The 72,089-nt window shown below is 43.9% G+C and overlaps 1 pseudogene; it reads right to left on the bottom strand.

The window, feature by feature from the left end:
• Positions 1-37,530: 37,530 nt before the first annotated feature.
• Positions 37,531-38,439, bottom strand: LOC110544585 (mortality factor 4-like protein 2; annotated as a pseudogene).
• Between the last annotated feature and the right edge of the window lie 33,650 nt (positions 38,440-72,089).

Here is a 72,089-nt window from a genome sequence, read left to right as displayed (position 1 = left end):
TCCAAGGATGGTCTCTTTATCGCTGACTTCCTGTGCCCACAATGATGAAAAAATCCTCTTTAAATGTTTTTCCCTCCAGGATGCTCAACTTTAGTCCAGAAAGAAATGTAGCCAGCTGTTTTCACAAACAGAAAGGTTTATGATTTTTATAATGGTCCTTTTGTAATACTCCCTCTATGAATGACTTCATTATGACAAGTGAATCCTCCACTCCAAATAACCTTAAATTATATGTATTCAAAGTGCAGGTTCTTCATTTAGGTTTACCTCGATTCACTTATAATTTTTCTTTTTCATCATTTTGCCATCCACCTTTTTTTTAAACCTCTTGGCATTTTGTTCTTTCTGAGCACCTATGACACAACAAGAGAAAGCTCCATGTGTAAGAATACACAAGAGGTATTAGTCAAAACTCAGAGAAACTTAAATGTTAGATTTTTTGAGTGTCTTGTTTACATAAATGGATACTATAAAAGTAGATCTTTCAACTTATAACCATGACCTGCCTCCTTTCAAAAACATTCCCTTTGTAAACTATTCAAGCCAAGAGAAGAACACTCCAGCTTACCCCATGCGCTTTTCAGAAACTGGGCAACAGCCTTTTTCACTGGTAAACTCGAATTATTCAGACACAGGAACTTGTTTACTAAAGGGAACAATCACTTGTCATTTCTTTGTCATTGTGAGAAACTGAGACAGACAGTCACACTCTATAAGAAAATCCTAGTAGTCCTCTTGGATACTGAACCATATAGAGTTGTGGATGAAGTGTTGCCTGCTTCTTACCTTGAATCTCTCAGATCTTGATCTTTCAGCCTTACAGTCAAGTCATCTTTAGCCTGACTAGTGATCAATATAAAAGGTCAAAATAAATTAGAGGACACATGCTCATTCTCCTACAAAACTGTGTGTATGTGGTGCTGAGGAGGGTCACCCCAAGTTGGCTCACATACACCAATCAAGCACTGTATGGCTCTTTCACATCCTTAAACCAACATTTTTTTGGTTTTGGAGAGTGGGGCTAGGGTGATGTTAAATACATGGCCTCACAAATGCAAGTCAGTGGCTCTATAACTCATGGCTTCATTGTAAAGGCATTGTTTTTGATCATCATTGTATTTAAGTGATTGTATGCACTCATAATACAGCTAAATCTCATGCTATTTTATAAGAAAAATAAATATATTAACATGCTTTAAGGCAGCAAGTAAATGTTACTATCAAAACTGATATATATATTTTAAATAACCCAATCTGATATACTGCGACCTTCCCCTCATAATCCAAAACTTTAAATAGGAAACTTACATTCCATTGGGAAAACAGAATAAAACTCATTACCTGACAGACTGCACTTTCTGTATTTTAACTTTTTGGAGTTTCTTCATTTTGCATGGTAATCAACTTCCTTTTTCAAATTATCTGTAAAAATGAAATCCACTTTGTGGAATAGTATTTCTATAAATTAACACTTCAGTGACTACATGTGAGTGCAGGTTTTATTTTGAAGAAATAATGGAGTACAGGTTTAGCCAACTTTGACCAGGACTAGGGACCACAAATATCCAAGAATATATGCAAATGCACCTCACCCTTACATGAAGTTTCTTAAATGAGAACAAATCATACCTTGTTTGTTTCCTGATGATTCCTTTATGCTATGGGGGGAAAGTTAGAACAGACGACACTAAAGAGTACTCAAAACAAGTAGACTAAATTCCCCTGCTGGCTTTCATAACCACTACCTTTAATTTGTAATCATGCCTCACAGCACTGCCACCAAATCCCAGTCACTGAACTAGCATGGAGTATCCTCAGAATTTAAACCTGAACACTGTTGATAAGCATCGAGAGAGTATGCTTAACAATGTGGAGAACTCAGGAACTGTTTGTATAACTTAGGACTTCAGATATCAAGTAAAGGGTGGTGCTTGTCTCATAGTAATAAATCAGATTTATTCAACAGTTTGGGCACTAGAGACAAAGGGCAAATCCCAGAGAATGACTAAACTATCTGGAAAATGGAATAATGGCAGTAACTCTACAGATGAAAAGTTATGGGGGATATTGAACTTGGCTTGAAAGACAAGGAATTCAATAGCACAAACATCTGCTCATATGCCTCAGGGATTAAATATCAGAATAATTATGGGAATATAACCATCATATTGGACCTACTATCCTGATATTTTAAAACTTCAGAACAGAATTTAGAATGCATTAAGTCCAGATGTAGTGAGCACAACCTTAATCTCAGTACCTAGAGGCAGAAGCAGGCCAGTATGAGTTTGAGGCTAGCCTGCTCAACAGAGTGAGTCATTAACCCTGTCTTTGAAAATCAAAAGGAATGTGACAAGGAGTGCCAAGAGGAAAGGAGTAAGGTCAGTAGGACTTATTTTATGCAGTAAAAACAAACATAACTCAAACCTTGAGTTTTAAGCACAGAGCATGGAGCAAAGCTACTAAATAAAATGGGCAGCAGAGAAGAGATGATGGCAGGTCAGACAAGCACATGAAAAGCTTGGATTTAGGAGCTTTGGCTAAATGCCTGCTGCAACACTGAATGGTATGTTTTAAGACAATTATTTACCATCTATCCAGAACCAGGGCAGAAGCTTGTTGGGTAGAGTTTCCTTGATAGAGTGGAAACAGGAACTCTAAAACCTGTGTATCTTTTAAGTTAGGGAGAATTTCTTCAGTTGTACAGAATTAAATCAAAGATGGCTTTATGTAAGTAGAAACCTATTACTTACTGAGCCTCTGAAGCTGTACTTAGCTGCTCTAAAACAGCAGCTTTCTTTCTTTTGGAATAAGGACATTTGAAGACAAATTAAACCTGATGTACATGTATGCTAAGAGTTGCTTTTAAATTGCTTTCATACATCCCTGCATGTGGGCCATTGCCCCCCTACCTCCAAGCTGGCAGTCTGAGTTTACAAAGTGCAAAACATTCTCTGTAATTGTACCCAAAGTAACTCAAAATTCAAGTTTCCCGTTATAATAAAAAACAAACAAACAAACAAACAAAAAAACATGGGCACTGGCACTTGAAGTCAGATGCATGGGGTGTAAATATGTAATCATTAGCCCTAGATTAGAATTTTGAAAATTCAAGAGTGTTCTCCTACTCCTGTAACCTGAGACCAGGGGAGTGTCAGCACTGCCACATCCATGTAGAATTAGTGTAGACACTAAGAAACTTCAGTGTCCATTGTTCCTCTTAAATACCTTATCCTAAAGACTTTAGCAAGGAAACAATTTACCCTGGCCACGTTTTCAAAGTGATAGTTCCCATCTCTTACCTTCTGTTCAATGAACAACTCCTACTCCTCTTGAAGCAGCTTCCTCTTCTCCTTAAGCAGTATTTTGTCTCAGTGAGAAAAGTGGGCAGGTTAGTACTGGCCAAGGTCCAGGAATCTCTAGGTGCCCCTGTCCCAGCCTCAGGCACCATGCCAAGGAACACTCTCATGGACACATGCAGCTCCTCCTCCCTCACTTCTGCCTGGGAATGAGCAAAAGTCAGTTCCTCAGGGGCATCATTGTCCCTGTCCTCCTCCTTATCCAGCTGCTTTGCAGCAATGCAGGTGCTGGGGTGCATGACCAGCAAGCCATGCTCTGCCTCCTCCTCCTCCTCTGAGGCCAGCTGGTTCTCATCCACTCTCACCTCTGCCAGCACAGTGATAGGTGAAAAGAGTAGCCAGAGCTGCACCACAGCCAAGGGAAAGATGGATATCTGACCCTTGACCCAGAAACAGCTGCTAGAGTGAAGCAGAGGCCACAAAATGCACATAGGCAGGTGCAGAGAAGATTGTGTTGCTTCATGTTGTTGTCACCCAGAGAAACTGAATTGAACTCACAAAGATAAACCAGTCTCTACTTCTCAAATGCCAGAATTAAAGGTGTGTACCACCAAACCTGGCTTTTGTGGACTTCTTTAATCCAAGTTCTGGCAATACAAAATATATCACAACACATCACAGATGACTGTCTAAATCCTGTGTATCACAAGACTTTTATACTGACAGGTGCAGGAGGCATGATTGCAGTGTGTTTTCTCAAAGTAATTCTGAATTCATAAATGAAATAATATACATATATGTGTGTGTGTGTTGTGTTGTGTGTATTTATGTATGAAAACAGAAATGGATTGAAAGATATCCCATGCTCATGAATCGTTAGAATTAATATTGTTAAAATATCCACACTATACAATATTCATATTATAATTGCAATGTCATTTTTTTCATAGAAAGATAAAACAATCCTAAAACTCACAGATACACACAAACCTCAATTACTGAAAAACTCATGAGTATAATGAACAAAGCAAGAGTCTCCATGGAAAATGACATCTTCTCAATATAGTATAAGGTGATAGAAATTAAAATAGCATGTTACCAGCATAATGGTAGACTCATAATGGATTACAGAATGAAGTCAGAAAATAAATCTATATGTATATGGTCAACTGACTTCACAAATCTAACAGTGACACATGGAAAAAGTTTAGTCTTTTCAAAAAATTTTGTTGGGAAATTAGATATCCACATCCTGAGAAATGAAACTGGACCCTCATCACACTCAATGTACAAAACGGAATTAAAAAATACTTGAAAAAAAAAAACATAGAGGGTGTGAAACTCCACAACACTTGTTAAGGCCATGACTTCTAGATTTGGTTCTCAAAACACAGGTCACAAAAGCAAACAAAGACAAATATGATTATATAAAATTAATATAAACTTCATGAGTAACCAAATGGTTGTCCTCTGTGCTGTGCTACCCTGGGCTAGATCCATGTCATTGAAAGAATAAGCAACCCCCAGAGCATGATATGGGTCCTATTTGGTGAATATGCCTATAATTCCAGGACTAGGAGTTTAAGACTAGAGAATCATGAGTTTAGGCCAGCCTGGGGTACATATTAAACTATAATAAGATGTATATTTGGGGGTGAAGATTTATCTTAGATTTAGGAAATTTGTCTAATGTGCACAGGCTCTGATTTCAATCCCAAGCATTACAAAGTAAAATGGAAAATAAAATAGAGTGGATACAGAGATGGCTCCATGGCTAAGAGCACATACTGCTCTTGCAGAAGATCAGAGTTCATTTTCCAGGACCCACATCTGGATCTCACAGCAGTCTGTAATAAGAGATCACAAAACCTCTGACTTCACAGGCATTTGCACTTATGTACACACACATATAATTAAAATTGTCCATTTGTTACAGTATAAAGAGCTACCTTCAGCTGTAAATGCTGATTCAGGAAGTATGGGTGGCTGTTTTGTTTTATTTGTAAGAGCTTGTGTGATCTTTATTTTTGGGAAGATTAAGGGAACCACAGGAAAATTAGAGAAATGAGGAGAGTTGAGTTCCTGTTAACAGAGTGCATGTCAGATGGAAGGCATGTGTAATAGCCCAAACCATCAAACACAAAGCTAATGAGGAATCATTTGTGCTTGAAATAAACAGATAGATAGAGAGAGAGAGAGAGAGATAATGAAATATTCATGTATGTATGTATGTATACAAATATATGTATATAAGCATGTACTGGAGCCCCCTGGCAGAGCAGAAAATTTCTTGAGTGGCGAGTGTGTATTGAAAGAAATTTTTTAAAAAAGAGAATATACATGGGATCTGGTCGAGAGTGCTTCTAGTCGAAACTAGGCACCAGTTTATTCCACAGTCCTTTTTTTATAGGCAGAGCAAAGAACTTCAATACAATGATGTTCATCAAGAAGTCAATTTTTTTTACTTCAACTGTCTGTGTGATCCTCAAAGAAATGAAAGGAAGTATACTTGGCAACACATCCTGCCTACTGTCAAAAACAAAAGGAAAGGAACTTGGCAAAATGTTCTATCTCTGTCTCCAGGTGAAAGTCAGGGTGAAAACATATTTTTCACTGAGGGCTCAAAAATAAAGCATCCTGATAAACAAGCAACTCTCCACAGATCTCCCTTTTTCATATTTTAAAAATTGACCAATACATAAGTTCTATGGAGCAGAAGATTGTGCCTCTCTCAGTTTGTCTCTCTTGAAAGATCTTAACAGACATGCCCTGACTTAGGTTGAATATTCTTCAGAGAGATCTTAGTTGTCTTTGACTACCAACCTCTGCTTGGGTAGACACTGGAATTTAATCTTATACAGATCAGATTTAACATTAATCAGTCAAGTCCTATAACACTCTATGAAATGATTTAGATGATGGCCCCTTTTCAAAATACCAAGCCTGAGAAATATTCACTAAAAACATAATAAAATGCTGTCAAACAACCAGGACCTATAGTTTACACTGATGGCAAAAAACATTAAAGTTTGAATCTTGTAAAAAATGTTAACATTTCTAAACAACAAAGCATAAGGAGAATATACATAGGCAGTTACAGGGCCTCCTAAGTGTTCCTATAGCAAGCTTCCAAATATGTGGCTGCTGCAAACCAGATTCAAAGTCTCTTAGTCAGTCCTCTGTTTCTCATTCTTCCTGATTTTGTTGAGAACCATCATGATTACCAGAATAATCAAGTCCAGTCACATTGTATCTACAAAGCATCTCTGTCCAATATCTCCCAAGAGCAGAATGAAACAAAGTTGGGTCAGGAGAATAAGCCCAATACAGCTCTCTGGACAAAGCAGAGCTGTGATGAGCACACACCTTATCTCTGTTTGAACCATGTACAAATCCTGACATTCAAAGGACCTGTGCGGTTCAGTCAGTCAAAACACAAAGGAAATCAGAAAGTGACTGGCATTGCCTGTAAAAGAATGCACCCAAGAAACAGTGACTATCACCACCATGTACAGGCTGTGACCCCCAAAATGCAAATAGATCCATAATTATCATCCTGTACAAAACTAAAGTCCAAATGGATCAAAGACCTCAATATAAAACCAGACACAATGAACCTGTTAGAAGAAAAATTGGGGAAGAGCCTTGAGCTCATTGGCACAGGAGACAACTTCCTTAACAGAACACCAACAGCACACGCTCTAAGAACAATAATCAATAAATGGGACCTCATTAAACTGAGAAGCTTCTGTAAAGCAAAAGTCACTGTTGTCAGAACAAAAAGATTACCTACAGATTGGGAAAAGATCTTCATCAGCCCTATATCTGACAGAGGGCTAATATCCAGTATATATAAAGAATTCAAAAAGTTAAAAAGCAACAAATGAAGTAATCCAATTTAAAAATGGGGTACAGAGCTAAAAAGAGAATTCTCATTAGAGGAATATCAAATGGCAGAGAAACACTTAAAGAAATGTTCAACGTCATTAGTCATCAGGGAAATGCAAATCAAAACAACCCTGAGATTTCACCTTACAACCATCAGAATGGCTAAGATCAAATACTCAAGTGACAACACATGTTGGAGAGGTTGTGGAGAAAGGGGAACCCTTCTCCACTGCTGGTGGGAATGTAAACTTGTACAACCACGCTGGAAAGCAATCTGGTGCTTTCTCAGACAATTAGGAATAGCACTTCCTCGAGATCCAGCTATACCACTTCTAGGTATATATCCAAAAGAGACATAAGTACACAAAAAGGATATTTGCTCAACCACATTTGTAGCAGCTTTATTTTTAATAGCCAGAACCTGGAAACAACCCAGATGCCCCTCAACTGAGGAATGGATACAGAAAGTATGGTACATCTACACAATAGAATACTACTCAGCAATAAAAAAACAAGGAAATCATGAAATTTTCAGGTAAATGTTGGAACTGGAAAAGATTATTCTGAGTGAGCTATCTCAGAAGCAGAAAGACACACAGGGTATATGCTCACACATATAGACATATAATATAGTATAAGCCTACAAAAAAAAAATCTGTACACCTAAAGAAACTAATCAAGAGGGAGGATTTTGGATAAAACGCTCAATCCCCATCCAGAAAGGCAAAGAGGATGGACATCATTAGAAGGAGAAAACAGGGAACAAATTAGGAGTCTGCCACAGAGGGCCTCTAAAAAGCTTTGCCCTGTAGAATATCAGAGTAGATGCTGAGACCTATTGTCATCCTTTGGGCAGAATGCAGGGAATCTTATGAAAGAAGTGGGAAATAGTAAGATCTGGAGAGAACAGAAGCTCCGCAAGGAGAGCAACAGAACCAAAAAATGTGAACACAGGGGTCTTCCCTGAGACTGATACTCCAACCAAGTAGCATGCATGGAGATAACCTAGAACACCTCCACAGATGTAGCCCATGACACTTAAGTCTCCAAGTGGGTTCCACAGTAATGGGAACAGGGATTGTCTCTGACATGAACTGATTGGCCTGCTCTTTGATCATCCCTTCCTGAGGGGGGAGCAGCCTTGCCAGGCCACAGAGGAAGACAATGCAGCCACTCCTGATGAGACTTAATAGACTAGGATGAGAAGGAAGGAACAGAAGACCTACCTTATCAGTGGACTTGGGGAGGGTCATGCATGGAGAACGGGGAGGAAGGGAGGGATTGGGAGGGAAAGAGGGAGGGAGATACTGGGGGGATACAAAGTGAATAAACTGTAATTAATTTAAAAAATTAAAAAATAAAACTACAAATGCAAGAATAAAGTATAGAGAGAAACACAGCATGTCAATGTGGAAAACCAATGTGGAAACTCCCTATCTGCAGTTAATGGTATTTTGCTCTTTCATAGATGTCAACTACAAATCAATCAAACAACCCAACCCCCCCCACACACACACAAATTCCCTTCTTTACCCTCATTTTCCTTTCTATTGTATTCTGAGGAATTCACAACTGTATAATCTCCTGGGATGGCATCTCAAATTCAATGCTCCACCACCAATCACCCTTGACCTTCCCTGTACCTGAATATGTTCATGGCTGTGGTGGTTACTATGTTAAGACTCAGCCACAAGGACTCATCTGGAAGCCACCTAAGAGGCAAACATGGCTTCTGGGTAGACCACAGAGGATGTTCCCACGTGCAAAACAAGTGGACAATGATTGAAGAAGGTGGAGATGAAACAATAGCGACACTTGCTCAGTCAGGGCTGTGGATGGACATGTGAGGAAAGCTAAGTCATGAAGGAAAATGCAGTATGGAGGCAAGTGAAAGAAGTTACTTGCCTGGTGTTTGGCTAATCGTCGGAATTGGGGAGAACACGTGACACAAAACGACATTTACACAGGTGGACAGAGAAGCCCAATATGACCCGAAGGACATGACTCAAAGGTCCCATTTCTTCTAGCCATTAAAGTTGTGCAAATGATCCATGTTCTTTTTAAAAGATGGAAAATAATCACTGTTAACTTTTTGCTATTCTCACACACCCTTCACAGCAATAGAAAGGCCAGAACACATTTTGTAAAGCAGCTTTCCTCAACAAGGACCACCATGACCACAGAGGCTGCCCTCCACCTAAGATGTGTGCAGTAAAAACAGAATGGAAATAGACCCACCACACAGTGCCTCTGCTTATAATAACTTATTAAAGAAACTGTGAAGTTGGTGAGCTCTCTCCAGTTAATTCCATTTTAGGGAATGTGTCCTAAGGAAATGCTTGAGGATCATGTTAAGATTTTCATGCATGTGTATTCCTACAACATTGCTTACAATACCGAGATATGAGACAACCTAAGTTGGTCATGGGGTACATGCCTCTAATCCTAGCATGTGGGAGGTAGAGGCAGGAGGATGAAGAATTTAAGTCTGGATTTGGCTATACAATAATTTGATATCCTCCTGGGCTATATTAGATGCTATACAAAAAAGAACCTTAAACAATCCAAACATTCTACAATAGGACATTCCCATTATAGCATCTATATGCCAGAAAAAAAAATCATGCAGTAAAGTAAAAGACATAGCAGTTTAGGATAGGTTGATAGAAATATTAAATTATTATATGAATAATGCAGCCTCGAAATAATGTGCATCATGTGCATTTGATAAATATATATATATATATATATATATATATATACACATAAAGAACTGTTTAGGTAAGAAGGGGCAAAGTTTTTTAAGAAAAGAGCAAGATACTAAAACTTTTAAGTTCTGGAGACCATCGAGTCTCTGCCACCAAGACTTACCTCTGATACTGTGGTATAAAGGCAGGCACAGACAGTGTGTGGAACAGAAACAACAGTGGTTCCAATAGCGCTAGTCAGAAAACAGCGTGCAGAGAACATGTATCCATAGGATAGAGTTCGTTTGCTCCGGGTCTGAAAGAAAAAAATCAAAATGTTACTGGTGACTATTTCCAGATGGTATAATGCAGTGATTTTTAATTTACTTCTAATGCTTTGCTTTGTTCACATTTTCTCAACAGCATTTAATAATGAGCAGGCATTATATTTAAAATCTAGGCCAGGGCTGGTGAGATGGCTCAGCAGGTAATGGAGCTTGCCTTAAAAGGCTGGAACATAAGTTCTGTCCTTAGAAACTATGTAAAAGGAAAGAACTGACTCCACAAAGCTGTTCTCTGACTTCCACATGTGTGTGTCACATTCACACACAAACATCATGCATACACCTATGATATGTAAACAAATAAAAACTGACACTCCCCCTAGTGGTGTTATGTCTATATATTTATACTACTCTAAAAAGAGTGCATGCACCTTTTGTTATTTTATCAGAAAAGAGAAGTTTTTAAAGATGTTTTGAACATGCCTATGCAAACTTTCATATCATTTTTATAAAGATTTTAATTTATTTTACGTGTGGGTGTTCTCTCTGCATGTGCACCTCCATGCCAGAAGAGGGCATCAGATACCAGCTATGAGCTACCATGTGGTTGCTGGGAATTGAATTCAGGACATCTGGGGGAGAAGAAGATGCTCTTATCTGCAGCTCCATCTCTCCAGGCCCCAAAGTTTCATATTTTAAGATCATCTTGAGGCTGGAGAGACAGCTCAGTGGTTAAGAACTGCTGCTGCTCTTCCTGATGAACCAGGTTTAGTCCCCAGCATCCATGCCAGGTGGCTCACAACAGCTTGTAACTCCAGGGGACCCAAATCCCCTGTCTTCTGAAGATATTAAACTCATGTGCATACACTCACATGCAGATACACACACCTAACATCATTAAAAATAACAAGTTCTTTATAAAAGATGAGTTCTTATTCATTGCTTCTCTGTTTAGTGGCAGAACACTATAAGACTTCCACACATGCCTTTCAGCGGGGAAAGAAGGGAGGAAATGAGGGAGAGAAGGAGAAAGAAGGTCTGGAAAGACATGGAAGCAGGGAAGAAGATGGCAACCAGTCACTCCACCCTACTCTCCGGAGCCTGAAAAAGAGGGACAAGCATGACCTACCACTAGACACAGGTCGCAGAGGCAGAGCTCTCTATCCCCTCCTCCAGGATGGCAGGATCTAGGTTTTCTTTTTTTTTTTTTTTTTTTTTTTTTTCAATGCAGTTTATTCAGGAACATTGAACAATCCTCGGACCCCGGGGAAGCCAGCCCACAGCTTAAATAGCCTCTGGGTAGCCAACCCAGGCGTGCCACGGGGGCAATGCAGATAGGTCCACATACATGGAAGCGAGCCAGATCCTCGGCCTTAGCCAAATGTGGAATTGTTCCTGACAGAGAGCACTCACCATCGGGAAGGTGGAAGGCAGAAACCAGCTCCATCTTTAAGGCATAGCATTCCGCAGCTCTCTACAGTTCCCCCTTTTTGTTTTAGACGCATCAGGCAAGAGTAGAGGTCTGATCTCTGATATTAGAAATAAATTGGGACTTTGTACAGATGTTCATTTAGGTGTCATCCTCTGAACCACACCACATGAGTTTTCAGGAAGGCCCCTCATCCTGCCTCCTTGCACCTGGAAGAGAGTCATCCTTAAAGTATCTCTAAATGATTGAGTCAGGACTGCCCAGGATCCCAGCCTGGGGCATGAGCACTCAGGTGACTTTGCCCTCTTAAGTTCTTATCCTGTCTTCATCCACTGAGACAGTCTTTGAGCTAAGTTTGAACTCCCTGTAAAGCCTATTTCTCTCCCTGGTTGATGCACTCATTGGCACAGACACACTCCCATTGCCCGGGAAGCAACAGCAGCTCCAAGCTGGCCCCAATGCCTGAACCCATGATTTCCACCACTGACTTCCTTTTACATTTTCAGATCACTTCTCTCTTGAGACAGGCCCACAGCCAAGTTCTCAGTGCCTGCATCCTCTCTCCTCCACTTTGCTCTTCCCCTGCCCAGGGCTGTGCATGAGGCAGAGCAGGAGTTCTACAAACAGGCTGCTTTTCAACTTTGACTTTGAGACAGAGTTTTGCTAATTTGCCCAGCTGACCTTTAACATACTTGTGGGCTGGCTAGCTATGAATTTGTGATCCTTCTGCCTCAACCTTCTGAATAGCTGGGATTACAAGCTTGTGCCACAAGGTTCAGGTGAGTTCTGTGGTTAAAATAAGCCAATTAGGTATCAATGAGTATAAGCACTTTCCCAAAAGCAGTTCAGGGTTGGAGTGATGGCTCAGTGGTGAAGAGCACATACTGCTCTTGCAGAGGACCTTAGCTAGTCTGGTGGCTCACAACCATCTGGGACTCAAGATTAAGGAAATCCAAATGCCTCTGACTTTCAAGGGCATTGCATTACAGGTGTACTTACCCAACATGCAGGCATATACAGGTAGACATAGCTTTAAAAGTGAAACCCTTTTTTTGTTCCATGTTCTATTTTGTTTTTAGTTGATGGCCTGGCTGTCTAGTTTTATGCATGTGCTCCATGTGTACCTGTGCACCCGTATTCTGATGTGCTTGCCTGTGCACGTATGTATGTGGAGCTCAGAGGTCAACTTGAATATCTGCCCTATATTTATTGCTCTCCAGATTATTTGTTGAGATAGGGTCTCTCATTGAACCTGGAGGTTGCTGTTTTGGCTAGATTGGCTGTCCAATAAGAGCCAAGGATGTGGTCTTTCAGCATGGGGATTACAAGTAGTTGGTGTGATGTCTAGTTCTTCTGGGGATCTTGAGAATCCACACTTTGGTTCTCTTGCTTGCCAGGAAGTACTTTACCCACAGACAGTCTTCCAGGTCCCTACTAAATATCCTTTGGAAGCACTGTTTCAAGATTTGTTTTTTAAAACTAACAATTTAAAAATCTAATGTCATTTATAGCATATATTTTCACTAGCTTAGATTTATTTATTTTATGTGTATGGGAGTTTTGACTACATTTAAGCATGCAGTACCCTCAAGGCCAGTAAAGAACATCAGATCCCCTAGAACTAGGCTTAAAGGTGGTGGTGAGCTGTCAAGTGGATGCTAGGAATTGAACCTGCGTCCTTTGAAAGGGCAACTATTGCTCTGTAGCACTGAGATATCTCTCCAGATGCAACTTTTTCAGTTCTGTAATTTTACCTTTGAAGGAACTTTGACATCTCCTCAGTGTTGGACTGGTAGTTATAGTGAGCATGAGGAGTATAAAAGGAACTTTAATTTGCTTGTTTTAATTGCTGTCTTGGAGGCATACTGCCTCCATCTGCTAACCTAGGCCTGGTCCTGGAAGCTTTTAGCCTCCATACAATCTAACCAAGGCCTCGAATGTTTTAAGCTTCTGAGACTTACTACTTAATAATCTTACCCTTTCTAGATTTTACTGAACTCTGGTCAGGCAGGTTCAATCCAGCTGTTCTGGCTCAAACTCCTACCCCGGCTGACATATTCAATCTGGGTTTTCTCTCGGCCTCTGAATTGCTCTGCTTGGCCTCAAAGTAACTCCGGCAATTTGTTCTACTCTCCTGGCTCATTTGGTCCTCATCTGAGTCTAGCTTGTTCTCTCTCTATGTAACCTATCTCTCTATTACTGTCCCAGTAAAACTATTACCTCTCTCCTCCTTCTCTTTGTTGCTCCCTTCAGTAGCTTCCCTTTCTCTCTTCTCATTCGAGTTGGGCATATCCTATTCTGTCAAATCTTTCTCTGATTTTTCACTTTTTTGCCACTCAACTAGACATCACTTTCAAACATGGGTGCTTCCTTCTACAAACTAACTCTGCCTTCATTGTTTGGATTAAAAGTATGTCTCGCCACCAGTGGACCTAAGCTATTCTTTACCTGATACATGGTCTATATCAGGTTGGCCTTGAACTCAGATCTGCTTGACTCCATCTCCTGGATTAAAGCTGTGTTTGTATTCCAGCCTGATCAAACAGACCTAGAAGTCTTTGGATGTGATCTCTTGCCAGAACAGCCATGTTCCAAAGTAATGATTCTTCTACAAAATAGGAAGGCTACTACCTAGACTATAAATATTCTATAATAATAATTATAGAGTGTTTCCTGTGCATAGATAGCCAATGGTCATAGAACTGCTTCAGAAACTTCCCAGACCCCAAGGGATTTGTCAGATCGAGAGAGGGAGGAGGATCAGTTATGCAGTATATTTGTAGCTATTGGGGACCTGAGCCCAGGATTTTGAGGCTAGCCTGGGCAAAATAATGAAACTGGCTCTCTAAAAAGGACCTGGAAGATGTTTCATCTTTTCTCCTTTTTCCGCTAAGGGATGATGTCTGCATCTGAGGACTTAAAAAGACATCTCACTTAAAAAAAAAAAAAAAAAAAAAAAAAGAAGAAGAAAAATAAAAAAAAAGAGAAAGCTTAGATTTTAATTTCTATTTGTTATTCATTTTTTACTATTTTATACATTTTTAAATTTATGTTATACATTTTATGTATATATAACATATGCATACTTTAGGTATACATAGAGTATAACTCTATGTATAACATATAGTTATACACATAGAACATAACTTTATGCAAGGAGATGTTCTGCTCACATGCATGTCTTTATGAGGGTATCAGATCCTCTAAAATGGAATTACAGAAAGTTGTACCTGTGGTTTGGTTACTGGAAATAGAACTTTTAGAAGAGCAGCCAGTGGCTGTAAACTACGGAGCATTTCTACTGTCATTCTTTACTTTAGTCTTTAAAATAAGTTGTACATGAGATTTTTTACCTACCTGGGAAGTTTGTCGACTGGGATTCTAGCATCTTGAGTTTCTGGTTATGAGGCCCTGAAGAAAACAGTGTTAGAGGAATGAATGCCAGGGGTAAAGTCACACAGCAGAGGAAGAACATGACATAGTTTGTGTATTTGCCTTGTGGTATACAGTATAAAGCTTTTTCACACATGCTAACTTGAAGGATTAACGCTAAATACTGAATATTAATTTTGCTTCAAGAGGGAATTTGTGTAGGGAAGTCTGAGTGGAGTAAATCTGATGCGTCTCCAGTGAAATCATGTTAGTATTTTGCTTCTGTGAGTTTATACTGCTCTGAAGTCATCCAGAAGTTACATTTTTCTCAGTAGTATGAGTTGACACTTAATTTTTTCCTAATTTTAACAATAATACACATTCCTCATAACAATGTTGAAAAATTCCCAGTGAAGTGAAGGAGAGTAAAAAATTACCCATAATCCCCACATTCCTTGCTGTCACAGTTAATCCTTTCCCATGTCCTCTTGTGGTCTTTTAGCTAATGTACAGATAAGTGGAAACAAACGGAGTGTGAAGTTGTATAAATAAAATTTGGGATCACATAGCAAACACTCTGGAACCTTATAGTTTTACTTAGCATGGTAAATTATGAGTCAAATATTTCTTTCATCAGATATCTGTACAGTGTCCACTCTTATGATTTAGAAATATCCATAAGAATCTTCAATGAACATGTAATTTAATTTTCTCAAGTGCATGCTCAATTCAAGGAGAAATGACATTTATTCTGTAGTAGATATAATTACCTTTTCCTGTGAAAGCTGGACAAATTGGATTCTTGTAATTCTCAGCAACAGTGCCACGTGAGGTGCACTGAGTTTTAAATAAGGTTCCTGAAAGAAAAGACATGTGCCAAGTAAATACAGAGCTTAGTGTCATTGGATCAATTTCTTCATGTCTGAGAGATCAGAAAATAAGTTGTCTTTTGTTTTGTTTTGTTTTGTTTTTCTCTTTTCAAAGCAGGATTTCTCTACATAGCCTTGTCTGTCCTGGACTCATTTTGTAGGACAGGGTAGCCTCGAACTTACATTAACCTGACTGCGTCTGCCTCCTTGGGTGCTGGGTTTAAAAGCATACACCACCACTTCAGGCCCCTATGTTCATTTTGTAACAGTTAGGTCTACCCTAGGAATCATGGGATAGATAAAAACATGCTGTCTTAGTCACTGTTGTATTGCTGTTAAGAGACCAAGGCAAACTGATAAAAGAAAGAATTTAGTTGTGAACTTGCTTACAGTATCAGAGGGTCAGTCTATTACTGTTGTGGCAGGGGCATGATGGGTGGATGGTGGGAGCATAGTAGAAGGTGAGTGAGAGCATGATGGTAGGATAGTGGGAGCTTGGGGGGGAGTATGACATCATTCATGGCATTGGAAAAGTAGTTGATCTGAAGGCAGACAGAGCAACACTGGCCCTAATATAGGCTTATGAAACCTCAAAACTCACCCCCTAGTGATGCACTTCCTCCAAGAAAGTCACACAGCCTAATTCTTCTCAAATAGTGCCACTTCCTAATGATTAAGCATTCAGATATAAGGGCCTATGGGAACTATTCTTATTCAAGCCCCACATATGTAGTACTGTTTAACCAACCCAAACCAAATGCTTTCAAGGATATCATGACCTGGATCTGCATCTCCAAAGCCACCCAGATGACCCTGGAGTAATGTTCAGATGGAACTGGAGGGATGAGAGGAAAGGAACTGCTCAACCCAAAGCTAAGTGTCTGAGTTACTAACTATGTGCTTAATTAAGAAAGGACAGTGTGCTGGAGAGACTGCAGCTGTTAAAGTTGTAGGTTCACACCTTCAAGGTCAATCATTTAGAGAGCCACAAAATCTCAACTTTGATTTAATAGAACGTGAATCTCTTCTAGCAAAGAAACTCACTGAATAAGCAATTAATTAAAAAATAAAATTATTTCTAATAATAGCAGCCATTAACAATGCAATATGGTGCCTACAGTTCAACCAGCTACTACAAGCTCAGGGTGCTCTAAGAGATATACCCACAGGGCAACAAACAGTTGTAGACTGCCTACAACAAACAGTTGTAGACCACCTCTCCTCTGCCCCATGCTGAGCTGATGGAGCTATTAATCAAATCTACCCTTGGCCACAGGCTCCACACTAGTGTATTCACAGTATGTCATTGTGTGTGAGGCAACTGAAGCCCTCCAGAGGTCTATTTTCTGAGTGTCTAGATGGGACAGTTAAGCTAGACTGTCATACTGATAGACTTTATAATCACTGAACATGTACACCTCTGACTGCAATCTTAATAGACTTTATAATCACCAAACTTATACACCTCTCAGAATGTCTCTGAAGAGGTGCTCCCCCCCCCCACACACACACAAAAAGCTATCTGAGTGTAGGAAGACCAGGATGGAGAGATGGCTCAATGTTCTTTCGGAGGATGCAAGTCCAATTCCAGGCATCCACATGGTGGCTCATGAATATCTGTAACTGTACTTCTAAAAGATCTGACACCCTCTTCTGGATTCCGGGGGCAACACACACACACACACACACACACACGGTGCACAGACATACATGCAGACAAAACATCGGTACACATAAAATAAAATAAACAGCTCCTTTAGGTCTTGCCTCCAAAATGACCCAAACAAGCCTAAATACCAGTAGAGCTAGAAGGGTGCTGCAGCCATGTGCAGCAAGTTCACTGCACACACTTTACCTGGTGCATGTCCAAGGACAAGATGGACAAGATTGTCATTCAGAATACGGTGGAGGTTGCTACTCTCAGGGAAATTTCCAAATAAAGTGTCTTCAATGCTTATGTACTTCCCAAGCTCTGGATCATTCTGCATTAATGTGTGAGCCATGCCATTCACAGCACTGTGGTCAGGAATTGATGTCAGGAAGCCTGGAAGGACCAAACACTCCCAAAACAACTGTTAGTGCTGACCCACGACCTCCACCACTTGTAATGACCTCACAAAATAGCTGTTAGTACCTAAGTTATACAGTGAAACAGAATCTTAGGGAAATTAAATAATGGTCAAGGTGAGGCAGCTGAACATTAAGAATGCTAGCTCTTAGGTCCTGAGACCAAAGGCATTTTCCCTGCATTCCAGTGGGCAGCAGAGAGTGATTAAGCTTTTTGCCCTGGGTACTCATGACTGCTAACTGCCACCGCTATGGAGAGATTACTGACCAAAGAGCCTTGGCCCCCAGTGGCCAGCTGAGGGCAGTACCCTGGAGCTAAAATAGCAGCAGAGCAGTTCAAGACATTGGCAGTAAGGTTGGTCAGGGCAGGGTGGAGAGATGGCTCAGAGATTAAGAAAACTGGTTGTTCTTCCAAAGGTCCTAAGCTCAATACCCAGCAACCACATCATTATTCACAACTATCTGAATGCTGTATAAAAAATAAATGAATGTTAAAAAAAGAGGAAAAAAACATTGGTCAGGTGGAAAGTCAGGGTATAACAGGTTTGATACAGTGATGGATGAACGGAGGGAAATACAGATGGCTGAGTAACACAATGGGCCAGCCAGCAGGCTGCACCCTTTATGCAGTCAGCTTTCTTTGTTATGATTCTCTGGAGACAACTGCAGTTTGCTGCAGCAGGAAAGGGAAAGTATTTTTCTGGGTCATACAGTGTGGTTATTGCTTGACAACTACAGCTTAAAGAAGCCCAAAGACAAGTCAAAATTGGGTGTCCTTATTGAAGGTAACCACTATTCAGTTTAAATACTATTCAGTGTTTAACACTATTCAGTGTTTCAGCTGTAAAATGGCTAATTTTTAGAGTATTTTAGAGAGAGCCTTTTCTGTGTACTTGTTTATATAAGCATCTAGACTTATCTTGTTTTACCACATTTTATTTATTTAATATTATTTCTTGGGTACTTTTTATTATGTGTGTGTGTATACACAGATGTGAGTCTGTTCTCTTCTTCAACCATGTGTGTCTGGGGATTGAACTGGTTCTTCAGGCTTGGAGGCAGACATCTTGCATTCTTATTTTATTTTTTTATCAGTTACATTTTATTAACTCTGTATCCCAGCCCTGTCCCGATCCCTCATTCCCTCCCAGTCCCTCCCTCACTCCCTCATCTCCACTGTGCCCCTTTCCAAGTCCACTGATAAGGGGGACCTCCTCCCCATTCATCTGATCCTGTTTTATCAGGTATCTTCAGTACTGGCTGCAAAGCCCTCCTCTGTGGCCTAACAGGACTGCTCCTCCCTTCGGGGGTGGGGAGACCAAAGAGCCAGTCATTGAGTTCCTGTTAGAAATAGTCCTTGTTCCCCTCACTTTGGGAAACCAATTGGTTACTGAGCTACCACAGGCTACATCTGAGTGGAGGTTCTAGGTTATATCCATACATGGTCCTTGGTTGAATGTCAGTCTCAGAAAAGACCCTGTGCCCAGATATATTTGGTCCTTGTGGAGCTCCTATCCTTTCCCCATCAGACTAACTCCCCTTCTTTCTTATGATTCCCTGTACTCTGCCAAAGGTTTGGTCATGAGTCTTTGCTTTGAAAACACTGCTAGTTAGAGTCTTTCAGATGCGCTCAACTGTTCCCTGTTTTCTCCCTCTTCCAATTTCCATCCTGTTTGCCTTTCTGAATGAAGATTGAGCATCTTACCCAGGGTCCTCCTTCTTGATATATACAGTTTTCTTAGGTATACAGAATTTAGTATGATCTAATGAAAGAAGGAGGAGATAGAGAACCTGGAGGGGACAGGAACTCAGTAAGAGAGCAACAGATCCAAAATATCTGGGCACTTTTGTGATACTGATACTCCAAACAATGCATGGAGAGAACCTGGAACTCCTGCACAGATGTAGCCCATGGCAGCTCAGTGTCTAAGAGAATTCCCCAGTAGTAGTTACAGGACTGTCTCTCACATGAACTCATGTAAGTTCTTTGATCACCTCCACTTGAGGGAGGAGCAACCTTACCAGGCCAAAAATGAAGACAATGCAGCCAGTCTTGATGTTACCTGACATACTAAGGTCAGATGGAATGGGAGGAGGACCTCCCCTAATTAGAGTGGGGGACAGGCATAGGAAAAGAAGATATTGGGAGGGTTTAATTGGTAGAGGATGGGGGAAGGGACTATACCTGGGATACAAAGTGAATAAAATGTAATTAATCAAAAATAAAGTAAAAAAATATTTTTGGATACAATGTTAAAAAAATAAAATCTGTATTATATCTCTATATAGTTATTGAAAATAAAAGTCCACTGTACTTATTTCATTCAAAATCCATTATATGGTATTTCATTTCATCTTATTCTTTTTTCTCTTTTAAAATTTTATTTATCTTATTAATTCAGTATTTATTATAATTTATTCACTTTGTATCCTGGCTTTATCCCCCTCCCTCTTCTTCTCCCAGTCCCACCCAACCTCCCTTTTCTCCCCCTATGACTCTCCCCTTGTCCACTGATAGGGAAGTTACTCCTCCCTTCCTCTCCGACTTTAGCCTATCAGGACTCATCAGGGCTCGCTTTTCTGACTCTATATGAAATGTAGAAGGTTTCTTTCTATTGCCTGTACAATGTTATGGGATGTTTTTAAAAAAAAAAAAAACTGGTATTACCTGTTACCTGTGAATTATATTTGGTAGATGATCATTTTCCAAATATCGTGGTGTTTTCTGTTGTTGGTTAGTTGGTTGGTAGGTTTTCATGATGGGGTTTCTGTGTGCAATAACCCTGGGTGTCCTGGACTTGCTTTGTAAACCAGGAAGTCATTGAATTCACAGAAATATGCCTGCTTCTGCCTTCCTAATTGCTAGAATTAGAGTTGTGTGCCACCAAGCGTGGCTCATTTCCCAAATAATATTTTCTAACTCTGAGATTATTAAACGTTTTCCCCTTTTCTGTATTAGTTACCTCAAACTAATTTTTCTGAGATTAAAAGTTTATTTTCATCTTCTTGGTTATGTCATTTCTAAAATATTTTATTTTCTTTAATGCTTTTATAAATAAAAGACTGTCCATCATATATATCTCAGAATGTGTGTTGTGGGAATATAAAAAGTCTGTGGATACATATACATTGAATTTTTTCCTTGCCATTTTACTGAAATTGTTGATGTTCAACATATATTCTGGTACCAGTTGAGGATCTCATGTCATCTGTTAGTAGGGATAAATTGAATTTATCATGACATATTGTGAGCTATTAATTTCTTTCTATTACTGTATTGTTCAGCGTTGTACCTCCAGTACAACACTAAAAAGAATATTAGCCGTATAATACAGGATGAACATACTAAAATCTACACTCCTAAAGAAGGTAAACAACAAGGAGGACCCTAAGGATGATGCTCAATACTCATTCAGAAGGTCAAACTGGATAGATGTCAGAAGCAAGAGAAGACAGGGAATAGGAAAGGAGCCTTTCACAAAGGGCCTCTGAATGACTCTACCCATGAAGGAATCAAAGGAAATTATGAGACTCAGAGCCAAACTTTGGGCATAGTGCAGGGAATCTTTTGGAAGAAGGGAGAGATAGAAAGTTCTGGAGGGGACAGGAGCTCCAAAAGCAGACCAACATAACTAAAAGTTCTGGGTTCAGATGGGGATTGCAGAGAATGATGTTCCAACCCAGGACCATGCATGGAGAGGACCTAGTCTCTATGCTCAGATGTAGCCCATAGGCAGCTCAGTCTCCATGTGGTCTCCCTAGTAAGGGGAGCAGGTTCTGTCTTTGACGTGGACTCATTGGCTGGCTCTTTGATCACCTCCCATCTGGTGAGATGATCTAAGCAGGCCACAGAGAAAAAGCACCCAGACAGTCCTGTTGAGCCCCGAGAGGCTAGGGTCAGATAAAAGGGCATTATGACATCCCCTATCAGTGTATTAGGGAAGGGGCATAGGCAGAGAAGACAGAGGCAAGATGGGATGTGGAGGAGATGAAGGAGGGAGCTACAGCTGGAATACAAATTGAATAAATTGCAGTAACTAATAATAAGAATACAGAAATATAAGGCCTGAGAATTGTAAACAGCCTCTTTTCTTCAAGGTTTTGTTGGAGTACCTCACAGTTTTCTACAAATATAATGATGTTGGCTATAGGTTTGTCACAAGTAGCTTTTATTATTTTATAGAATGTTTCATCCAACCTTACTCTCTCTGGGAGATTTAACTTGAAATGATGAAGGTTTTTTTTTTGTCTTTTTATCATATATTTTGTTAAAAAAACAATTTATGGCACTTTTATAGTTTTATGATTTATTATATGAATAAAATTGTTTATGTTGAACCAAGCAAGTAGCTCTGAAATACATTTTTATCACCCTGAATGATCTTCTTGATATCGACATATATTCAATGTTCTAGTGTTTTTGTGAGGATTTTTTTTTTGCATGTATGATCATCAGGTATGTTTTTACTTATGTCTATGTGTGCTTATGTGGTAATTACTTAATAAAATATACTAGACTTAAGAAGTTATGGGAGGCGGAGACAAGGTGGCAACTAGCATGCACAACTTCTGAGTTGCAGAGGAGCTGAACACCTGATTTGGTGAGTGGAAGGACTTTTGAAGCCAGGGAAATGACAGTGAGGCTTTCTAAATGAAAGGGAACATCTCAATAGGTGAGAACTTTGGGCTTGGTTCACCTGAGGACTTGTTTGGTGAAGAAGAGAAACGATCCATTGATCTCTTGGCACTCTTCTTCTTAGGAACTCCCACCTCCTTGGCACAGCCGGCTGACCAACATTCTCAGCTCAGAGCTCACTGCAGGGAGACTGCAGCTGCTGAAGCGGGGCTCCTAGCACCTTAGCTGTAACTGCCAGGTGTACCTTTCTTGGAGTCCCAGACCCACAGCACCATCCTCCCAGGGTCCCAGGTCTGCTAACCATGATACTGACTCTGCAGGATCTCTCAACCACTGACTGTATGGCTCACCCAAACCCTGGGTGACAGATAATTCACTATATACTCACCAAAGCCCAGCAGACCCTCCCTATAAGCTAGGCACACCGGGCCCTGGACTCCCAGGCCTGGAGAGAAGAGTGGAGGATTCCCAGGACTTCCCAGAAGGCATCTGGACTTCCATCCCAGTCTCCAGCTGCAGCTGGACTTCCTATTCTGGTGGCTGCAGCAACACTGAGCTGGTGGGCTGTGGCAGTCCTCCTGCATAAGACCAAGCAGGGCCAAACCAGAGAGAAGAGAGCCTGGATACCCTGGTCTTTGCAGATGGGACCTGCAAGAGAGTGAGTACACCCTTGAGTGTCTACAGAGTCAGATCCAGTGTCCTTCTAAACTAGAAACCAGGCATCGGACCCCTACCACCCACATATCCACTGTGGAAAATAGAGTCATTGGGAAATTGAAGCCCCTGCTCTGCGGGTCCAACTGAGCATGTTAAGGCAGATAATGCTGGAAATTGCGCCTTGACTATCACCAGCGTCTGCTACATCTACAGCGCGTGCACAAGTAACCCCCTAGAAGCTTGCAAGTCAGAGCCCCTCCCACACACTCCAGAGTTCAACATTCTCTATCACTGTGTCCCTCAAGGCGCACCTCCACTCACACTTACACACACACACACACACACACACACACACACACACACACACACGTGCGCATGCATGCACCAGCATTTGCCCTTTTGCGTCCAAGGTTTTCCTCCCATACGTAGAGCTAAAGCACCAACCCACACACTGAGGCCAGAGAACCTCTTTCAGCATCTGAAGAATTCTCCAGATGCCGGATAGAGACAGTACCAGTCTAAACTGCAGAATCCAGAAACAAGGAAGGTTTCAGATAAGCCAATGTCCAGGGGTCTGTGAAAAAACACATCCAACATGAATCAGGACATCATGGCTTCACTAGCAGCTCCCAAAATTGATGGATACTCCAATTCATCAGAAGCACAGGAAAATGACTTTAAAGCTATGCTTACCCATTTATTTGAGGCACATAAAGAGGAAACAAACAAATCTCTCAGAGCAATAGGCATACAAATTCAGACAGTTAAAGAGGAAATGAACAAATCTATGAAAGTTTTGGTCAGTCAATTGGAGGCAAAGAAAGAGGAAATGGCCAAAATTCTCAAAGAAATTTGACAAATATAGCCAAACAAATAGAGGCAAAAGTAGAGACACAATTAGTGGCATATAGAGGAAATGAACAAAAAAAAAAATAGAGACCATCATAGAGAGACAGGAATTCACACTCAAACAGATGAAGAAAATGGTGCAAGGCATGAAAACAGAATTAGAATCAATAAAGAAAACAGAAACTGAGAAAACCCTGGAGCTGGAGAACTTAGAAAATAGATCAGGAGCCACAAAGGTAAGCATCACCAACAGATGGAAGAGAGAATCTCTTGTGCTGAAGGGTACACTCACAGAAATTGATACTTCTCTCAAAGAAAAAATAAAATCAGAAAAGTCCCAGACACAAAATATCCAAGAAATCAAGGATGCCATGAAAAGATGAAATCTAAGAATAATAGGAATTGATGAAAAAGAAGACTCCAGGCTCCAAGGTCCAGAAAATATTTCCAAGAAAATTTCCCAACTTAAAGAAAGATATGTCCATAAATATACAAGAGGCCTACAGAACACCAAATAGACTAGACCAGAAAGGAAACTCTTCATGCCACATCATAGTCAAAATATTAAATCTACAGAACAAAGAAAAGATTTGAAAAGCAGCAAAGGAAAAATGCCAAGTAACATGTAAAGATAGACCTATAAGAAGCACACTGGACTTCTCATCAGAAACTATGAAAGCCAGAAGGGCCTGGGCAGATGTCATGCAGTCTTTAAGAGACCACAGACACCAACACAGACTACTGTATCCTGCAAAACTTTCAAACAATGTAGATGGAGAAAACAAAATATTCCATGATAAAACTAAATTTAAGCAATATCTACAAAGCAAATCAGCCCTACAGAAGATACCTGAAGGAAAACTCCATTTCAATGAAAACAACTTCACCCAAGAAAACATAGCATACAGATAATATTCCCCCCAAAATTAAGAGAAAACAAGCAATGAAACACAGTATGACTACCAACTCCACAATAAAAGGAACTAACATTCATTGGTCACTATTATCTATCAACATTAATGGACTCAACTCACCAATAAAAAGACATGGACTAACAGAATGGGAGCAGAAACTGGATCCAACATTCTGCTGCTACCAAGAAATTCATCTCTGCAACAAAGATAAACACTACCTCAGAGTAAAGGGCTGGACAAATGTCTTTCAAGCAAACGGACCAAGAAAACAAGCTGGGGTAGCTATCCTAATATGTAATAAAATAGAATTTCAACCAAAATTAATCAAAAAAGATGAGGAGGAACACTACATTCTCATCAAAGGAAAAATCCACCAAGAGAACATCACAATTCTGAACATCTATACCCCAAATACAAGAGAGCCTGCATTCATGAATGAAACATTATTAAAAGATAAATCACACATTGATCCCAATACCTTAATAGTGGGAGACTTCAACACCCCACTTTCACCAAGGGACAGATCATCTAGACAGAAGCTAAATAGGGAAATAAAGGCACTTACAGAAGTCCTACATCAAATGGACTTAATAGATGTCTACAGAACTTTCCACCCAAACTAAAAAGAGTATACCTTCTTTTCAGCAACTCATGGAACCTTCTCCAAAATAGACCATATAGTTGGTCCCAAAGCAAGCTCCAACAGATACAAGAAGATTGAAATAATCCCTTGTATCTTATCTGACCACCATGGACTAAAGCTGGACCTCAACAACAATGAAATTAGCAAAAACCCTACACACAAACATGGAAACTGAGTAACACGCTACTCAATGACAGCTAAGTTAAGGGAGAAATGAAAAAAGACTTCCTAGAATTCAACCTAAAGTTTTGATGTGTGTATTAAAATAAGCAACACACCAACACTTTACAGAAACCATTGTCTTATATTTTGGTTGTGAACCTTGCCTTTCATGGATGAGCCATCTCTCCATCCTGATACTGTTTTCTTAATGGCAATACTTAACATGGACTCTCAGCAAATGTTAAGTACAACACATTGCCAACCAGACTGACACTGATGTAGAGTTAACTGCTAAAATTTTCTCAGTGTCCATGAGGGAGCTTCGTGCTCGGTGGCCTCATACTCTTCTTCTCCACTTTGCCTCTGTTTTCTCAATATTTCTTCAATCATTTAAAAACAAACAAAAAAAATCATACTTAGCTTTCAGGCTCCAGCTGAGTGAAACTTATCCAGTTAAAACTTTTTAACGGATTCATAAGTTTCTATTTCTGGCTATTTAATAATTTGGACTTGGCAATTACTTTGATTCACCTCCAAAGTACATGTTTTAAAGAATTAAATGATTTCAAGTGATAATTATGGCCACGAATAGTAACTACTGGTAAATGTGGGATGGCCTTGAAATGTCCAACTATATTCTCTTCATCCTGCTCTAATTAGACAGTCTCCGGAAAGTCTTATTTCCTTGAGATATTTTAATAAGAAAATGGTATCATTGATTAATTATGAAGGTGAAACAGCTTATGAAATAAGAATGTAAAACAATTTTCAATTGAGTTAAGAAAGTTAAAGAATATTATGGCTCCTTTCTCCATTTTTAAAGTGTGTTACTTCAGCTCCTGTTCTCTGTTCATAGTACCAACTTCTCTGAATCTGACTCAGTCTCCTCTGTCTTCTGAGTCCTCTTGTGACTACTAAGAGTCCAAGCTGGATAATCTAGGTACATCTCTCCACCTAAAGGTTCTTAATGACATCTTCAATATCCCTTTATCATGTAATATGACATACTTAGGGCTCCAGAATCAGAACATGGAGATACTTGGGAGGACATTTATATTATGTTATGTTATGTTATGTTATGTTATGTTATGTTATGTTATGTTATGTTATGTCATGTCATGTCATGTCATGTCATGTCATGTCATGTTATGTTATATCCTCTCACATATATAAAGCTATTTAAATAAGACTTCATTGTTACCTATATCCAGAATAAACCAATGGGAATAAGCATGCTGTAATCTTATACATATATTGTTATGGCATATGTCAACAAATCCTAGAGAAAGCTTCATCACTTTAGGAACATAGAGATTGATATCTAAGTCTCATTCATCCGTATTCAAATACATTCATTTAAATAAAAATGCAGGAAAGACGAAATAATAACAGTAAAAATATAATTTTCAGAATGAGGTAGGTGAAATCTAGTGCAAATATTATTCCTTACAACATTCTAATATTAAACACACACACCACCACCACCACCTTCTTCTTTAAAATGTTATAAGTGATATCGCAATATCTTATTCTTTAGTTTTTTAAAATATTTTTTTTTTTACTTTTAATTGTGTGTGAGACTGTGTGTGCATGTGTATAACAAGGAAATCATGAAATTTGTAATCAAATGGTGGGAACTATAAAAGCTCATCCTGAGTGAGGTATTCCAGAAGCAGAAAGACACACATGCTATATACTCACTTATAAGTGGATATTAGACATATAATATAGGAAAATCATACTAAAATCTGTAAGCCTAAAGAAGCTAAGCAAGAAGGAAGACCCTGTGAATCCTCATTCAGAAAGGCAAACTGGATAGACATTGGAAAAGGGAGGAAACAGGGAACAGGACAGGAGCCTAAAATATATGGCTTCTGAATGCCTCTACCCAACAGGGTATTGAAGCAGATGCTGAGATTCAGAGCCAAATTTCAAGCAGAGTTCAGGGAATCTTATGAAAGAAGGGGGAGCTAGAAAGACATGTATGGGACAAGAGCTCCACAAGGAGAGCAACAGAACCAAATATCTGAGACCAGGGGTCTTTTCTGAGACTGATACTCCAACCATGGACCATGCATGGAGATAATCCAAAACCCCTGCACAGATGTATCCCATGGTAGTTCAGTGTCCAAGTGGGTTCCATAGTAATGGTAACAGGGACTGTCTCTGACAAGAACTCAGGGTCTGGCTCTTTGATCAGCTCCCCCTGAGGGCGGGCAGCCTTACCAGGCCACAGTGGAAGACAATGTAGCCAGTCTTGCTGAGAGTTGATAGGTTAGGGTTAGATTGAAGAGGAGGAAAACCTCCACTGTAAATGTACTGGGAAAGGGGCATGGGAGGAAAAAAAGGAGGGAGGGTGGAATCAGGAGGAGATGAGGGAGGGGGCTACAGCTTGTATACAAAGTGAATAAAGTATAATAAATAAAAAATAAAAAGTATGACTGCTAGGATCTTCGGTGTGGAAATGGGAACATTTGGATCAAAATCACAAAATTTCAGTTATATTATAAACTGGTTCTGAAAATTAATGTATTACATAGTATAATGTAATGCAATGTTATGTAACCAAGTTAACTGATAATTATGAAGTAGTTAGCATATTCACAGAAATAATAATCTTTATGAGGATATTTATATGTACATTTTGATTACTTCAGATATACATAAATATAAAAGTGTTAACTGCATCTTTAATGTAAATACTTTGTGAAAAATAAAGAAAAAGTGCATTATTAGAACAAGAAAAAATACATAAAAATTCAAATTGGATAGTTCTTTGTTTTAATGTTACAAAGCCAATATTACTCTATTTATTGTGTTTCAGGATTATCCCAGAACTATTTATTTCCTCTTTTTGGAGCTAGATTCTTAATTAAGCTAATTCATATGAACTGTTCTGGAGCAACAACCTGATCTGCTGATCTTCCTGCAATAGCTGCAGATGTCCCAATCTCAACTCCTAGGTCCCAGGTTTGAAGGCTGCAGAGTGTAATCAGTGGGAAAGAGGCCTGTGTAGACCACAGTCTCCTGGGAAGGTCCTATCTCCCTGACCGAGCAGACTGGATGTCAGTGCAGACTCTATTCTATGTGAAGGAGGAGAATGTCAAGAGGAGAAGATTCCCTGGAAAAGAAGATTCCCTGGAAAAGAAGATTCCCTGAAGAAGATTCCAGGGAAAGTAGAGGTTTTCTGGCAGGGTTGTTGACTCACTGTCTCACGTCAACCCTGCCACCCTTGATGACCTGCACAGTGCCAGAGACACAGCAGAGCTCTTTGTGGTTGCAAATGCATTTCCTCATTTTCTTTTTTTTTCTCAAGCCTCATTACCATGTGAATTCATTTTTTAAATATCTCAGAGTGTTCTGGATACTTAAACAGACAGTTCAGTGACTCCATCTCTTAGGGCAGTCATGGGCTGCTCATCTATCCCTGTAACTGTCTTCTGTTCTCCACTTATCTGGGGCAACCCTACCTCTCAGGCTCAAAGAACTCCCCACACCCCTCAGCTGGGCAAAGCCCTGTACCTGCTCGGCTGGCACCCCAAGCAGTCACTTCCACCACAGAACAAGGGTGCTGAGGTTCCTTGAGGTCACCAGGGCTGGCATTTAGCAGGACAGAGCCCTCCCAACCACCCCCTCCCTGTCCCTTGGTTCTGCTTGGTGTAGTAGTGTGGAGACTGGAGCCCACTAGGCATCAGGTTATATTTGTCCAGACAAGCGCCCCAGATTTCTTTTGCCCTTTGCTTTTTGAGTTTCACTGCAAGCTGGAAAGACTAGGGGTTGTCTCTGAAAATCATGTTCAGAAGCAGCCACTGGTAGGTCCCCTCAGATATGGCTGCAAACAGGTTCCCACTGCAGGTTTTAAATTCCTCACTTCTGTGCTAGTAGAATGGATGCACAAAATATCAGGAAACACATATCCAAGTGTTCCAGCACAGTGTGCATTCAGCTAATTGCAGAACAAACCAGCTCATGCAGCAGAACAATAGCTCATTCTCACCTCAATACCCCATTCTACCGTGGGAAGGTGGGGGAAGAAAAAATAAATAAGAAAAGAAGCCTCTCTAGAGGAACTCAAGAATATCTTTTGCCAATTTCACTAAAGTGGAAATGCTGCAGTTGAAATAAGGAAACTGAAGGAGAGTGGGAAGGAGAGAATGAAAGATAGAAGATGACAGAGCAGCTGAGTGAAGGCTCAGCAGGTAAGAATACACACTTTTCGTCCTCTTACCCACTGAGCTAAAGACTCAGGACCACAGGTAACTACAGCTCCAGGGGATCCAATATCTTTAGCTTTCATGGTCATCTTGGCTCATATGTACACACCATCAGAAATAACTTAAAAAGAGAACAGCACAGATGGACAGTACCCCAGATTGTAGACACAAAAATCTTTCTTGAGAGCATGTTAGGATTTCCTAGCAGGGGATAGTAGCCTGGCTCTCCTCTATGCAAGGAATGTTGTTCTGGTCCTCTTCCACTGATCCCTCAGCTTCCAGATGAATGCAGCTCATGGAGTGGTGAGGGAGCAAGAGGACACCCAACCTGAAATAACCAAATTCAGGTTAATTCAGCCAGATCACCTGAATTAACTAACCCTGGCAAGCAGTGGGGTGACATATGTCACAGACAGATCACCCTCAAAGTCACAAAAAGTTATTTTCCTTCTTTCTTCTTTTTTTTCTTTATTATAATTGTGTGTGTGTGTCTGTTTGTGCACACACACATGCAAGTGTATGGAATGGCACACTTGCAGAGGTCACAGGACAACTTTGCGGAGTCAGTGCTCCCTGTCACCCTCTTGTGGATTCTCGGTATACCCCTTAACCTGCTCAGCCATCTTGTCAGCCCAACATAAATTTAACAAAGTATCACAAAAAAGTTCAGTTTCTGAAGTTAATAGATAACCAAAACAAATGAAAGAATGCTAAAATAACTCAACCAAGCACACATAAAATAAACTGCATGTAAGCAGCAAATAATTGTAGTTAAATTTTTAACATCTTACAAACTAAGATTGAAACAGTGGTTTCAAATATACTTTAAGATTTATTTCATTTTGTGCTATTTTATGACTATGACCATTTTGCTTACATGTATGTATGCATGCATGTTTGCACGTATGTATGAGTTGGTGCTTGGTACCAATGCAGCCCAGATGGTGGTGTCTGATCCCCTTGAACTGAAGTTACAGATAGTTGTGAGACTCTCTGTAAGTTCTGGGAACCAAACTCAGGCCTTCTGCTGAGCCATCTCTCTAGCCGCCCACACCCACCACGAAACAAATATTTAAGAATAAATCTTATGGGCTGATGATATTGCTCAGAGATTAAGTGCACTGGCTGCTCTTCCAAAGGTCCTGAGTTCAATTCCCAGCAACCACATGGTGGCTCACAACCATCTGCAATGGTATCTCATGCCCTCTTCCGGGGTGCAGGTGTACAAGCAGACAGAACACTGTATACATATATATATAGTAAATAAATAAATCTTAAAAAAAGAAAAAAAAAATCTTACACAGGATCCCAAGAGTCCTGATATACAAGGAACATGGTGGGAGAAAGCAAAAAGATCTAAGGAAGCAGATCAGCATCTCTGCATTAGTGACTTTCTGTCCTTCCATAAAGTACCAGGACCCAAAACGAAATATGAAAGAAAGATTTTATTTTGGCTTATGGTTCTAGCTGGAGAGGCAGCATGGCCAGTGGGCAAACAGAGTGTGATGCTGAGAGCTCACATCTTCAGTCAGCCACAAACAGTAAGGACAGAGCAAACTGGGCCTAGGTCAAGGCTATGAACACTGAAAGCTTCCCCACAATAATTACTTTCTCCAGGAAGGCTGCAAGATAAAACTTCCATGATTCCCCACACGGTATTACCAACTAGGGACCAAATGTCGAAATGCTTGAGCCTAGGGGAAGCATTCAAACCATCATGATCCCTAAACCATCTTGCCACAGTTGTATCAGTTTTCTCAGTGGGCATATCTTGTCTGGCAGAGAACCAAACAACCACCTTGGGTATTTTATAACTGCCTGCCTGTAACTCGAGCTCCAGTGAGGTGGACTTCCTTGTCTGGCTTCTATGGGCTACCAAAACTTATGTAGCAGGCATACAGATACACACCAATAAAAGCATAAAATAAAATCTAAAATAAATATAGATATACAAAAAAATGTCTCTTTTGTTAATGGGAAAGCTCAATGTCTTTAGCACACACATACTTACAACATAAACAATGTATTAATGCATTAAACTCATTTAAACTTCCTCTACAAGCCACCTATCAGGGATCTCCCTATCTCTGCCTCCTTAGTGCTCAGACTACAAGTACATACAGCTAAACCTGCTCCTTCTCAGAGTTTCTCTGTGTATTCCTGGCTGTCCTGTAGTCTCTTTGTAGACCAGACTGGCCTCAAAATCACGGAGATCTGTCTGGCTCTGCCTCCAGAATGCTGGGATTAAGTGCATATGCCAACATGTCCAGCTACACCTGGCTACTTATTTGTTTATTTATTTTACATAAATTCTGGGGACCAAATTCAGGTCCTTATGATTACAAATCAAGTGCTTTACTGACTGAGCTGTTTCCCCAGTTTGCAGGAAACTGATAATGCAGGCTAAAAGACATAGAAAACTTAGGATGGTTTTGGGAGGGCATTCAGTAAATAAGAAACCCTAAGTTTATTTAGAAAGTCCTTTTCATTGGCAAACCAAAACTAATCCTATCAGTTCAAAGATGGGGTTCACAGAACACTTAAACTTGTTTACTAGGTACCAAGGTGACTTTGGCTTCATAGAATGAGTTTGGTAATGTTGCTTCTGTTTCGATTTTGTGGAATAGTTTGAAGAGAACTGGAGTTAGCTCTTTTTTGAATGTCTAGAAGAATTCTGCACTGAAACCATCAGGTCCTGGGCTTTTTTTGGATGGGAGACTTTCGATGACTGCTTCTATTTCCTTGGGGGATATAGGACTATTTAATTGATTTACCTGGACCTGATTTAGCTTTGGTAAGTGGAATTGATCAAGAAAATTGTCCATTTCATTTAAATTTTCAAATTTTGTTGCATATAGACTTTTGAAGTAAGTCCTAATTATTGTTTGAATTTCCGCAGTGTCTGTAGTTATGTCCCCCTTTTCATTTCTGATTTTGTTTATTTGGATGGTGTCTCTCTGCCTTTTAGTTAGCTTGGCTAAGGGTTTGTTTATCTTGTTGATTTTCTCAAAGAACCAGCTCTTGGTTTCATTGATTCTTTGAATTGTTTTATGTGTTTCTAATTGATTGAATTTCAACCCATTAATGCAAAAATACTCAACAAAATACTCGCAAACCGAACACAAGAACAAATCAAAGATATCATCCAGCATGACCAAGTAGGCTTCATCCCAGGTATGCAGGGGAGGTTCAATATACGGAAATCCATCAATGTGGTCCACCATATTAACAAACAGAAAGAAAAACAAAACAAAAAAAAAAACACATGATCATCTCCCTAGATGCTGAAAAAGCATTTGACAAAATCCAACATCCATTCATGTTTAAAGCATTGGAGAGATCAGGGATATAAGGCACATATCTAAACATAGTAAAGGTGATATACAGCAAGCCTACAGCCAAAATCAAACTAAACGGAGAGAAATTTAAAGCAATCCCACTGAAATCAGGGACAAGGCAAGGCTCCCCACTCTCTCCCTATCTCTTCAACATAGTTCCGGAAGTCCTTGCTAGATCAATAAGACAGTTGAAGGAGATCAAGTGGATACAAATTGGAAAGGAAGAAGTCAAATTATCACTATTTGCAGATGATATGATAGTATACGTGAGTGAGCCCAAAAACTCTACCAGGAAAATCCTACAGCTGATAAACACCTTCAGCAAAGTGGCTGGATACAAAATTAACTCAAAAAAATCAGTAGCCCTCCTGTATACAAAAGACAAAAGGGCTGAGAAAGAAATTAGGGAAACGACACCCTTCACAATAGCCAAAAATGATATAAGGTACCTCAGAGTAACCCTAACCAAGGAAGTCAAAGACTTGTATGAAAAAAATTTCAAGTCTCTGAAGAAAGAATTAGAAGATATGAGAAGATGGAAAGATCTCCCATGCTCATGGCTTGGCAGGATTAACATAGTAAAAATGGCCATCTTACCAAAAGCAATATACAGATTCAATGCAATTCCCATCAAATTGCCAACACAATTCTTTACAGACCTGGAAAGAAAAATTCTCAACTTCATATGGAATAACAAGAAACCCAGAATTGCTAAAACAATCCTCTACAATAAAAGATCTTCTGGAGGTATCTCCATCCCTGATATTAAGTTGTACTATAGAGGAACAGTTTTAAAAACTGCATGGTACTGGCATAGAAACAGAATGGTGGATCAATGGAACAGAACAGAGGAACCAGAAATAAACCCACACACTTATAGACACCTGATCTTTGACAAAGACGCCAAAAAGCACACAGTGGAAAAAAGATAGCATCTTCAACAAATGGTGCTGGTCCAACTGGATGTCTACATGTAGAAAAATAAAAATAGATCCATACTTATCACCCTGCACAAAACTGAAGTCCAAGTGGATCAAAGACCTCAACATAAAACCAGACACATTAATCAGCTAGAAAAAAAAGTGGGGAATACCATAGAACTCATTGGTACAGGAGAAAACTTCTTGAACAGAACTTCAACAGCACAGACTCTAAGAGCAACAATCAATAAATGTGACCTCATGAAACTGAAAATCTTCTGCAAAGCGAAGGACACCATCATCAAAACAAAGCAACTGCCTACTGATTGGGAAAGTATCTTCACCAACCCTTTATCTGACAGAGGACTCATATCCAGTATATATAAAGAACTAAAGAAGCTGAAAAGCAGCAAACCAAGTAATCCACTTAAAAAATGGGGAACAGAGCTAAACAGAATTCTCTGTAGAGGAATACCGAATGGCAGAGAAGCACTTAAAGAAATGCTCAACCTCATTAGCCATCAGGGAAATGCAAATCAAAACAACCCTGAGATTTCACCTTACACCCATGAGAATGGCCAAGATCAAGGACTCAAGTGAGAACACATGCTGGAGAGGTTGCGGAGAAAGGGGAACCCTTCTCCACTGCTGGTGGGAATGTAAACTTGTACAACCACTCTGGAAATCAATCTGGTGCTTTCTCAGACAACGAGGAATAGCGCTTCCCCAAGATCCAGCCATACCACTCCTTGGTATATATCCAAAAGAGGCTCAAGTACACAAAAAGGACATTTGCTCAACCATGTTCATAGCAGCTTTATTTGTAATAGCCAGAAGCTGTAAACAACCCAGATGCCCCTCAACTGAAGAATGAATGCAGAAATTGTGGTACATCTATACAATGGAGTATTACGCAGCAATGAAAAACAAGGATATCATGAAATTTGCAGGTAAATGGTGGGACCTGGAAAGGATCATCCTGAGTGAGTTGTCCCAGAAGCAAAAAGACACACAGTACATACTCATTCATATAGACATACAATATAGGAAAAACCCACTAAAATCGGTGCATCTAAAGAAACTAAGCAAGATAGAAGACCCTAAATGAAATGCTCAATCCCCATCCTGAAAGGCATGGAGGATGGACATCAGAAGAAGAAGAAAACAGGAAACAACCTAGGAACCTACCACAGAGGGCCTCTGAAAGCCTCTGCCCTACAGATTATCAAAGCAGATGCTGAGCCTGATGGGCAACTGTTGGGCAGAGTGAATGGAATTTTATGTAAGAAGTGGGAAATAGTAAGAGCTGGAAAGGACAGGGTCTCCACAAAGAGAGCAACAGAAAAAGGAAATTTGAACACGGGAAACTTACCAAAGACTCATACTCCAGCCAAGGACTCTTCAGGGAGATAACCTTAACCACCTGCACAGATGTAGCCCATGACAGTTCAGCGTCCAAGTGGGTTACATAGTAATGTGAAGAGGGACTGCCTCTGACATAATCTGATTGGCCTGCTCTTTGATCACCTCCCCCTGTGGGGGGAGCAGCCTTACCAGGCCACAGTAGAGGACAATGCAGGCACTTTTGATGTGAACTGATAGACTAAGATCAGTTAGGATCAGTCTGCAATAGAATCTCACCTATCAATGGACTTGAGGAGTGGCATGCATGCAGAAAGGGGAGGGAGGGTGGGATCAGCAGGGGAGCAGGGAGGGGATTGTGGTGAGATACAAAATGAAAAAAGTGTAATTAATAAAAAATTTAAAGAAACCTTGTTTTCTAGTTTACTGGAGAGTCACTGTACTAAGAGTTAGACTTCGCCTTCAGAAATGGTTTCCTGGAGCCCATTATCGACCCACTAGTGTTAGGAGCCCCTGTATCAGCTCCCTGATTCCAAGCAGGGCTCAATTGCTCTCACCTGGGCACCAGGCAGGCTTCCCTCAGATGATGGAAAAGTACAACGAAATGAGTTGGGCCAGACGCCTACTTCCTGGGCAGGTGGACACTGTGCTTCCCATGTAGGCAGCAGCAGCAGAAACAGCACCCTGGAAAAGCTCAGGAGGATGCAGGGAGGAGAGGTGGTGCCTCAGGATGAGTCATCGCCTTGGAGTCCAGGCAACAGCTACCACCTCCACCACCAGACAATGGGGACCTGGTCTCCCCTGGAATTGCCCTGCCAGTGCCCATGGCTTCCAGAACCATCTCTTCCCCTGTGGAGGCTTGGGGCCTTGGTGTTCACCCTGCTTCTCCTCCATCAACAACCACTCTTCACATGCCACTACACCAGCTTCCTTCCCTTCTCCCCCGACCTGCTCAGAAGCCTCCCCTGCCAGAGTGCCACCAGGCCTGTCCACTGTTTCTGGCATGGCTGAAGGCATCTCAGCCCTTGTCCTGCAAAGCAACTGAGGCCTCAACAAGCACAAGAAGGAGATGCAATGGTGACTGAAGTGCCTATACCCCGCTGTGGACTAGTAGGAGAATCCACTGCCCTGGTCCTGGAACCTGAAGGAGAAGTTCTGCTACATAGGGCTCCCTCAGAACAACCTGCAGGTAAGCTGCAAAGGTAAGGGGAGAGATCTAACAGTGCCAAGCAGAACTCACTCGGTAGACCAAGCTGGTTGGCCTGCCCTCTGCCTCCTTGAAAACTGGGATTAAAGACAAGCACCACCCCAGCAGGCTTCACATGCTCATTTTTGGTATAGTACATTTCAGGATAATTTAAATCTTGAGGAAAAAGTTAGTACTTGGTAAATAAAGTAAGATGATTTGAAAGAAAACTTTGAGAACAGAGTTGAGGAATGGTAAATTTAGAAAGTTTAATTGCCTTACTCATTAGATGCTCCATAGGATGGGCTGTTTACATCAGGTATCATAAAGAATTAAAATAAAATAAAATAAAATAAGAGCAGAAACGCATAGGTTTTCACGTACATACATTTAAGTTGAAACTTTGGCACTAGGAACCAGGGCATCTCACCATGTAGCATTAACACATGTTCGAAAATTGTGTAGTGTGAAAAGGTATAGAACCACCAGTATTAAAGCAATATTGTCAACTAGGCAATAAAATGTTCTTCTAAATTTCTTCTTTCTCTTATTACTGCATACACTGGTAGCAAGTTTAAAATGAGGAAAGGAGTCAGGTGGTAGTCATTTTATTTCTTCTTACAAGAGAACAGGAAACAAACTTAACATTGGCCCTGTTTTCCACTGACAGTTTTAAAGAACATCAATTCTACACTGAAAGGACTAAACAAAAGAGTTTACAGGCATCAGACACTAACGATTGGTCAGTAGACCTTCACAGGGCTTTGAGGTGATACTCAGCAGAAGCCACTTTGTAATCACTGGCAGTAAACAGCAAAGCAGAATTCTTTGCCAGATACTTAAGGAAATCATGCAAATAGCCCAGCAGTAATGGAAGGCTATGCTCATTGAAGGGTGTATTGGCCAACACTGCCCTCTTCTCACCAAGGGGCTTATAGGCCAACATTGCACCAATTCTCACAAATAATCTCAGTAGGTGTGTTGCCCCATAGATGTGTGACACTGGCACATCAGGGTGAGCCAGCAGGATCTCAGCATACTGGGGCCTATCAAACTCGTAGAGCAGCTGAGTGCCCAGCATCACATTGAAATACGTTTTTTTCCCCCCGACAACTTCATCAACTGCATACTCCTTATTATCAGCCCTTCCTTGTGACTTCATACAATTGGCATACTGCTCAAGAATGGCATCTACATTCTCCTTAGCAGGGAGTTGGAACAACTGCTTCTGCCTAATAACCAAGTCCCAGTCCTCCACCAGCCATGGTTTTAATTCTTCAGGAATCTTCACTTCCACTTCCACATCCACTCTCTTCTTCAATGCCTCCTCACTCTCCACAGTGGCAACAGCTCGTGCCCTTTTCTTCCGTGGGGGTTAGGGCATTTTGCTGCTGCTGCCACCATCTCCATTGCCAGGAGTCTTCTGCTTGCTCTTGCTTGTCTTCCGCACAGAACCAGAAGGGGCCTTCTCAGCAGAGCAACCTCCCCATCTTCCTGGAAGGGCTGGTTCAAGATTCTTTGGCAGGGAAACAGCGGACTCCTTTCCTGAGGCAGCTCTTCTCATCTGACTTCTCTGCATGTTGCTTCGAATTGCTTTCTTAGAGTTGTCTTCTTCAGCAGATTGTTGTCCACGAGTTTGAGAAGCCTGCTTTCCGGAACTCATTCAACCCTGTTTTTAGTGCAAACTACACTCTTCTTTCTTTCCCTTCCAAGGATTCTTAGCAATTTCCAAGGCAGAGTCTTACAATTCTCCTAGGATAGTCTGGAAAGACGAAGTGGAAATACAACCCCGTATTCTGCAGGCAGGAATGCAAACAGGTTCTGCAACCGGGTTCAGATCTCCAGATCCTTTACTGTACAGCAAAGTTAGCTTTTCTGATGATGACCTGAAAGGAGAATGCAGTTCTTTGCCGCACGGGACGTGTGATCACTGCTGCTCCTCCAACCTTAAACAAGGGAAACGTCATGTGATTCAGCTAGTGAGAAAAACCAGGGAGCAAAATGCATATGGAATGCTGAGGAAGCTAGTCTGTTGCTGAGTTTGAAGGATAAAACCTGAAGAGTTGGGCTGAGGCTAGCAACAACCTTTTGGATGCCACGTTAGGACATCAGATCTAATTCTACAATCCCGTGGGCTGTTTTCTTTTACCTTGAGGCATGCTTTCTCTTTGAATGTCTTGGAGACCTGGCTGTCCTGGACTTTGCTTTGTACACCAGGGTGGCCTCAAACTCACAGAGATCTGCCTGCCTCTGTCTGTGTAAATTTTTGACCAGTGTCAATTCCTTACCATTTGTGATCCCAACTTTTTCTTAAGAGTTGAAAGGTTCAAAGGCAGACCATGACTTGAATCCCAGAACTTGGGAGGCAAAGACAGGTAGATCTCTGATTTTGAAGCTAGCATTGTCTACAGAGGGGTTTCAAGAACAGCCAGAAAACTCTGGAGAGTCTGAGACAGAGAGAGAGACAAAGAGACAGATGGACTGTGAAAGAGACTTCGAAAGAAATGGCATGGTGAGCCATTTGAACACATAAATCCAAGCAGTCTGAGGAGACAGATACTCTCGAGCCTGGGATGCAGAAGGAATTCCATCTCCATAATACCTAGAGTGCTGAATAGTTGCTGAAGCTTACAAATGAATTATGCAAAGACAAAGACAAAAGACGTACTACTATAGTAATGCTCTTTATGTGGAAGCAGTTAAAATGCCCAGCACAATAATGATGTTCTGGTATTCAGGTAAGTATTGAATCAAGCATCATACTCCATTCATAAATATTCATGAACTAGCAAAAGCATGAATCATGGATAATGAAATTCTCTTGCTTTCAGATTTTCCTGGCACACATGACCTAACATGGGTTAGATCAAGGAGAGACTCCCTAAGATTATGTGCATTGGTCAATGCTGACAATTTGAGTCATCTACAGCACTAAGAGATTCAATACTCCAAAGAGGGAAAGAGTCTAACTTACTTTAGCAGATATAGCAAAAATTTAAGCCAATGGATGACTTAATTTCCAAACAAGAAAAAGAAAAGAAAAGAAAAGAAGAGAAAAGAAAAGAAAAGAAAAGAAAAGAAAAGAAAAGAAAAGAAAAGAAAAGAAAAGAAAAGAAAAGAAAAGAAATGCAATGGTTGCTTGACCTGGAACAATTTGGGACACTGATATTTTATTACTTACTCCTTGAATAAGGACACCTACAATGATTTCATCAAGGCTAAAACTGTATTAATCATTTCAAAATATGGCCCCGTGGAAGGGCAATGAAAAAAGGAACACTACTACTCAGTTTCCCTCTCCTCACCAGTGTAGCACTGGCAAAGAGTAACAACCTGCTGCCCCATCGGACTGCATTCAGCCCCAGCCTCTAAAAGGTATCTATCTCCAGAGCAGGGTGTGGGTTTCCCTCAAAATTAAACATTCACAGGCAACATGATTCTAAAGGAAATGAAGAGTGCTGCCTTGCTCGCCCTCCTTAATCTCTCTTGTAGGTTTCAGATGGCAACAGAAAACGAGACACCTGTGGGGAGAATCTAAGGGCCCATGGGAAAAACTATGGTTTAGAGCAACCAGGACCCTTTCTGGAGCAGCATCCTGTCTGGGGGATTGCCAGCCCCATCTGCAACATGAGAAACAGTGCTGACAGACTGTTTCCTCCAAGCATCAATGGCTTTTAGCATTGCTTGCTTTCAAGACACAGTCTAGCTGTGTAGCTCTGGCTGGACTGGCAACCCATGGCAATCCTCCTACTTCGGTAGAGTGCATGAGATCCCATACCCAGGTGCAGTTCTATTAAAAGTTAATGGGATAGGTCAAGACTATTCACAATAAAAACCTTTTTTAATAGTCCTAACAAACTCCAAATCAATCTCTTAACAGACTGTCGCCATAGGGGATGAAAGAAATCGTCACCACCCTTATCCTCCAAAAGCAAACGCTCCAGAAATGGTGGTCGAATATAGCAGAACTCACACCTCAAAATAAATAAATAAATAAATAGATAGATAGATAAATAAATAAATACATACATACATAATAAAAAGACAAATAAAGCAATAACGATATACATAAACAGTAGCCATGGTGGACATTTGGCTAGGTTTTTCGAGAAGCAGTAAACAGTGAGTCTAGAAGAACACAGAAGGCTCAGAGGGGTCTGAATGGAAAGAGACAGGAGGAGGATTATCGCCCTACCAATAACACAGGGCCCTGAATACCACCTTGCTTGGCTCAGAAAGCATTGTAGGCCTGTTTCCTCAAACCTTAGTCTCAGGCTTCCAGCAAAAATGACTCACAACGCTGTGGTGTGTGAGAACGAATTAGGCCTATGACTGATTTGGAGGAAGGTTTAGGCTGGGAGAACAAGCAGGTGGTGAGCACATCTCAGCACTCCGCGTCTGAGGCACCCAGGGCTCCGGACTGAAAGGCAGGTTCACTGCTACACCACTGGCCAATCCTAGGGCACAGGGCTCTCCAACCACCACCCGGGCTGCCCTCCCAGTCTCCCTGTCAGCATCAAAAGACTCTGCTCACGGCCAACCACGCAGCTGGCATGTTCTTCCAGGGATGCTCCGCCAGAGTCCTGACCCTGCCCTATGCAGCCCCGCCCCTCCTCCACCAACACATGACTCCTGTCATTCCCTGGCCAGCCCGGGGCAGCGGGTGACCAAGGCACCCAACGGGAACTTTGTCCCCCGACACCTCCAGATTTTGGCCCGCTACTCTGGCGGGGTGCCCAGGTGGCTGAGCCCCACAGCAGAAGCAGCCCTACACTGACCAGTTGGTGCAGCTCCTTGCACTGCCCACTGGGTAAGGATCAGCACCGAGAGGGCTGCCAGCCGAAGGGGCAGGGCCCGGGCATCCTAGTAACCAAGGACAGCAAAGAGCCCGCCCCTGACTGAGGTCTTGTCCAATCAGCAGCCTCTCCTCCAGAAGAACAAAAGAATTCTTCCCGCCGATTCGTCAGCTTTCCAGTCAGGCAGCGAGTGCTCTTCCAGCACCTGTCCAGAATGCTTGGGGCAGGTGACTGTGACGAAACACTTGGCACATGCGCACCATTCCCAGCTTTGCCCCATGCTGGAGCTTTTGCTCCTAGCATCATGGCAAACTTGAGCATCCCACCTTGGGATTCTCACCCGAGCAACCCTTTCTGTTTTGAGCTGGCAGCACTTGTCCTCTCGCTCACACTTTGGAAATGTCAACGGTATGGTATTTGATTTCTTGCCACCCTCTGTGCTTGGGGTCGACACAAGTTCTCTGGTGAGGACAATGAGCCGCGGAAGTGTGGCTGAACCAAGGTCACACAGACTTATGACTTGGTGCTGATAAGGTCCTCACCTCTTCTCGCTCCAGGGTTAAGGAGGGTTTTCTAAGCACCGCCCAACAGTGCCTCTCCCCAGTCCAGAGGCACAGCCTTCTGGCCTATGTCTTAACTTTTTCCTTCCTATTCCCCACGTTGATTTTGCATAGATTTAAATCTGCCTGCGGCCCAAATCTCAGCACATAGTGGCCCCGTTTTGCACCAGAGCCCCAGAGCATCCCTTAAATTCCGAAGAAACTTATCTTTTGCCCTAGGATATCAGGACTTGACTCCAAGGCAAACTAGAGTTCCCTGAATATGGCTATCCCTTCTTTTCCCTAGTAGGCCCCTAAACCTGGGCTTGGCCTCACGATTAGGATACCAAGGGCATCACGACACCTGGCCCAACACCAAAATACCCCGACAAACGCTGAGAACATTGAGCTTAAGCTTCTCGGAGGCTTGGTTGCTCTCTCTATATCTATAAGATGAGGATGAACAAGAGGCAGATTTAAGAAGCTCGTGGAGTAAGCCAAGCTACTCAAGAGAAATCATCCATAAGCTACTCTCAGGCCGCTGAGCCTGAAGCTTCTAACACTCTTGTCTTGAATGGAAATCCCATCAGGAGGTGATTCAGTGGAAATGAGCACTTGCTGTCCTTGCAGACAACTTGAGGCCGGTTCTCAACACCCACAGCTGAGCAGCTCTCAGCAACCTGAAATTCCAGTTTCATGGGATTCAACACCCTTTTCTGGCCATCATATACACCAACACACACGAGGCATATATGCACACAGGCACACACGTACATATAAACATATTTTTATTTATTTATTTTTTTACCGTGTTCTTCCTGGGCAGAGCTTAGTAGTACACACCTCCAATCTCTTGAGGGGAAGAGGAAAGCCAATCTCTAAGTCTGAGGTCTAAACAGTGAATTACATGCCAACAAGGACTGCATAATCAGACCTCATCTCTAAAATAATAAAGACCAGAGGGGTGTTTGTTGTTGTTGTTGTTGTTGATGTTGGTTTTTGTTTGTTTGTTGGTTTGTTTGTTTGTTTCCATAGAGGATATTTATAATTCTTCCTAGTCCCGGGTCTTGTTACTAACTCCACAATGGAGATTGTCCAATTCTCTGATTGGGTTCTTGCTCACCAATTTGACAAAAGGGGGATGATTAAATTAACTTGGAAATCCCAAGCATGGTGGTGCATGCCTCTAGTCCCAGCACTCTGGCAGGCAGTGACAGTTGGATCTCTGTGCGTTCAAGTCCAGCCTGGTCTACAAACCGAGCACAGCAGGTCAGTGCTACATGGAGAAAAGCAAACAAACAAAGAAACAAAGAAGCCAATATTGGTCTAGAGAGTGCTCTGTGCTTAATACTCTTCCAGAGGCCCAAGAGTAATTCCCAGCATTCACTGGCTTGCAACTGTATCTAAAGTTCCATTGAAGTTAACACCCTCTTCCTACCTCTGTGGTTGCCAGACTGGCATGTGGTGGACAGACATACATTCAGGAAAACATCCATATATATTACAGTGAATAAATAAACATACAAATAAGGCAAATACCAAACTGATTGTGGGTGTCAACATTTAAAATTCTAACATGTAAGTGAATGAAGAAAACAAGATCAAGTAATATCTCAGGTTGTGAACCCTAAGCCCTTTCAAATACTTATAAGCCACACACCAGCTTTGGCTTGGCGAGTTTTAGAAGATTCAGCTTCTCAGCAGAATTCAGAAAAAAAAAAAATGAGCCACTCTATTGCTTAAACCTCAGCTCTCAGTTTTACTAATGACACTGCCAGAAAGACTATTAAACCGTGACTTAACAGAACCAATCTGTTGTACTGTAATATTTACAGTCGATTTTTCCAAAACCAAGATTTCAAGATTACACCTTTCAAATTATATCATACATATTGTTGAAACATTTCAAATATAATTATCCAGGAATAAAAAACGGTTATGGCAACCAAAATTTACAATTACCCATTTCTTCCCTTACTGACAATTTCTACTTCAAAATAATAAATCTCACAGGCTGCTAGTATCAGATGCATGGCTTGAACAGATGCTGCATCTAAGATGCTGCATGTACCATGACCTACATGTGAAACTAGAAAATCAAAGGACAGTTAAGGTTTTCACGTGAAAGTCTTAAACAATTAAAAAAATAGGGCACTTAGATGAAATTTAAATTCAGTTCTCATTATTTCAGGTAACTGAAGAAGTAACAAATCATTTACCATTACAATTAATTCAACATGCAAAATAGCTGCAGATAGCCAAAAGACTCTTCACACTATTACTTGGATGTATTAAGAGTTCAGAATCTAGCCAGGTGGTGGTGGCACAAGCCTTTAATTCCAGCACTGGGGAGGCAAAGGCAGGCAGATCTCTGTCAGTTAGAGGACAACCTGGTCTACAGAGTAAGTTTCAGAAAAACCAGGGAGGGCTACACAGAAATATCTTGTCTAAAAAAACCCAAACATTTTCAAGAAAAAAAGAATTAAGAATCTAAGCAATCTGAATATGGACAATGGCCGTGTTTTTTCTTTCAAGATTTTGAAAAGATTTTCTTTATGTGTGAGTGAATGAGTGTCAGCATGTATGTATAACACCTGTGTACCTGCTGCCCAAAGGACAGAAAGACCTGTTGGATCCCTTGGAACTGCAGTTATTACAGGCTATTGTGAGGTTGCCGCGTGGATGCTGGAAATCAAATCCAAATGCTCTGCAAGAACTACTGCCTCATCTCTCTGGTTCCCAAACTAGAGAAACTTAAGGCTATAATTTTCAGTTATTCTGGATTTGAAGCACATGAGAAAATGATCATAATTTTATCAGAGCTATATCTGCATTTAATTTTTAACATTCCTTATTGGTATAATGTTCTTTTGGAATGTATACAGGTTCCCCTTGTTCATTCAAATGCTCTACCCCACTATCTGGTTTCAATCCAGACAATGTATTGTGATGTTTAGCATCACCTGTCTCAAGTTTGTGTAAACATGCCACCATTTGTTCTCTAAGAATCAACAGCTGTTAGTACCGCTTTTCTTTTGAGACAGGGCCTTACTACATAGCTCTGGCTGGACTGGCAACCCATAGCAATCCTCCTGCCTCAGTAGAGTGCATGAGCTCCCATACCCAGGTGCAGTTCTGTTAAAATTTCATGGGATAGTTCAAGACTATTCACAATAAAAAAGTTTTTTTAAGAGTCCTAACATACTTCTACATCTATCTCTTAACAGACTGTTGCTTTAGAGGACAAAATTACTCATGAACACCCTTATCCTCCTAAAGCACACTCTTCAGAAGAAGTGGTGGGCGAACACCAAAGAACTTACACCCCAAAAAAACAGAATGAAAAAAAGAAAAGAAAAGCAACGACAAAAAAAATACCACTATAAACAATAAACAAAAACAGCAGCCATAGTGGACATTTGACTAGGTTTTTCGAGAAGCAGTAAACAGTGAGTCCAGAAGAGCACAGAAGGCTCAGAGGGGTCTCCATGGAAAGACAGAGGAGGAGGATCATCGCCCTACCAATAACACAGGGTCCTGAATACCGCCCTGCTTGACTCAGAAGGCATTGTAGGCCTGTTTCCTCAAACCTTAGTCTCAGGCATCCAGAAAAAATGACTCACAACGCTGTGGTGCGTGAGAGCAACTTAGGTCCATGACTGATTTGGAGGAAGGTTTAGGCTGGGAGAACAAGCAGGCAGTGAGCACATCTCAGGACTCTGCATCTGAGGCACCCAGGGATTTGCACTGAAATGCCGGTTCACCCCTCTACCCCACTGCCCAGTCCCAGGACACAGGGCTCTTGGACCTCCACCCGAGATGGATGCTCAGCCAGAGTCCTGACCCTGCCCTATGGAAGCCTGCTACAACCCTGCTCCTGCAGCCCCACCACCACCACCACCATGGGTGTTGTCACTCAGTGGCCCGCCCCAGGTAGTGGATTCCCAAGTTCCCCCAAGGGAACTGGGGCCCACAACCCTCCAAGTTTCTACCCACCGCCCTGGTAGGCAGCACAGGCAGCTGAGCCCCACAGCAGTAGCAGCCCTACACTGACCAAGCTCGGTCCAGGTCCTGGCGCTGCCCACTGGGTATGGATCAACAAGAGGGCTGCCAGCCGAGGGAGCAGTTGCCTGGCACCGTCATAGAAAGCACCGAGCAGAATGCCTGGGACACGTGACTGTGACGAAAGAATTGACACATGCGCACCATTCTCAGGTTTCCCTGTGGTGGAGCTTCTGCTCCCTGCAACTTGGCAGGCTAGAGCGCCCGACAACCTCAGTTTCCTCACCTGAGCAACCCTTTCTGTTGAGCTGGCAGCACTTATCCCCTCTCACACACCTAGGGAACATCAAAGGTATGGTATTTGTTTCCTTGCCTGCCTCTGTGCTTTAAGTCTCAGCCCCTTTTTGCCCCAGAGCCCCCGAGCATCCCTTAAATTCCTAAGACATTATCTTTTGCCCTATGCTATCATGACTTGTCTCCAAGGAAAACTAGAGTTCCCTGAATATGGCCATCCCTTGTTCTCCATAGCAGGCCCCTAACCTTGGGCTGGGCCTCAAGATTAGGATACCAAGGGCACCAACGCACCTGGTCCAACACCAAAATATCCCGACTAGCTCTGAGAACTTTGAGCTTTAGCTTCTCAGAGATTTGGTTGCTCTGTCTATAAGATGAAGATGAACAAGAGGCAGATTTAAGAAGCACTTGGAGTAAGCAGAGTTTCTCAGGAAAAATCATCCATAGCCATTCTCAGGCTGCTGAGTCTGAAGCTTCTAACACTCTTGTTTTGAATGGAAAGCCCATTAAGAGAGAAAATTCAGTGATGAGGAACACTTGCTGTTCTTGCAGACAACTTGAGGTCTGTTCTCAGCCACAGCTGAGCAGCTCACAGCAACCTGAAACTCCAGTTTCGTGGGATTCAACAACATTTTCTGGCCACCATATACACTAGCACAAACTTGGCATATATGCACACAGACACACGTGTATATGTAAGCATAATTTACGGTGTTCTTCCTGGAAAGGGCATAGTAGTACACACCTCCAGTCTCTTGAGGGTCAGAGGATAGCCAAGCTGACGAGGACTCGTCTCTAAAATAATAAAGATCAGAGGGGCCTTTTTTCCATAGAAGATGTTCATCTTCTTCCTAGGCCTGAGTCCTCTTACTGGCTCCACAATGGAGATTGTCCAATTCTCTGATAGGGTTCAAGCCCCCCTATTTGAAATAGGGGGAAGATTAAAATAACTTGAAAATGCCAGGTATGGTGGTGCATGCCTCTAATCCCAGCACTCTGGCAGGCAGTGACAGGTGGATCTCTGTGAGGTCAAGGCCAGCCTGGTCTACAAATTGAGCCCAGAATCACCAGGGCTACATGGAGAACCAGTCTCTAACATCAAACAAACAAGCAAACAAACAAAATAACACAGAAGCCACTATTGGTCTGGAGAGTGCTCCATGCTTAATGCTCTTCCAGAGGACCCAGGTTTAATTCCCAGCATTCAGTGGCTTACAATTGTATTTACAGTCCCAGAGAAGCTAAGACCCTTTCCTGCCTCTGTGGTTGCCAGACTTGCATGTGGTGGATAGACCTACCTTGAGGCAAAATATCCATATATATTACACTGAATATATAAATAGATAAATAAGGCAAATATCAAACTGACTACGGCTGTCAACATTTATAATCCTAGCACTGAATTGAAAGAGGGAAAGAAGATCAAAAGTTTGATGTCAACCTGGATTACAAAACAAGTTGGTGAATTTCCTAGGCTACGCAGTAATAGTGTCAAAAACTAAACAGGGCAGACAAAATGGTTCCAGGGATAAGAGTGCTTGCCACAATAACATGACTACAAAGATGGATCCCTAAAACGGATGGTAGAGGGGCTGCAGACAGGACTCCAAGGTTAAATTCCTGAGTTCAAATCCCAGCACCCACATGGGGGCTCATGACCATCTAGTATGAGATCTTCTGGTGTGCAGGTGTATATGCAGATAGAATATTGTATACATAATAAATAAATAAACACATGAATGAATAAGTAAATAAATAAATAAATCTTTAAAAAGAAAAAATACATGGAAGGAGAGGAAGTTGTCCCCTGACTCCAGCACTCTCTCTGATATGTGTTTATATGTGCATATATGCAAGTATTTGTATACACACACCAGAAAAAATATAAAACAGAGCAAATCTTCTCCTGTTGCTTAAGGGCTATAATACTTTTGCAGTTCAAAGAGACTGAAATATTCTCCAGGAACCTACATGTTTGAAATCTGTCTTATAAAGCTGGGGAGAACTTTGACTGGACTCTGGAGATAAGCAATGAAGGTAGAGGGACACAATCTTAAACAGGGGGAAAGGCCATGGGATTCAGCTAGTGAGAAGAACCAGGGAGAAAATGCACATGAAATGCTGAGAAAGCTATTCTATTACTGAGTTCTAAAAATAAAACCTGAAGAGGTGGGTTGAGGCTAGCAACAACATTTCGGGCACCATAGTAGGACATCATTGTACTACGAAAGCACAATGTTGCTATTCTCTAGTCCGAGTAGGATTATAACATCACAATGGTACTCTTTTGTAATCTTAATGGCATTAGGACATCACAATAGCACTATCAGGATATCACAAAGGTATTGAGACATCACAATGCTATTATTGGGACATTACAAGTGTATTATGACATGACAATGGTACAAGTAGGACATCACGATCAATTGTGACAGCACGATTTTGTGTTTGTGATAATACTAGAGAATTATGACATTACCATTGACTTGAGACATCACAATGGTACTATTAGTACATCACAATGTACTATTGTGACATCAGAAGGGTGTAAAGACATAACAATGGTACTAGTATGACATCACAATCCCATCATGACATGAAAATCATTTGAATTTGACTTCACTAGAGAATTATGATATTACATTTTAATTGTGACATCACAATGGTAGTATTGTGATATCACAAAGGTACTATGACCTGACAATGGTACTATGCTGTAAACACAATGGCACTATGACTTCACAATGGTACAATTCGGACATCACAAGACATTTTGACTTCACAAATCTACAAATCGCGAGGGTATTATGAAATCACAATGATACTAGTAGGACATCACAATCATTTTGTGACATCAAAATTGTACTATGACATCACAATGGTAACATTCTCTGGTCACAATGGCATTCTGATATGAGAAAGGTACTAGTGGGATATCACAAAGATATTGTGACAGCACCATGCTACTATTATGATATAGCAAGGGAGAGGGAGGAAGCAGGAGGGAGGGAAAGAGATGTAGGAGACAGAGTGTATGAGGGAGTGTGAGGAATAGTAAGAAGAAAGGTAGAGAGAGGAACAAAGAGAAAGAGATAGAAGGAGAGAGCTAGAGAAATGAAGAGAGGGAGGGAGAAGAGAGAGAGAGTGTGGGAGAAAGAATTGGATTTTGAGGGAGAGAGGAAGTGAGGGAGAGAGGAACGGAGAGAGAGGGAGAGAGAGAAAGAGAGGGAATGAGGGAGAGAGAGTGGCTAAGATAGAGGGAGAGAGGGATCAAGAGGTCCAGAGAAAGGGAGAGAACAGCAGGTAGAGAATGAGAGGGGAGGAGATGTAGAGAGGAGAGAGGAAGAGGGGGGGAGAGCTAAGTACAGAAAGAGTGAGAGATGGAGAGACAAAGGGAGAGAGGGAGCTAGAGAGAGGGAGAAAGCAGGAGAGAGGGAAAGAGAGGTAGAGAGAGGGAATGTATGAGGAAGAGTGAGGGATGGATAAGAAGAGAGAGAGGAACAAAGGGAAAGACAGAAGGCAAAAGGGAGAGAAATGGAGAGAAAGAGGGAGAAGAAAGTATGGGAGAAATAAATGGATTGAGAGGGAGTGTGAAGGAGAGAGGGAGAGAGTGGCAGAAGGAGGAACAGAGGGGGAGACACAGGAAGAGGTGGACAAAGGAAGAGAAGGAGAGAGGGAGAGAAGGAGGGAGGGATGGAAAAGGAGAGAGTGGAAGAGAGAGACACAGGGAGGGAGAGAGAGGAGTCAGTGACAGAGAGACACACTCAAAGAGGGAGAGAAAGGGAGAGAGAGAGAGAAGTAGAGAGAGGAGAGAGGAATACGGAGGGAGAAGGTTAAAGAGAGGGAGAGAGAGGAGAGAGGAAGAGAGAGGTGGAGAGAGGAAGCAAGAGAGAGAGTGGGAGAGAGAAGCAGAGAGATAGGTAGAGAAATAGTGAGACAGATGGAGAAAGAGGGATAGAGAGAGAGAGTGAGCGATATGGAGGAAAAGAGAGGGACAGGCGGAGAGAAAGGGAGAGGATTGGAGAGAGGAATAGAGGGGGTGAGAGGAAGAGAGAGGGAGAGTGGGAGAGAGGGAGAAATAGAGGTAGAGAGGGTGTGAGAGAGGGGGTGAGGGTGGGACAGAAGGAAAGAGAGGGGTGAGAGAGGGTGAGTGTTGGACAAAGGGAGAGAAAGGGGAGAGAGAGTGGGAGGGAGAAAGAGAGGACAAGAGAGCCATAAAGGAGAAAGTGGGCAGAAAACACACAGGAAGAGAGACTCAGGAATACAGGGAGCTAGGGAGGGAGGAATAGAGGGAGAGAGGGGTAGAGAGAAGGAGGGATGGACAGAGGGAAAGAGAGGGATGATAGGAGGGAGAAAGATGGAGAGAGAGAGAAAGTGAGGGAGAGAGGAGGAGAGAGGGAGAGAAGGAAGAAATAGAGAGTCAGAGAGAGATAAGAAGAGAGGAAAAGAGGGACACAGAGAGGAAGGGAGACAGAAAGGTAGTGCGGGAGAGATAGAGGGAGGGTGCAGGAGAGAGGGAGAAGGAGGAACATAGAGGAAAAGGCACAGGAAGAGAAGGACAGAGGAAGAGAGGAATAGAGGGGGAGAGAGAGGGGGGTGGAAAAGGAGAGAGTGGAAGAGCGGGAGGGAGAACTAGTCAGAGGGAGAGAGGTATAGAGAGAGAGGGAGTGGGAGAGACACACTGAGACAGAGGGAGAGAAAGGGGGAGGGAGAGGGAGAGAGAGGGAGACAGAGGGTGAGAGTGAGCAAGAGAGAGGGAGAGAAACAGAAAGAGAGAGGAATAAGGAGAGAGAGGGAGAGAGGGGTAGAGAGGAAGAGAGAGGGAGAGAGACAGATAGAGAAAGAGTGAGGGAGGGAGGGAGACAGAGGGAGAGAAGGACAGGAAGGGAGAGGGATAGAGAGAGGGAGAGTAACTGATAGGGAGGAACAGAGAGGAAGAAAGAGAGGGGCAGAGGGAGAGGGAGAGAGTTGGAGAGAGGGTTAGAGAGGGGGTGCTTCAAGGAAGAGAGAAGAAGAGTGGGAGAGAGGTACAGAGAAGTAGAGAGGGATTGAGAGAGAGGGTGAGGGTGGGACAGAGGGAAAGAGAGGGGGAGAGCAAGAGCTTGAGGTTGGGACAGAGGGGGAAAGGGGGAGAGAGAGAAGAGGCAGATAAGGGGAGAAAGGGGGAAAGAGAGAGAGGAAGAGAGAACCATAAAGGAGAAAGTGGGCAGAAGACACACAGGAAGAGAGACACAGGAATAGAGGGAGCTAGGGAGAGAGGAATAGAGGGGGAGAAGGAGGGAGTGAGGAGAGAGGGGAGAGAGAGAAGGAGAGATGGACAGTGGGAAAGAGAGGATGAATAGGAAGGAGAAAGAGGGAGAGATTAGAGGGAGAGTGAGGGAGAGAGAGGAGGAGAGTTGGAGAGAAGAAAGAAATAGAGATACAGAGAGATATAGGGAAAGAGGAAGAGAGGGACAGAGAGAGGGAAGGAGAAAGAAGGGGCGTGAGAGGGAGATAGAGAGGGAGAGAGTAGGAGAGAGAGAGAAAGAGAGAGAGAGGAAGAAAGAGGAACAGAGAGGGAGAGAAACAGGAAAAGAAGGAGAGAGGGAGAGAGTAATAGTGAGAGAGAGAGAGAGAGAGAGAGAGAGAGGGATGGAAAAGGAGAGAGTGGAAGAGAGAGTGAGAGAGAGGGGGAGATGGAGAAAGACCAAGAGAGGGAGACAGAGGGGGAGACAGAAAGAGAGAGGGAGAGTAAGAGAGTTGAGGAGAAGAAAAGAGAGGGATAGAGGGAGAGATAAGGAGAGGGAGAGAGGGAGCTAGGGAAAGAGAGAGAGTAGGAGGGAGGGAAAGTGAGGGGGAGAGAGGAAACATGGGGGAGAGAAGGAGAGTGAAGGAGAGAGGGAGACAGAGATAGGGAGAGAGGGAAAGAGAGGGAATGCAGGAGAGAGTGGTTGAGATAGAGGGAGAGAGGAGCAAGAGGTGGAGAGACAGGGAGAGAGCAGCAGGGAGGGAAAGAGAGGCAGAGAGACACAGAGAGGAAATGAGAGGGAGAGAGAAAGAGATAGAAAGAGAGAGGGAGAGGGGGAGAGATAAGTAGAGAAAGAGTGAGAGAGAGAGGTAGAGAGAGGAAGAAAGTGGGAACTAGGGAAAGAGAGGGAGTGTATGAGAGAGAGTGAGGGATAGGTAAGAAGAGAGGGAGAGATAGAATAAGAGTGGGAGAGATATGCAGAGAGCAAGAGAGAAGAGAGAGAGTGTGGGAGAAAGAAATGGAGTGAGAGGGAGAGTGAAGATAGAGGAAAAGAGGGAGAGAAAGGCAGAAGGAGGAACAGAGAGGGAGAGACACAGGAAGAGGCAAACAGAGGATGAAAAGAATAGAGGGAGAGAGAGAAGGAGGGATGGAAAAGGAGAGAGTGGAAGAGAGAGGGAGAGATAGTCAAAGGGAGGGAGCCAGGGGGAGAGGCAGTGGCAGAGAGACACACTGAGAGAGGGAGAGAAAGGGAGAGGGAAAGAGAGAAGTACAGAAAGGAGAGAAGAATAGGGAGGGAGAAGGTTAGAGAAAGGGAAAAAGAGGGAGAGAGAGGAGGAGAAAGGAAGGGAGAGGGAGAGTGGGAGAGAGAGGAAGGGAGATAGGTAGAGAAATAGTGAGAGAAGGAAGGAGACAGAGGAAGAGAAGGAGATGAAGGGAGATGGAGAGTGAGCAATATGGGGGAAGAGAGAGGGACAAGAGGGAGAGGGAGAGGGTTGTAGGGAGGGAAAGAGAGGGGGTGTGAGGAAGAGAAAGGGAGAGTGGGAGAGAGGTAGAGATAGAGGTAGAGAGGGAGTAAGAGGGAGGGTGAGGTTGGGACAGAAGGGGGGAGAGAAAGGGTGAGGGTGGACCCAAGAAAGCTAGAGGGGGAGAGAGAGAGGGAGGGAGAGAAAGAGAGAGGAAGAGAAAGCCATAAAAGAGAAAGTGGGCAGAAGACACACAGAAAGAGAGACACAGGAATAGAGGGAGCTTATGGAGAGAGGGAGGAGAGAGGGAGAGAGAGGAGAGAGGGAAAGAGAGGGATAATATGAGGGAGAAAGAGGGAGAGAAGGGAGAAATAGAGAGACAGAGAGAGAAAGTGAGCTATAGATAGAGGGAGGGAGAAAGAAAGGGAGAGAGTGAAAGAGAAAGAGAAGGAGGAACATAGAGGGAGAGAGGGAGGGATGGAAAAGGAGAGAGTGGAAGAGAGGGAGGGAGAGCTAGTTAGAGGGAGAGAGGCACCAAGAGAGTGGGAGAAAGACACACTGAGACAGAGGAGAAAAAAGGGAGAGGGAGAGAGGGAGACAGGAAGAAAGCAGAAGAGAGATGGAGAAAGAGGGAGAAAGAGGGTGAGACAGAGGAAGAGTGTGAGAGAGGGAAGGAGAGAGAGGCATAGGGAGGGAGAGTGAGACTGTTCAGGAGAGGGAAAGAGCAATAGAGGGAAAGATAGGGAGAGGGAGAGAAATAGAGAGGGAGCTAGAGAGAGGGAGAGAGTGATAGGGAGGGAAAGAGAGAGAGAGAAAGAGAGGAAGCACGAGGGAGAGAGAAGGAGAAAGATAGAGAGAGGGAGAGATATAGGTACAGAAAGGGGGAGAGAGGGAGGGAGAGTGAGGGATAGGGAGGAAGAGATATGGAGAGAGAGAGGAAGAGAGGAAGAAATGGGGAGAGATAGAAGGAGAAAGGGAGGGAGAAAGAAATGGAGAGAGAGGGAGAGAGATAGGGAGAGAGGAAGAGAGGAGAGAGTGAGAGAGGGAGAGAGAAAAGAGAGGGAGAGAGTTTGAGATAGAAGCAGAGAGGTAGTGAGGGAATGAGAGAAAGGGTGAGAGGAAGAGGACAGGAAAGAGGGAGAGAGAGATAGAGAAAGATGGAGAGAAGAAGAGTGAGGGATAGAGGAAGAGAGGAGAGAGGAGAGATGAAGAGAGAAGCAGACAGAGTGATGGAGATAGAGGGAGAGAGGGAAGGAGAGGAAATGAGGGAGAGAGAGTGGGTGAGATGGAGAGAGGGAGGGAGAGAGAGACAGACAGACAGAGACAGAGAGAGAGAGGGAGAGAGCATTAAGGAGGGAAAGAAAGGGAAAGAGGTGGAGAGAGAGGGAGAGAAAGTGTGAGGGTGAGAGGGAGAGTGAAGGAGAGAGGACGAGAGAGGGAGAGGGGGTCGAGAGAGGGTGCCAGGGAGAGAGATAGAGAGGAAGGGGGACACACAGTGAGAGAGACATAGGGAGTGAGAAGGAGAGAAGGAGAGAGGAAGGGAGAGAGGGAGGATGAGATGTAGGCAGATTGAGGGAGAAAGAAATGGAGTGAGAGGGAGTGAGAAGAGAGGGGGAGAAAGGGAGAGAGAGGGGAAGGGAGAGGGAGATAGAGGGAGAAAGACAGAGAGGGAGAGAGAGAGAAAGAGTGACAGAGGAAGGGAAAGAGGGAATAAGAGGGTGAGAGCGAGAGAGGGAAAGTTAGGAACAGAGGAAGAGAGTGACAGAGGGAGAGCAGGACAGAAAGCGGTAAAGAGGAAGAGAGGGTGAGGGAGAGAGAAATAGAGAAAGAAGGAGAGAGGCTGAGAGAGGGAGAGAGATAGAGAAAGAGGGAGAAAGTAAGGAAGAGAGAGGGAGAGGGAGGAACAGAGAGGAAGAGAGAGGAAGAGAGGGTCAGAGGGAGAGGGGGAAAGAGAGCAGCAGCTGGAGAGAGGGAGAGAGAGTGGGAGATAGAGATAGAGAGGAGGAGAGGGAGTGAGAGAGGGAACTAGAGAAAGGGAGAAAGCAGGAGGGAGGGAAAGAGAGGGAGAGATGGGGAGAGAGAGTGAGAGAGGGAGGGAGAGAGAGGGAGAGAAAAAGGGAGAGACAGAGGCAAACAGATGGAGAGAGAGAGAGAGAAATAGATAGAGGAAGAAAGAGGGAGAGTTAGAGTAAGAGAAAGCCATAAAGGAGAAAGTGTGCAGAAGACACACAGGATCAGAGACACAGGAATAGAGGGAGCTAGGAAGAGAGGAATAGAGAGAGAGGGAGGGAAGGAGCAGAGAGGGATAGAGAGAAGGTGAGAAGAACAGAGGGAAAGAGAGGCAGGATAGGAACAAGAAAGAGGAAGGGAGAGAGAGAGTGGGAGAGAGAAGGGAGAAATAGAGAGACAGAGAGAGATAGGGAGAGAGGAAGAGAGGGACAGAGAGAGGGAGGGAGAAATAAATGGAGTGAGGGGGAGAGAGTTGGAGAGAGGGGGAGAGAGAGGGAGAAGTAGGAACATAGAGGGAGAAACACAGGAAGAGAAGTACAGAGTGAGAGATGAATAGAGGGAGAGAGAGGGAGGGATGGAAATAGACAGGGTGGAAGAGAGGGAGGGGGACCTATTCAGAGGGAGAGATGCACAGGAAGAGAGGGAGTGGGAGAAAGACACACACTGAGAAAAAGGGGGAGAAAGGGAGAGGGTGAAAAGGGGAGACAGGAAGAGAGAAGAAGAGACATAGAGAGGGGGAAGGGAGAAAGACAGAGAGAGGGAGACAGAGGGAGAGACAGAAGGAGAGAGAGAGGAAGAGTGAGAGAGAGAAAGAGAGAAGGAGAGAGAGGAATGGGGAAGTAGAGGGAGTGTTGAGGAGAGGGAAAGAGAGGGATTGAGGGAGAAATAGCGAGAGAGAGAGGTAGAGAGGGAGCTAGAGAAAGGGAGACAGAGGGAGAGAGGGAAAGAGAGGGGGAGAGGAAGTGTGAGGGAAAGGGAGGGAGAAGGAGAGAGGAAGAGATGGAGATAGATAGGTAGAGAAAGTGGGAGAGAGGGAGGGAGAGTGAGGGATAGGGAGGAAGAGATATGGAGAGAGAGAGGAAGAGAGGAACAAATAGGTAGGGATAGAAGTAGGGAGGGAGAGAAATGAAAAGAGGGAGAGAGGGAAAGAGAGAGGGAGAGATGTTGAGGGAGAAAGAAATTGAGAGGGAGAGAGATAGGGAGAGAGACAGAGAGAGGGAAACAGGGCAATAGAGTTAGAGAGAGAGAAGGAGGGGCTAGAGGGAGAGAGAGGAAGAGAGGGTGGTTGAGATAGGGGAGAGAGGTAATGAGTGATCTAGAGAGAGAGAGAGAGCTGGAGCACATGAAAGAGAGGGAGAGAGGGGGACAAAGTCAGAGGGAGATGGAGAGAGGAAGAGTGAGGGAGAGAGGGAGAGAGAAGGAGAGAGGAGAGAATGGGGAAAATGGAGAGATAGGGAGAGAGAAAGAGAGAAAGAGAGAAGGGGACAGAGAGTGAGGGAGAGGGAAATGGAAAGAGGGAAAGAGAGGGAATGAGGGAGAGAGTGGATGAGATAAAGGGAGAGAGGAGGCTAGGGAGTGTGAGAGAGCAGCAGGGAGGGAAAAAGAGGCAGAGAGAGATGGAAAGGAAGAGTGAGGGTGAGAGGGAGAGAGAAGGAGAGAGGGGAATAGATTAAGTAGAGAAAGATTGAGAGAGATAGAGAGATGGAGAAAGAGAGGGAGAGAGAAAGATGCAAACAGAGGGAGAGAGAAGGAGATAGAGGGAGAAAGAGGGAGAAAGAGAGAGGAAGAGAGAGCCATAAAGGAGAAAGTGGGTGAGAGACATACAGGAACAGAGACACAGGAATAGAGGAATCCAGGGAGAGAGAAATAGAGGGAGCGAGAGAGGGAGGGAAAAAGAGGGAGAGAGAGTTTGGGAGATGGTTGGAGAGAGAAAGGAGGACAGAGGGAGGGAGAAAGGGAGAGTGAAGAGATGTGGATAGTAGGAGAGAGGGAGAGAGGAAGAGAGAGAGAGGATAGATGTACAAAGAGGGCATGAGGGGAGAGATATGGAGAGAGGGATGAAGGAGTCTGGTGAATGGAGTTTTGCCTCCTGGCCTTGGCAGACATGTTTCCCACTTAAAGTTCAGTTTCTCAGAGACTGATCTTGGCAACTTTTCCAGTGGGTGTTCTGTTCATGACAACTAGATAAAAAACTCTGTGCAACCCTTGGGACCAGACAGTAAACTTTGTGTAACCTTGAGTGAATCCTCAGATGCTTTGCCAAGATGAGCTGTTACCATGAGAAAATTGCTTGTGATCCTTTGCTTTATAAGTGCTGCTTGTATAGTTAGTAAAAGGCACCTTGATCAGAAACCTTGACTTAGTGTCTTCCTTGTGTAGTCTGTCTCCACACCCCCCCCCCCACAACTCTCACTCAGGCAGTATTCAGGTGTTGCTGCAGGCAGTAACAGAGGGAGAGAGGGAGAGAGGAAGACACAGGGTGAGAATGAGTGAGAGGGAGAGAAAGAGAGAGAGGAATAGGGAGGGAGAGATTTGGAGAGAGGGAAAGAGAAGGAGAGAGAGAGGAAGAGAGAGGGAGAGGGAGAGAGAGATGGGGAGAAAGAGGGAGAGAGGGAGGGATACAGAGGGAGAGAAGGAGTGGAAGGGAGAGGGATAGAGAGGGAGAGTGAGGGATAGGGAGGAACAGAGAGGAAGAGAAAGGGGGACAGAGGGAGAGGGAGAGAGTTGGAGAGAGGGGGTCAAGGAAGAGAGAGGAAGAGTGGGAGAGAGGTAGAGAGGGAGTGAGAGAGAGGTTGTGGGTAGGAGAGAGGGAAAGAGGGGTTGAGAAAGAGAAGGTGAGGGTAGGACAGAGGGAGACAGGGGGAAAGAGAGGGAAGGGAGAAAGGGAGAAAGAGAGGGGAAGAGAGAGCCATAAAGGAGAAAGTGGGCAGAAGACACACAGGCAGAGACAGGAAGAGATGGAGCTAGGGAGAGAGGAAAGAGGGAGTGAGGAAGGAAGGGAGGGAGGGAGGGAGGGAGGGAGGGAGGGAGGGAGGAGAGAGGGAGAGAAAAGGAGAGAGGGACAGAGGGAAAGGGCAGGACAATAAGAGGGAGAAAGAGGGAGAGTGAGGGAGAGAGAGGAGGAGAGATGGAGAGAAGGGAGAAAGAGAGAGATAGGGAGAGAGGAACTGAGGTATAGAGAGAGGGAGGGAGAAAGAAAGGGAGAAAGAGAAATTTGGAGAAAGGGAGAAGGAGGAACAGAGAGGGAGAAAGACAGGAAGAGAAGGACAGATGAAAAGAGGGCGAGGGACTGACAAGGAGAGAGTGGAAGAGAGAGAGGGAGACAGAGACTCACAGGGAGAGAGACACAAGGAGAGGGAGAGAGAAAGAGAGAGAGGGAGAACATGGAGAGAGAGGGAGACAGAGGGGGAGACAGAAGGAGAGAGTGGAAGAGAGAGAGGGAGAGACTCACAGGGATAGAGACACAGGAGAGGGAGAGAGAAAGAGAGAGAGGGGAGAGGGAGAAAGACAGAGAGGGAGACAGAGGGAGAGTCAGATGGTGAGAGGGAGAGAGGAGAGAAATTGAGAGATGGAGACATAGAGGGAGAGGAAGAGAGAGGGAGAGACAGAGGGAAATAGAGGGAGATAGAGGGAGATAGAGGGAGACAGAGCCATAGAAGGAGAAAGCAGGAGGGAGACATACATGAAGAGAGACAGAGGAACAGAGTGAGCCAGGGAGAGAGGAATAGCAGGAGAGAGAAAGAGAGAGGGGGGAGGGAGGGAGAGGGAGGGAGAAGGAGAGAGGGGGAACAGAGGGACAGAGGGACTGAGAGGCAGAATGAGAAAGATAGAGGGAGAGAGGGAGGGAGATGGTTGGAGAGAGAGAGAGGGAGGGAGAGAGAAGAGAGGGAAAGAGAGAAGAAGAGAAGAGAGGAGAAAAATGGAGAGATAGGGAGAGAGGAAGAGAGAGGGAGAGATGGAGAGAGAGAGAAAGAGAAGAAGAGAGATGGAGAGAGAGAGGGAGGGAGAGAATGAGGGAGAAGGGGAGTGAGATGCAGAGAGGGAGAGAGGAGGGAAAGATTAACCAAGAGAGAGAGAGTGAGAGAAAGAGGAGGACAGAGGGAGAGAGGGAGAGAGGGATGGAGGGATGGATAAGGAGAGAGTGAAAGAGAGAGGGTCACAGGAAGAGAAACACAGGGAGAGAAAGGGAAAGGAAGAGAGAGTCACACTGAGAGAGAGGAAGAGAGTGACAGAAAGAGGGAGAAAAGGAGAGAGATGGGGAGAGATAGAAGTAGAAATAGAGGGAGAGAGCATGAGGCAGAGTAAGAGGGAGGGAGAGAGAAGTAGAGAGGAAGAACGAGGGAGATAGGTAGAGAAAGAGGGATAGTGAGGTATAGGGAGGAATAGAGAGAGGGAGTGAGAGAGAGGGAGATAGAGGGAGACAGAGGGAGAGAGAGAGGGAGTAGGAGAATGTGGGAGAGAGAGAGAGTGACAGAGTGAAAGAGCGGGAGAATGGGAGAGAAAGAAGGAAAGAGAGGGAGGGAGACAGTGGGAGAGAGAGGGAGAAAGAGAGGGAGAGTGAGGGAGAGAGAAGAAGGTATATCAAGAGGGATAGAGGAGGGAAATGGAGAGAGATAGGGTGATAGGGAGAGTAAAAGAGAGGGAGAATGGGAGGGAGAAAGAAGGAGAGAGAGGGAGGGAGACAGTGGGAGAGAAAGAGGAAGAGAGAGGGACAGATAGAGGGAGAGAGAGGGAGAGAGGAACAAAGATGGAGAGAGAAAGGAGAGGGAGAGATATGCAGATATGTAGAGAGGGAAAGAGAGAGGAAGAAAGGAAGAGAGGGAGAGAATGTGAGGGGAGATAGAAGGAGAAAGAAAGGGAGGGAGAGGGAGGGGGAGAAAGGTAGTGAGAGGGAAAGAGAGAGGGAGAATGAGGAACAGAGAGGGAGAGAGACACGAACAAGACAGAGGGAAAGATGAATATATATAGAGAGAGATGAATAAGGAAAGAGTAGAAGAGAGAGGGAGAAAGGCAGAGGGAAAGAGACACAGTGAGAGAGTTTGAGGGAGAGAGAGAAGGAAACAGAGAGGGAGGGGGAGAGGGATAAACATAGAGGGAGACAGAGGGAGAGACAGAGGATGAAAGGGAGGGAGAGTGGGAGAGAGGGTGAGAGAGGGAGAAAGCAGGAGAGAGAGGAGAGAAGAGGGAGTGAGAGGGAGGGGAAGAGAGAAACAGAGAGGGAGAGAGTTGCAGAATGGGAGAGGGAGAGAGGTAGAGATGGAGAAAGGGAGAGACTGAGTGAGCAAGAGGGTGAGAGAGGGACAGATGGAAAGAGAGGGAGGGGGAGAGAGCGAGAGAGAGGGGGGCCAAGGGAAAGAGAGAAAGGGAGAGAGGGAGAGAGGAAGGAAGAGAGAAGGAGAGAAAGGAGCTAGAGGAAGAGAGGGAGAAAGAGAGGAAGAGAGGGACAGAGGGAGAGAGAGTGGTAGGGACTGAGAAGGAAAGAGAGAGAGATGGACTGAGAGGGAGAAAGAAAGAGAGAGGGGGAGGAGAGAGGGGGAGAAAGAGGAAGAGAGGGAGAGAGAGGGAGCAAGAGACAGAGAGTGGGACAGAGAAAGGGACAGATGGAGAGAGAGAAGAGAGAGGGAGAGAGATAGGGATAGCTGGAGAGAGAAAAGGAGAGCAGGAGAGAGTGAAAGAGAGGGGGAGAAAGAGAGAGGGAGAAAAGAAGAGAGAGGGAGAGGGAGAGTCTGAGGAAAAGATGAGAGAGGGAGGGAGAGAGAGGAGAGAGGATGAAAGAGGGAGTGAGAGGGAGGAGGAACAGAGAGGGAGAGAGTTGAAGAACATGAGAGAGAAATAGAAGTAGAGAGAGAGGGTTGGAGAGGGAGAGTCACAGGAAGAGAGACACACGGAGAGAGAGGGAGAGAGGAAGAGAGGGAGAGAATGAGAGAGGAAGAGAGGGATAGAAGGAGAGACAAAGGAAGAGAGGAAGTGAGAAAGGGAAGGGAGAGAGAGAGAGGAGACAGGAAAAGAGACGGGAGAGGGAGAGAGAAGGAGATCAAGGGCAGAGAGGTAGAGAAGACAGATTCTTTTGAAGAAATTAGAACCTGGGTTTGGGTAGTCCCTTTGACAGGCTGGAGACCCCCCCTGTCATGGCTAGCCCCTGGGAGGATGTGAGGGGGCCTTGATTAGAGTGCCCTGGCAGCAAATGGGACAGACTGAGGAGGACACCCCTAATTAGATCAGTTTCCTTGCATCTGGAGGCAACAGCCATTCACCCACACAGTCTTTAAACCAACATCTCCCTGCTGTGTGCAATCAGGGGTCTGTCAGTCATACTCTGAGATACTCTGCCCCTAGCGCCTCAGGGTAGAGACACTTAGTGGGCGTGGGTGCAGGGAGCCCTGGGGACAGTGAGAGGAAAGGGAAAAGGACCCAGAGATGACAGGAGCTCATCAGGAAGGTCAAGAGAGCCCCCTAACCAGGGTAAAGATGGGGGCCAGGCTGGTGGCCTCATCCAGGGACCAGGCAAGGACCCCATCCAGGCCCCTTAATGTGATGTCGCAGCCTCAGCCTTCTGTGCTCACTGTGCTTGTGGACAAGGAGGCAGCATGGCACATGGACTCACTGGCAGCCTCTTGATAACTTCCCATAGTGGGCACACCTGGCTCAGTCCTGCTGCAACCTAATGAGCTGGACTGGGTGGGAAAGGGGGCTCCCCTTCTGTGAGGGACAGGCAAGGGGGAATGGAAGGCAAGGGTGGGGATACCACTAAACAATAAATTGAATAAAAAATAAAATAATAAATAAAGTAAAATAAAAAGTAAAATTAAATAAAATGAAGTAAAGTAAAATACAATACAACACAACACAACACAGTACAATACAATACAATACAATACAATACAATACAATACAATACAATACAATACAATACAATACAATACAATACAATACAATACAATAAAACACAACAATTTCTGGGTGGTGGTGAGGACAGCCCTGCAGTTGCCATCATTGTGGCTTCTACCCTGAACATGAGGATGTGTGATTCCCCAAACCCCGTCTGCCATGGATCAGCATGAAGCCCCAAAAATAAGAATGATGGGGTGACCTTGAGGTGTGTATGACTAGCAGCCCCGTGTCTTTAGGTACACACACATACCCTGTCTCTCGCTATTTAGTGGCAGGGGTGGCTGCTCACAGGGTGCTCCATCTGTCCGCTGTACTCTCCATGCTCCCAGGGACTGAGGCTCTTCCTCTGGTCTGTCATTGGTTGCCCACCCTCCCCTGCCATGTCCCTGGCCTCAGAAGAGAGGCTTTGATGGTGGAAAAAATGAACCCCAGGCTTGTACAGCAGCTTGAACCCGAACACACTGGAACAGAGCAGTGTGGATTATTGCTTCTCTGGAAGCCTGTGGCCAGTTTCTGGGACACTTTATTCCATGGGAAGGAGGATCAGCTCTCTAAAGCCAGTGTTGGTGCCCTGCACACCAGTGAGATGGGGTTAAACAATAACGTTGTAACCACACTGACACTTACTCAGAGTTCAATTCAGATGGATTTGGGATACTTTTCTCCCCTATGTTCCTCCTCTGATGAGGAAAAAGCCATCCCCCAGCACCTTCATTTTCTGTTTTACATGCATCACTTGTCCCTCACCATTGGTGAATCAGGATGACCAAATGCGTTTGTCTGTTTATGTTTGTAGAACAGTCTACACTGAAGGCCTATAGTTCGCTTTGCACTTCCCTGAGTGGCTTCAGTGACAGGAGAAGTGTACAGAAGCGACAGCTCTGGAAAACCTATGCTAGATGTTCAAAAATATCTCACTTTTACTCTAGAATAGCTTCTATCAACACATGTTTATTTGACAAGGATCTTTATAGGGTCAGTATTTAGATCTCTATCGTGTGTCTGTGTAGGTATGTGTGTATGCATGCATGTTTGATTTATCAGTCTTTATATATCTACAAATATCTACAAGTATCTACAAATATCTACAAGTATCATATATCCTTCATCTATCATGTTCTATCTGTCATCCATCTCTATCTATCTATCATTTATCATTCATCTACCTATAATCTAGCCCTATCATCTATCTATCTATTATATATCTATTATCTATCATCTATCTATGTCTCATCTATCTATATCTAATCTATCTATCTATCTATCTATCTATCTATCTATCTATCTATCTATCTAGAGTTTGGTTTTAGTTTATTTTTAGAGTTTTGTTTAGTGTTTGGGTTTGGTTTAAGGATATATTTAGGAAGTGCCTACTTAGGGTTAGGTTTAGGGTTAAGGTTTGGGATAGGCTTCAGGATAGGTTTAGTTTAGAGTTAGGGTTAGGGTTAGGGCTAGGGTACAGATTTGTGTTTGGGTTAAGGTTAATGTTCTCTTTAAGTTAGGGTTAAGGTTCAGGTTCGGGTTAAGTCTAGGTTTCTGGTTTGTGTTCAGGTTAGGGTTAGGTTTAGGATTAGGGTTAGGATTAGGATTAGGTTTAGGGATAGGGTTTCTGTTAGGGTCCAGGTTAGGGTTCAGTTTAGGATTGGTATTAGGGTTAGTGTTAGAAGTAGGTGTAGTATTAAGGTTCAGGTTACGGTTAGGGTTCAGTTTCGGGTATGGTTAGGCTAAGGTTCTGGTTCTGGTTAGGTTTAGCATTAGTGTTAGGGTTATGGTTATGGTTAGGTTTAGGGTTCAGGTTAGGGTCCGGGTTAGGTTTCAGGATTGGGTATGGATTAAGGTTAGTGTTAGGGTTTGGGACAGAGTTAGGTTTAGGGTTCAAGTTGGGATTAGGTTTGGAATTAATACTAATGTTAAGGTTACGTTTAGGGTTAGGTTTGGGGTTAGGATAAGTGTTAGGGTTAAGTTTAGGTTTATGGTTAGGATTAGGGTTGATGTTGGGGTTAGGGTTCAGGTTGGGGTTAGGGTTATAGTTAGGGTTCAGATTCAGTTTAGGGTTAGGGAGGAGAAAAGGCATGAGGGAGGAACAATTAGGGAGGAAAGATGCAGGAGGACAGGTGAGGAAAAAAGTTGAAGGAGGAGAGAGAAAAAAGGAGGAATGAGAGAAGAGGAATGAATGAGGAGAGATGAGGGAGGAGTGAGGAGTAGTGATAGAGGGGAGAGGAGGGAGGAGGTAGATGCGAGGGAAGAGGAATGAGGGAGGAGAGATAAGGGAAAAGAGAGGAAGGAGAAGGAGGGAGTGATGAGGGAGTATATATGGGGGTTGAGGAATGAGGTAGGAGGGATGAGGGGGAAGAGATGAAGGAAGAGGCAGGAGAGAAGATGGAGGAGGGAGGAGAGACGATGGAGGAGAGTGGAGGGAGGAGGAAAAGAGGGAGGACAGAGGAGGGAGAAAATATGAAGGAGGAGGGATTAGGAAGGAAGAAAGAGAGGAGAGATGAAGGAGAACAGATGAAAGGAAGGATGAGGGAGGAGGGATAAGGTGATAGGCATGAAGTAGGTGAGAAGATGGAGAAAAGAGGAGATATGAGGGAAGAGAGAGGATGGCAGAGGGATGGAGAATGAATTATGAGGGAGCAGAGTTCAGGGAGGAGAAATGAGGGAAGAGGGTTGAGGAGAGGTGATGAGGGAGGAGGGAAAAGTGAGGAGGAATGAAGGAGGAAAGATGAGGGAGAAGTATGAGGGAAGAGTGAAAAGAGAAGATGGAGGAGGGATTAGTGATGTGGGAGGAGAGAGGATGGAGGAGCCATGTGGGGAATCAGTGTAGGGGGGAGTGCTTAGAAAGTTAGGATGAGTGAGGAGGGATGAGGGACAAGATATTAGGGAGGACAGATTTGGGAGTAAAGATAGGGAGGATAGATGAATGAGGGAGGAGACATGAGGGAGGATAGATGAGGGGGAGAGAGGAGGAGGAAGGATGAGAAAGGAGGGAGGAGGGAGGAGAGATGAGGGATGATAGATCAGGAAGGAGAGATGAAGGAGGAGAGATGAGATCATAGGGATGAGAAAGGAGGGATAAGGGTGCAGGGAAGGTGAAAGAGGGATGGTGGAGGAGGGAGGAGGAATAATGGAGGAAGGAAGAGAGAGGAGAGATGAGAGAGGAGAGATCAAGTGGGAGTGATGAGGGAGGAGGTATATGGGAGGAGGGATGAGGAGAGATGAGTGAGGAGGAAGGAAGTATGAGGGAGGAGAGACGATGGAGGAAAGATGATGGAGAAAGGAGAAAGATGACAGAGGATGGAGGATAGAAAAGAGATGAGGGAAGAGAGATAATTTAGGGAAGGATGAGGGAGAAAGGATAAGGGATGAGATATGAGGAAGGATTGTTCAGGAAAAAGGGTAGAAAGAGAAGGGAGTAGGGAGAAGGGAGTGGAGATGAGGGAGGAGTGAGGATGGAGGAGGGATAAAAGAGGAGGAAGGAGGGAGGAGAAATGAGGGAAGAAGGAGGAGAGATGAGGGAGGAGTGATGACGGAGAAGGGCTGAGATGGGTGGGAAGAGGGATAATGGACGAAGGAGGAAATCGGAGGAATGAGGCAGGTGAGATGAGGGAGGAGAGAGGAAGGAAGAAGGAGGAGACAGGAGGGAGTAGAGATGAGGGAAGAGGTATGATGGATGTGAGAGTATGGATGAGGGATGATGAAAGAGTGATGGGGAGGAGGGATGAGGGAGTAAGGATAAGGAAGAAGGGAGAATGAAGGAAGAATATGTCAGAGGGAAGAGGGAATAGGGGTAAGGGAGGAGGGATGAGAGAAAAGGGAGGAAGGAGTATTGATGAGGGAGGAAAGATGAAGTAGGAGGGATGAGGGAGGAGGATTGAGGGAAGAGAAATGAGGGAAGAGAGATGAGGGATGAGAAATGAGGAAGGAGGAATTACAGATGAGTGATGGAGAGGAGTGATTAGTGTAGAGGGAGGTGGGAGGAGAGATTAGGGAGGAGAGATGAGCGAGGAGGTATGATGGGTGAGGGAGTATGGATTAGAGATGAAGGAGTGATGAGGGAGGAGGGATGAGAGAAGAGTTATAATAGAGGAGAGATGAGGGAGGAGGGAAGAGATAGGAGGGATGAGGTTGAAGGTATGACGAAGAAGGGAGCAGGGAGAAGAAAACAGTCAAGAAGGATGAAGCAACAGGTATAGGGAGCTTGGATGTGGGTGACGGGGTTGGGAGAAGGGAGAAGAGTGAAGGAACAAAGAAGGAAGTTGAAGTGAAGAGAAGAGAGATGATGGAGGTTGGATGTGGGAGGAGAGTTGAGGGATGAAGAAAAAGAGACAAGGGAGGAGGGAGATGAGAGAAGGGAGGAGAGAAGAGGAGGGATGATGGATGAGGGGAGTGGAGGACTGATGAGGAGGTGGGATGAATGAGGAGAGATGAGGGAGAAGGGAGAATTGATGACAGATGAGTGATGAGAGAGAAGGGAGGAGGGACAAGTTTTGAGGCAGATGGGAGGAGATATGAGGGAGGAGAAATGAGAAAGCATTGATGAGGGAGGAGGAATGAAGGAGGAGAAATGACAGACGAGGGATGAAGGAAGTGGGATAAGGGAGGAAGGGAAGGATGAGGGAGGAGAGAAGTGGGTGGAGGAATGAGGGATGAGAGAAGATGGAGGAGGGAGGAGAGATGAGTGAGGATGGATGAGGGAGGAGGTATGGCAGAGGTGGATGAGTTTATAGGGATGAGAGAGGTAAGATGATGGAGGAGGGTTGAGGGAAGAGGGATTTTGGAGGAAGGAGGAGGAATGAGGGAGGAGGGATGAGGAAGGAGAGATAACGTAGGCATTGTGTGGGTGGATGGTTAATGGATGGAGGGATGATAGAGGAGAGGAGGGAGGATGGAAAAGGGAGGAGGGAAGAAGTAAAAGGGAGGAGTTAGAAAGGAGAGATGAGGGAAGAAGGAGGAGGAATGAGAAAGGAGGGATGAAGGAGGAGAGATGAGGGCAGAGGAATGAGGGGTTAGGGATGAGACAGGAGGGAGGAGAGATGGGGCAGAAGAGATGACAAAGGAAGAGGGTGGACGAATGAGGGAAGATGGAGGAGGCTGGAGAGATAAGGGAGGAGGGAGTATGGGTGAGAAAGGAGGGATGATGGAAGAGAGATGATGGATAACGAATGAGGGATGAGGGAGTAGAGAGGAGAGATGTGGGAGCAGGAATGAAGGAAAAGTGATGAGGGTTGAGGAATGGAGGAGTGATGAGGGAAGGGTGATGAGAGAGGAGGGATGAGGGAGGTTGAATGAGGGAGGAGGAATAATGGAGTAGGGATGAGAGAGGAGAGATGAGAGAGGAAGGATGAGGAAAAATTGATGAATGTGGAGGAATGAGGGAGGAGCAATGAGGGAAGAGTGATAAGGCAGGAAAGATGAGAGAGGAGGGATGATGGATCTATATGAGGGATGAGAAAGGAGGCATGAGGGAGAAGGGAGGAGGGAGGAGGTACACTAGAGGAAAGATGAGGGAGTGATGAGGTAGGAGGGATGAGGTTGGAGGAATAATGAAGTCGGGATGAGGGAGGAGGAAAAATGCAGAAGGGATGAGGGAAGAAGAATGAGGGAGCATAATTAAGAGTCAGGGATGAGGGAGGAGTGAGGAAGGAGAAGGGCTAAAGTAGGAGGATGAAGCGAGGAAAGATGATGAAGGAGGACTGTGGGAGGAGGGCTGTGGGAGGAGGGAAAAGAGAGAAGGGGTGGGGAAGGAGGGAGAAAGGATGAGGGATGAGAGAGGAAGGATGAGGGAGGAGGGAAGATGAATGAGGAAGAAGAGAGGAGGGAGGAGAGAAGAGGAAGGAAGGAAGCTTGATGGTCGATGGATGATGGATAAAGGATGAGGGAAGAGGGATTTAGGTGGAAGCATGAGGGAGGTGGTTTGAGTGAGGACTGATGAAGGAGAGAGATGTGGAGTGATGAGGGTGGAGGTATGATGGAAGACAGATGATGGAGGAGAGATGAGGGAACAGGAATGAGAGAGAAGGGAAGATAGAACAGGGAAGAGGGATAAGGAAATAGGGAGGAGGGTGAGAAGAGGGAAGAGGGATGAGGAAGTAGGGAAGAGGAAGGAGAGATAAAGGATGTGGCATAAGGAAGGAGGGAAGAGGGATAATGGAGGAGGGTGGAGGGATTAGGAGGTGGAAAGAGGGAGGAGGAATGAAGGGAGAGGGATTATGGGGAATGGATGATGTAGGTAGGAACATTATGGAAGGATGGGAAAGAAGGAGGAGGGTGAAGAGATGAAGGAGGAGGGAGAATTGATGAGAGGAGTGAGGATGGATGAGGGAGGAGAGAAAAGGGAGGACAGATGATGGAATACAGATGAAGGAGAAGAAATGAGGGAGGATGGTTCAGTGAGGAGAAATGAGGCAGGATAGATGAAGGAGTAGGGAAAAGGGAGAAGGGACAATGGAAGGAGGATGAAGTTGGAAGAATGATAGAGGTGAGTTGAAGGAGGAGGTATGTGGGAAGGAGGGAAGAGGGAGTATGGAGTATGGAGGAAGGAAGAAGTATGTGGGTAGGAGGGAAGAGGGAGTATGGAGTATGGAGGAAGGAAGAGAGATAAGGGTGGAGAGATGAGGGAAGAAGGATGGGGGAGGAGAGTTGAGGGAAGAGGGAAATGGATGAGGGAAGATGGGTTGGGTAGTAGATAGGAGGGAGGATGGAGGTGGGAAAAGAGAAGAGGGAGGAGGGAAGAGAGAAGTGAGATGGAGGGGTAAGGATGATGGAATTGAGATGAGGAAGGAGAAATCAGGGAGGATGGATGAGTGAGGAGGGCTGAGGGAGCAGAGATGAAGGAGTAGGGATGATGGAGTAGGGATGAGGGAGAAGAGATGAGGGAGGAGGGATAATGGATGAGGGAGTGTGGATGAGAGATGAAGATGGAGGAATGAGGGAGGTGGGATGAGTAAACAGTTATGATGGAGGAGAGATGAGGGAGGAGATAAGAGGGATCAGGTTGTAGGGACGATGAAGGGATGAGGGATGAAGGAAAATGCAGGAGGTATGAGGCAAAAGGTTTGAGTGAACCTGGAGGAGGGTGAGGGATGATGGTCGAGGGAAGAAGGTGAAGGGATAAAGGAGGAAGGTGGGGGGGGCAAGATGAGACATATGAGAGTAGAGATGAGACAGGAGGATTGTTGGATGTTGGAAGTGGGATGAGGGACAATGAATGTGGGAGGAGGGACATGGGAGAAAAGTTGAGGGAGGAGGGATGAAGGATGAGGGAGGAGGGAAGATGAAGGTGAGATGAGGGTGGAGAGATGAGGTAGGGATGTGCGTGGATGAAAGAGGGAGGAGGGAGGAGGAATTCATGAGGAAGGAGGAGGGGTAGGGAGGAGATATGATGGGCAGAGATGAGGGAGTACTGATGAGATAGGAGGAATGAGGTTGTAGGATGATGAGAAAGACATGAGGGAGGAAGGAAAGGTATGAGGCAAGAGGGAAGAGTGAGCATGGAGCAGGATGAGTGATGATGAAGGAGGATAGGAGGGTGAAAGTATAAAGGAAGAAGGTGAAGGGAGGAGAAATAAAGGAGAAGGGGTGTGGGAGGAGAAATGAGAGAGGATTAAAAAGAGAGAAGGGATGAGGGAGGACTGAAAAGGGAAGAGAGATGAGAGAAGAGGGAAGAGGGAGGAAGAATGAGGGAGGAGGATTGTGGGAGGTTGGAGGTAGAACGAGGGAAAATGAATGGAGAGGAGGGATGAGGGAGCAGAGAAGAGGGAGGAAGGGGGATGGAGGAGGAATAAGGGAGGAAGGATGAGGAAGGGGAGAAGAGGGAGGAGAGATGAGGTAGGAGGAGAGAGTGTGGATAGATGATGGATGAGGGATGAGGGAAGAGGTAGTAGGAAGGCGAATTAGGGAGAAGAGAGGAAGGAAGAATGAGGGAAGAGGGATTAGGGATGAGGGATGAGGGATGAGGGAGAAAAGCTGAGGGAGAATGGATAAAGAGGGGTGAGGGTGGAGGGATGAGGGAGGTAGGATGAAGGAGCAGAGAGGAGTAATGATGATGGAGGGAGGAAGGAGGAGGGAAGAAGGAAACAGGAGGAGGAATGAGAGATGAAGGATGATGGAATAGTGGAGACAGAAGAGGGATGATGGAATAGAGATGAGATGAAATAGTAGAGGTGAGAGAGAAGGGATAATGGAGGAAGGATGAGCTTGTAAGAATGAGGGAGGAGAGTTGAGGGAGGAGGTATGCGTAAGGAGGGAAGAGAGATGATGAACGAGAGAGGAGGAAGGTGGGAGTTGGGTTGAAGGAGGAGAGATGTGGGAGGGGATGATGGATGAGGGAGTATGGGTGAGGGACGAGGAAGGAAGGATGAGGGAGGAGGTATGACGGAGGAGAGATGAGGTAGGAAGGAGGATGGATGAGGTCTGAAGGATGAGGGAGGAGAAATGAGGGAGGAGGGAGAAGTGATGAGGGAGGAAGGATGAAATTTGAGGGACGAGGGATAAGGGAGGAGGGATGTGGGAGGAAAGATTAGGGAGGAGGGATTTGGGAGGAGGAATAATGGTAGAGGAATGATGGAGGAGTGATTAGAAAGGAGGGTTCAGGGAGAAGGCAGTAAGGAGGAAAGATGATGGCTGTGTGAGAAGAGATGAGGGAGGAGCAATTTGAAAGGAGGAATAAGGCTGGAATAATAAGGGAGGAGGGTAGAGGGAGGAGGGAAGAGGGATGTGGGAGGTGAGATGAGGGAGGAAGGATGTGGGAGGTGAAATGAGGGAGGATGGATGAGGTCAGATGGTGAGGGTATAGAGAAGGTGGAGGGATGAGGGAGAAAGGAAGAGGGAGGAGGGAGGAAGGAGAGAGGAGGGACAAGGGAGGATGGAGGGAATATGGAGCAGGGAATAGCAAGGATGCAGTAGGGAGAAAGGATGAGGTTGGAGTGATGAGGGAGGAAGTAGGAGGTAAGATGGATGAAGGATGATGGAGGAGGGAAGACGGAGGTGACTGAGGGTGGAAAGATAAAGGATGCGGGATGGTAGATGAGAGAAGAAGGATGAAGCAGGAGAGATGATGGAGGAGGAATGATGATGGAGGAGGAAGGAGGTAGGAGAGCAGATGGAGGAGGGATTAAGGAAAATTGATGAGGGTGGAGGTATGAGGGAGGAGGTATGAGGAAGGAGTGATGAAAAAGGAGGGATGAGTGTGGAGTGAAGGAGGAGGAAGAAGAGATGAGGGAAGTGGTATGAGGGAGGAGAGAGTATGGTGGAGAGATGAAGGAGAGATGAAGAGGGAGGGAAAATGCAGGAGGGATGAGGGAAGAGGTATGAGGTAGTGTGGATGAGGGTGAAGATGAGGGAGAAGGGAGGAGGGAGAAGGGAGGAGGGAGAAGAGATAAAACAGGAGGAGGAAGGTAGTTAAGATGATGGAGGAAGGAGGTTTGAAGAGGATTGAGGGAGGAGGGAAATGAGAGAAAGGATGAGGTAGGAGGGAGAGGGGATCAAGAAGGTGGGATGAGGGAGTAGGAAAGAGGGAGCAAAGAGGAAGGAGAAAGGTGGAGGGAGGAGGAAGAAAGGAGGAGGGAAGTGGGAGGATGGAAGATGAAGGAAGGAAGAGGGAAAAGGAGAAGGGAAGAGAAAGCAGGGAAGAGGGAGGAAAGATTAGGGAGTAGGGATGATGGATGAGGGAGTATGGATAAGATGAGGAAGGAGGGATGAGGGAGAAGGGAGGAGGCAGGAGGTATGAGAGAAGATAAAAGACAGAGTAGGGATGAGATAGGAAGAATGAGGTAGAAGGGATGATGAAGGAGGGATGAGGGAAGAGGGAAAAGGCAGGAAGGATGAGGCAAGAAGATGGTACAATTATCTATTCACAATGGCATTATGACATCACAATGGTACTATTAGGATATCACAAAAACAATGTGTCATTACAATGCTACTATTGTAACATCACAATGGTACTACCAAGATGGCACAATGGTATTGTGGCATTACATTGTTACTTTAGAATATTACAATTCTATTGGGACATCACAATGTTACTAAGACACCACAATATTTCTATTGGGCCACCATTAGGGAATTATGATGTTCCTATTGAATTGTGA

The sequence above is a fragment of the Meriones unguiculatus genome, chromosome X (genome assembly GCF_030254825.1).
Source record: "Meriones unguiculatus strain TT.TT164.6M chromosome X, Bangor_MerUng_6.1, whole genome shotgun sequence".
NCBI lineage: Eukaryota > Metazoa > Chordata > Mammalia > Rodentia > Muridae > Meriones > Meriones unguiculatus.
The sequence above is the reverse complement of the archived record's forward strand: the minus strand, read 5'-3'. Positions and strand labels throughout refer to the sequence as shown.